General features: G+C 38.6%; 1 protein-coding gene and 1 long non-coding RNA gene across 4 annotated transcripts; one reads left to right on the top strand and one right to left on the bottom strand.

The window, feature by feature from the left end:
• The first annotated feature begins 24359 nt into the window (after nucleotides 1-24359).
• On the top strand, nucleotides 24360-25648 carry LOC137245662 (uncharacterized). Its single transcript, XR_010951377.1, has 3 exons — nucleotides 24360-24535; nucleotides 24591-25015; nucleotides 25168-25648. It is a non-coding gene; the product is annotated as an uncharacterized lncRNA (long non-coding RNA).
• Nucleotides 25649-42698: 17050 nt separating this feature from the next.
• On the bottom strand, nucleotides 42699-47246 carry LOC137238503 (organic cation transporter protein-like). Of its 3 annotated transcripts, XM_067763580.1 has the most exons (4): nucleotides 47114-47246; nucleotides 47021-47059; nucleotides 46556-46907; nucleotides 42699-44747 (listed from the first exon to the last, which is right to left on the bottom strand). In XM_067763580.1, exon 4 carries the CDS (start codon nucleotides 44598-44600, stop codon nucleotides 42738-42740), a length of 1863 nt encoding a protein of 620 aa, XP_067619681.1. In that variant the 5' UTR covers nucleotides 44601-44747; nucleotides 46556-46907; nucleotides 47021-47059; nucleotides 47114-47246; the 3' UTR covers nucleotides 42699-42737. The 3 variants fall into 3 exon arrangements, with proteins under 3 accessions (XP_067619681.1, XP_067619682.1, XP_067619680.1); XM_067763581.1 differs by lacking the exon at nucleotides 47021-47059; XM_067763579.1 differs by having other exon boundaries at nucleotides 46545-47246.
• Nucleotides 47247-66341: the final 19095 nt, after the last annotated feature.

Here is a 66341-nt window from a genome sequence, read left to right as displayed (position 1 = left end):
TAACATGAACAAATTTCACTTCTAAAGCATATATGACACTACTTTATTTTTGCTTGGATTCCAAACTAAAAAAAACCGACGAAACTTTATCGGAACTTCAAAACACAAAAACAATTTCTATCATGAAAAAGCGAGACCACTATACCCCTAAAATTAGTGAATTTGACATGTTTTTGTTTTTGTTTATGTTTTACATTTTATTTTTACGTTAACACTTTTAGCAATATAAACAATGCAAATAACACAGGAATATAATTTGGGTCTCTAATGGTTCACTTTTTTCACAAGAAAGTTGATTTTAATTGTGTTTTTATGCACCAAACTTTCAAACTAAAAACAAATTTTTATGTGCCAAAAAAAAAAATAAAGAAAAAACGGCCGAATGTCAAAAAAACCTATCGAAATACAAACTGGTTCGTTTGTTTTTAATTAACTAGATTGTATTTTCCTTGTATTTCGTTAGTTTTTTTAAATATAGTTTACGGACTTACACCACTATTGAAGCGTGTCATATAGGTATAAGGATGTTTACACAAATGCATAAGGGCAAAATTATATAAACGCTTTAATTATTAAACGCTTAGGCTGCTGTTACACTTCAAAGCAAAGATAACGTAAGGCGTTTCATTGTTTTTCGTATGGCGTTGTCAAAGCGTAGGCACGCAACCAAAGCATTTATGTAAATTTTTCGATACTTCGCCCGACAGATGAATTAATGAATGCAACACAACCAAAACGTCTGTGTAAATCAGACTTAATTTTTGTAGCTGTGAAAGTCTCCTGCAAATAAAATGGTCTTTAAGTGCAAACAAATCAAACTCCTATATGACACTACTTTATTTTCTACTAGCCTTTACCCGCGGCCCCGTCCGCAAGGAGAAATTTAAATATATGGGCTATTCGCGTTAGCCTGTTTATTATCTGCTTAAAATTTTGTTTTCTGTCTAATGCATTTTATTTTTGTAATTGAGTAAAAAAAAGAACTAAATGAGCTGATAACCTGATACGATCCCAAATGATCCCGAAATTATCCAGAAAAAGCTATCGCGGACGGATCCCGAAAACCATCCAGAAATGCCCCGAAAGGGTCTCCAAAAGTTCCCCGAATAGTCCAAAAAAAAACCCGAAATGACAGCGACACGATTCTAGACGTATCCAGAGAACCACACAGAAATGATTCCTGAAGATGTTCCAAAATGATCCCGAAAAGGTTCCGAAATGACCCTGACGGGCTCCCGGGCGGATCGCGAAAACCATACAGAAATTATTCCGGAAGGATCCCAAAATGATCCCGAAATAGTCCGGAAATGACCCAAATGGGATCCCGCACAGATCCAGAAATGATCCCGGAAGGGTGCAAAAACTATCCCGGAAAAGTAACAAAAAATACCGAAATGGCTCCTAAGACATCCCGGACGGATCGAGAAATGATTTCGGAAGGGTCCCCAAATGATCCCAAAATGGTCCCGAAATGGCCCTGATGGATCCGGCAAACCATCAAGAAATTATGCCGAAAGGGTCCCAAAATGATCCCGAAATAATACAGAAAAAGTCACGAAACGACCGCTAGAGGATCCCCAAATGATCCCGTATTAGTCCCGAAAAGGTCCCGAAATAACCCCGACGGGATCCCGGACAAATTCCGAAAACCATCCAGAAATGATGCCGGAAGGGATCCCAAATGATTCCGAAAAAGTCCCGCATTGATTCCGACGGGATCCCGAACGCATACCGAAAATCATCCAGAAGTGATGCCGGAAAGGTCCTCAAATGATCACCTAATAGTCCCGAAATGACCCTTAAGGGGTCATGGACGGATCCCTAAACCATCCAGAAATGATCCCGATATAGTCCCGAAGTAGTCCCGAAATGACCCTGACGGGATCTCGAACGCATCCCTAAATGACCCTGACGGGATTCCGGACAGATCCCGAAGTCTATCCAGAAATGATCTTGGGAGGGACCCCAAATGATCCCGAAAAAGTCCCGCAATTATTCCGACGGGATCCTGGTCGGATACCGAAAACCATCCAGAAGTGATGCCGGAAAGGTCCTCAAATGATCACCTAATACCAAAATAACCATCACGGCATCCCGGACTGATCCCGAAATCCATCCAGAAATGATCTTGGGAAGGTCCCAAAATGATCCCGAAATTGTCTCGGAAAAGTCCAGAAATTACCCTGACGGGTTCCCGGACGAATCCTGAAAGCCATCTCTAAATGATCCCGAAAAAGTCCCGAAATGACCCTGACGGGACCCCGAAAGGATCCCGAAAACTATCCAGAAATGATGCCGGAAAGGTCCTCAAATGATCTCCTAATAGTTCCGAAAAGACCCTGACGGGATCCCGACCGGATCCCGACAACTATCTAGAAATGATGCCGAAAGGGCCCGAAAATGATCTCGTATTAGTCGAGAAAAAGTCCCGAAATGACCCCGACGGGATGCCGGACGAATCCCAAAAACCATCCAGGAATGATGCCGGAAGGGACACCAAATGATCCCGAAAAAGTCCCGCAATTATTGCGACGGGATCCTGAACGGATACCGAAAACCATCCAGAAGTGATGCCGGAAATGTCCTCAAATGATCACCTAATAGTCCCAAAATGACCCTGACGGCATCCCGGGCAGATCCCGAAATCCATCCAGAAATGATCTTGGGAGGGTCCCAAAATTATCCCGAAATAGTCTCGGAAAAGTCCAGAAATTACCCTGACGGGATCCCGGACGAATCCTGAAAACCAATCTTAAATGATGCCGAAAAAGTCCCGAAATGACCCTGATGGGACCCGGAAAGGATCCCGAAAACTATCCAGAAATGATGCCGGAAAGGTCCTCAAATGATCTCCCAATAGTTCCGAAAAGACCCCGACGGGATCCCGAACGGATCCCGACAACTATCCAGAAATGATACCGAAAGGGCCCGCACATGATCCCGTATTAGTCGAGAAAAAGTCCCGAAATTACACCGACGGGATGCCGGAAGAATCCCAAAAACCATCCAGAAATGATGTCGGAAAGGACCCCAATGATCCCGAAAAAGTCCCGCAATTATTCCGACCGGATCCTGAATGGATACCGAAAACCATCCAGAAGTGATGCCGGAAAGGTCCTCAAATGATCACCTAATAGTCCCAAAATGACCCTGACGGCATCCCGGACAAATCCCGAAATCCATCGAGAAATGATCTTGGGAAGGTCCCAAAATGATCCCGAAATAGTCTCGGAAAAGTCCAGAAATTACCCTGACGGGTTCCCGGACGAATCCTGAAAGCCATCCTTAAATGATCCCGAAAAAGTCCGAAATGACCCTGATGGGACCCGGAAAGGATCCCGAAAACTATCCAGAAGTGATGCCGGAAAGGTCTTCAAATGATCCCCTAATAGTCCCGAAATGACCGTGACGTGATCCCGAACGGATCCCTACAACTATCCAGAAATGATGCCGAAAGGGTCCGCAAATAATCCCGCATTAGTCGAGAAAAAGTCCCGAAATGACCCCGACGGGATCCCGGACGAATCCCAAAAACCATCCAGTAATGATGGCGGTAGGTATCCCAAATGATCCCGAAATAATCCCGAAATGACCTCGTCGGCATCCCGGACGGATACCGAAAATTATCCAGAAATGATGCCGAAAAGGTCCACAAATGACCCCTAATAGTCCCGAAATTGCCCTGATGGGATCCCGGACGGATCCCGAAAACCATCCAGAAATGATGCCGAAAGGGTTCCCAAATGATCCCGTATTAGTCGCGAAAAAGTCCCGAAATGACCCCGACGGCATCCCGGACGGATCCCGAAAACCATCCAGAAATGATGCCGGTAGGTACCCCAAATGATCCCGAAATAGTCCCGAAATGACCCCGTCCGGATCCCGGACGGATCCCGAAAACTATCCAGAAATGATGTCGAAAGGGTCCCCAAATGATCCCGTATTAGTCGAGAAAAAGTCCCGAAATGACCCCGACGGGATCCCGGACGGATCCCGAAAACCATCCAGAAATGATGCCCCCAAATGATCCCGAAAAAGTCCCCAAATGACCCCGACATACTCCAGAAAAAGTTCCGAAATGGCTCCGAGGGGATCCACGACGGATCGCGAAAACCATACAGAAATGATTCCGGAAGGATCCCAAAATGATCCCGAAATAGTCCGGAAATGACCCAGATGGGATCCCGCACAGATCCAGAAATGATCCCGGAAGGGTCCAAAAACTATCCCGGAAGAGTAACAAAAAATCCCGAAATGGCTCCTACGGCATCCCGGACGGATCCAGAAATGATCCCAAAATGGTCCCGAAATGACCCTGATGGATCCGGCAAACCATCAAGAAATTATGCCGGAAGGGTCCCCAAATGATCCCGAAATAAAACAGAAAAAGTCACGAAACGACCCCTAGAGGATCCCCAAATGATCCCGTATTAGCCCCGAAAAGGTCCCGAAATAACCCCGACGGGATCCCGGACAAATCCCGAAAACCATCCAGAAATGCAGAACGTGTGTTATAAATTATAGAGGAATAGCCAAACTCAACACAATTCCTAAGCTATTTGAATTGATTATCACAAAACAGATTGCTTTTAGAGTATCTTCATTAATTGACTTTTCACAACATGGCTTTTGCAAAGGTAAATCAACGGTGTCCAACTTGCTCGAGTTTACAACCTTTGTATCCAACAGTTTTAAGACTAATTGTGAAGTCCATGTTATTTATACTGATTTTAGTAAGGCATTTGATAAAGTTTCTCATTCTATACTTTTACTCAAACTTGATCGGTTAGGATTTCCTCCTTTGTTTCTATCTTGGGTTTCTTCTTATGTGAAGGAAATAAAACAAACAGTTATATTTAATAATTGTCGGTCTCGGTTCATAAACGTAACTTCTGGTGTTCCTCAAGGCAGCCATCTTGGTCCGGTTTTGTTCCTGTTGTTCATTAATGACCTTCCTAGTGTTTTGAAGAGCTGCAAGCCGTTGATGTACGCTGATGATGTCAAACTTGTAATGTCTATCCGCTCACCCGTGGATAGGACATGTCTTCAGGCTGATTTGAATAGTCTTGGTGACTGGTGTAATGTAAACGCCATGTCACTAAACCTACCTAAATGTAAGTTCATGTGTTTTACAAGGAAGTCCTTCCAATCCCATGATTATGTTATTGGCGACTATGTAATCAACCAAGTCACTAAGTTTATTGATTTAGGCGTTACTATGGACCCAAAACTCGATTTTAAACTTCATATTGAAACTTTCGTGAATAGCGCTAAAGGTACTTTGGCCTTTGTTAAACGTTGGTCTAAAGAATTTAATGACCCATACGTTACAAAAACTCTTTTTACATCATTGGTCAGACCTACTTTGGAATATGCTTCAATAATTTGGAATCCGCGTTATCAGGTTCATTCTGACAAGCTGGAATCGGTCCAGAAACAATTTTTGCTTTTCGCTTTAAAACACTTACCATGGGACCCTTCTAAAAATCTTCCCCCCTATTGCAGCCGGTTAAAACTAATACAGCTGCCCACTTTGCAGAGCCGCAGGGAGATGCTTGGCGTCTTATTTATTGTTAAATTAATAAGAGGGTCAATAAATAGTCCATTTTTGCTTGGCGAAATTAAGTTTAACGTTCCTATTAGCCATCTAGACATTTTCAATCAATTTTTGTAGCTACATGCAGGTCGAATTATGAAATGCACCAACCACTTCACTGTTTATGTCGTGATTTTAATAAACACTGTAAAAATTTAGACGTCAGCGACTCGTTTCTTGGTATTAAAAAATACCTTTTAACTACATTAAATTTGTAATTCGAAATGAAGCAAAGAACGCTAAACCGTGATATACTGTTCAACCCTCTGTTTCAAATTTGAAGCACCAGTTACTTGAAACTTGTTTGCAAAATTGCGTAGTGATCATTATTTTTATATGTAATGAAATTCTGTATAAATTCTATTCTGTATATATTTTATCTACTATTAATTTGCTTTATTGTCAATTTCATAAATTATTATTTACTAGCTCCTTCATGAGTACATTTTAACACATTTACAACATTTTATCTTTTGCTTACTTCTAAGTCTTTAATTGAAATTGTCAAGCGTTTGGTTCAATACTGTTTAAATATTACTTTAAAATTGATGACTGCTTATGTTGTTTATATCATGTATTACATCTGAGATTTAAGTGCCGGTATATTTGGTCTGTGTAAATGTTTAATTTGTAGACTGATAAATAAATAAATAAATAAATAAATAAAAAAAATAATGCCGGAAGGGATCCCAAATGATTCCGAAAAAGTTCCGCAATGTTTCGACGGGATCCCGAACGGACACCGAAAATCATCCAGAAGTGATGCCGGAAACGTCCTCAAATGATCACCTAATAGTCCCGAAATGACCCTTAAGAGATCCGGGACGGACCTCGTAAACCATCCAGAAATGATCGCGATATAGTCCCGAAGAAGTCCCGAAATGACCCTGACGGGATCTCGAACGAATCCCTAAATGACCCTGACGGGATCCCGGACAGATCCCGAAATCCATCCAAAAATGATCTTGGAAGGAACCCCAAATGATCTCGAAAAAGTCCCGCAATGATTCCGACGGTATCCTGAACGTATACCGAAAAACATCCAGAAGTGATGACGGAAAGGTCCTCAAATGATCACCTAATAGTCTTAAAATGACTCTGACGGCATCCCGGACTGATCCCGAAATCCATCCAGAAATGATCTTGGGAAGGTCCCAAAATGATCCCGAAATAGTCTCGGAAAAGTCCAGAAATTACCCTGACGGGATCCCGGACGAATCCCTAAAACCAATCTTAAATGTTGCCGAAAAAGTCCAGAAATGACCCTGATGGGATCCCGAAAGGATCCCGAAAACTATCCAGAAATGATGCCGGAAAGGTCCTCAAATGATCTCCTAATAGTTCCGACAAGGCCCTGACGGGATCCCGAACGGATCCAGACAACTATCCAGAAATGATACAGAAAGGGCCCGCAAATTATCCAGTATTAGTCGAGAAAAAGTCCCAAAATGGCCCCGACGGGATGCCGGACGAATCCCAAAAACCATCCAGAAATGATGCCGGAAAGGACCCCAAATGATCCCGGAGAAGTCCCGCAATTATTCCGACGGGATCCCGAACGGATACCGAAAACCATCCAGAAGTGATGTCGGAACGGTCCTCAAATGATCACCTAATAGTCCCAAAATGACCCTGACGGCATCCCGGACCGATCCCGAAATCCATCCAGAAATGATCTTGGGAATGTCCCAAAATGATCCCGAAATAGTCTCGGAAAAGTCCAGAAATTACCCTGACGGGTTCCCGGACGAATCCTGAAAGCCATCCTTAAATGATCCCGAAAAAGTCCCAAAATGAACGGATCCCGACAACTATCCAGAAATGATGCCGAAAGGTTCCGCAAATGATCCCGTATTAGTCGAGAAAAATTCCCGAAATGACCCCGACGGGATCCCAGACGAATCCCAAAAACCTTCCAGAAATGATGCCGGTAGGTATCCCAAATGATCCCGAAATAGTCCTCGTCGCCATCCCGGACGGATCCCGAAAATAATCCAGAAATGATGCCGGAAAGGTCCTCAAATGATCCCCTAATAGTCCCGAAATTACCCTGATGGGATCCCGGACGGATCCTGAAAACCATCCAGAAATGATGCCGAAAGGGTTCCCAAATGATCCCGTATTAGTCGCGAAAAAGTCCCGAAATGACCCCGATGGAATCCCGGACGGATCCCGAAAACCATCCAGAAATGATGCCGAAAATGTTCCCAAATGATCCCGTATTAGTCGCGAAAAAGTCCCGAAATTACCCCGACGGGATCCCGGACGGATCCCGAAAACCATCTAGAAATGATGCCGGAAGGTACCCCAATTATCCCGAAATAGTCCCGAAATGACCCCGACGGGATCCCGGACGGATCCCGAAAACCATCCAGAAATGATGCCGAAAGCGTCCCCAAATGATCCCGTATTAGTCGAGAAAAATTCCCGAAATGACCCCGACGGGTTCCCGGACGGATCCCGAAAAGCATCCAGATATGATGCCGAAAGGGTCCCCAAATTATCCCGTATAAGTTGAGAAAAAGTCCCGAAATGACCAATACGGGATCCCGGACGGATCCCGAAAACCATCTAGCAATGATGACGGAAGCTACCCTAAATGATCCTGTATTAGTCGAGAAAAAGTCCCGAAATTACCATGACGGGATCCCGGACGGATCCAGAAAACCATCTTGAAATGAAGCCGGAAGGTACCCCAAATGATACCGAAATAGTCCCGAAATGACCCTGACGGGATCCCCGACGGATCCCGAAAACCATCTAGCAATGAAGGCGGTAGGTACCCTAAATGATCCCGAAATAGTACCGAAATGACCCTGACTTGATCCCGGACGGATCCCGAAAACGATCTAGCAATGATGCCGGAAGCTACCCCAAATGATCCCGTATTAGTCGAGAAAAAGTCCCGAAATGACCAAGACGGTATCCCGGACGGATCCCTAAAACCATCTAGCAATGATGCCGGAAGCTACCCCAAATGATCCCGTATTAGTCGAGAAAAAGTCCAGAAATGACCCCGACGGGATCCCTGATGGATCCCGAAAACCATCTAGAAATGATTCCGGAAGGTACATCAAAGGAACCCGTATTAGTCGAGAAAAAGTCCCAAAATGACCCTGAAGGGATCCCGAACGGATCCCGAAAACCATACAGAAATGATGCCGAAAAGGTCCCCAAATGATCCCGTATTAGTCGAGAAAGGGCCCCGAAATGACCTTGACGGGACCCGGACGGATGCAGAAAACCATTCAGAAATGATGCCGAAAGGGTCACCAAATGATCCCGTCTTAGTCGAGAAAAAGTTCCGAAATGACCCCGACGGGATTCCGTACGGATCCCGAAAACCGTCCAGAAATGATGCCGGAAGGGTCCCGAAATGATCCCGGAATAGTCCCGAAAATGTCCCAAAATAATCCCGACGGAAACCCGGACGGATCCCGAAAACTATACACAAATGATCCCGGAAGGGTCCCAAAATAATCCCGGAATAGTCCCCAAAAAGTCCAGAAATGACCCCGGCGGGATCGCGGACGTATCCCGAAAACCATCCAGAAATGATCCCGGAAGGGTCTCGATATTATCCAAACGGGATTACAAATAGGGTGAAGATAATTATAAAACCATGTTAATAAGGCAACATGCGCGTTGGAGCGAATGAAGAGTTAAAAAGAAACATACAGGCAAAGCTAATAAAAGCGTGCTAATAAAAACAATTGAAGGAGGGCGGATGGCGGGAGGAGGAGAGTACCAGTGATCGTTTTTCCAAAATTGTTTAGATCTCGGACTGTATGAGCCAGATACCAAAAATTATTGATTTTAGGACAAAATTTATTTTGAGTTATAACAATTTATAGATTTTGCACGAGAGGGGAAAGGAGGGGAGGGGGGGGGGTGGGTGTATCACTGCTCACTTTGTAAGCCCTCGACTTATTTCACCCATTGAGTTTGTAATATTGGTGAAGGTCAGTATACGTAAAGTTATAATGTGTAAAAATTGTTAAAAAGTAATTATGCGAAGGGGTCGTGGGACCCCCTTCCCCCTTTCCATGTTCGAAAAAAATTTCGCCAGTAGCCTATTATCTCTGTCCCAAATTTCATCAAAATCCGTGAAGCCGTTCTGGCGTGATTCAGTCGCAAAGACAAAAAAATATAATAATTAGATTATAGCTGTTCCTAGGGGGCGGAGACCACGCCCCTTTTGAAAAATATATAGCTAGTAGATCCTTCAAGACTATTGGCTATATGCATGCCAAATTTCATACAAATCCGTCCAGCCGTTCTTGCGTGATTGAGTCACAAAGACAAACGTCTGGACAAACATCCAAACATCCAAACTTTGCCATTTATAATATATACTAGCCTTTACCCGCGGCCCCGTCCGCAAGGAGAAAATTAAATATATGGGATATTCACGTTAGCCTGCTTATCAAGTTATCTGTTTAAAAAGATGTTTCTGTCTAATACATTTTATTTTTGTAATTGAGTAAAAAAAGAACTAAATGAGCTGATAACCTGATAGGATCCCCAAATGATCCCGAAATTATCCAGAAAAATCTACGAAATGACCCCGACGCTATCGCGGACAGATCCCGAAAACCACCTAGAAATGCCACGGAAGGGTCACCAAAAGTTCCCGGATTAGTCCCAAAAAACCCGAAATGACAACGACACGATTCTAGACTTATCCAGAGAACCACAAAGAAATGATGCCTGAAGGGTACCAAAATGATCCCGAAATAGTCCCGAAAAAGTTCCGAAATGACCCTGACGGGCTCCCGGACGGTTCTCAAAAACCATCCAGAAAATATCCAGGAAGGGTCCTTAGGGGATCCACGACGGACCGCGAAAACCATACAGAAATGATTCCGGAAGGGTCCCAAAATGATCCCGTATTAGTCCCGATAAAGTCCTGAAATGGCCCGGACGGGATCCCAGACGGATTCCGAAAACTAACCAGAAATAATGCCGGAAAGGTCCTCAAATGATCCCCTAATAGTCCCGAAATGACCCTGACGGGATCTCGAACGGACTCCTAAATGACCCTGGCGGGATCCCGGACAGATCTCGAAATCCATCCAGAAATGATCTTGGAAGGGCCCAAAATAATCCCGAAACAATCTCTGAAAAGTCCAGAAATTACCCCGACGGGATCCCGCACGGATCCCAAAAACTATCCAGAAAGGGTCCCCAAATCATCCCGTATTAGTCGAGAAAAAGTCCTGAATTGACCCCGCCGGGATCCCGGATGGATCCCGAAAACTATCCAGAAATGATGCTGGAAGGTATCCCGAAATAGTTCCGTAATGAACTTGACGGGATCCCGAACGGATCCCGTAAACCATCTAGAAATGGTGCCGGAAGGTATCTCAAATGATCCCGAAATAGTACCGAAATTACCCTGACGGTATCCCGGACGGATCCCGAAAACCATCTAGAAATGATGCCGGAAGGTACCCCAAATGATGCCGAAATAGTCCCGAAATGACACCGACGGGATCTCGGACGGATCCCGAAAACCATCCAGAAATGATGCCGAAATCGTCCCCAAATGATCCCGTATTAGTCGAGAAAAAGTCCCGAAATGACCCCGACGGGTTCCCAGACGGATCCCGAAAAGCATCCAGATATGATTCCGAAAGGGTCCCAAATGATCCCGTATAAGTCGAGAAAAAGTCCCGAAATGACGAAGACGGGATCCCGGACAGATCCCGAAAACCATCCAGAAATGATGCCGAAAGCGTCCCCAAATGATCCCGTATTAGTCGAGAAAAAGTCCCGAAATGACCCCGACGGGTTCCCGGACGGATCCCGAAAAGCATCCAGATATGATGCCGAAAGGGTCCCCAAATGATCCCGTATAAGTCGAGAAAAAGTCGCGAAATGACCAAGACGGGATCCCGGACGGATCCCGAAAACCATCTAGCAATGATAACGGAAGCTACCCTAAATGATCCTGTATTAGTCGAGAAAAAGTCCCGAAATTACCACGACGGGATCCCGGACGTCCCGAAAACCATCCAGAAATGATCCCGGAAGGGTTTCGATATGATCCAAACGGGATTACAAATAGGGTGAAGATAATTATAAAACCATGTTAATAAGGCAACAGGCGCGTTGGAGCGAATGAAGAGTTACAAAGAAACATACAGGTAAAGCTAATAAAAGCGTGCTAATAAAAACAATTGATGGAGGGCGGATGGCGGGAGGAGGAGAGTACCACTGATCGTTTTTCCAAAATTGTTTAGATCTCGATCTGTATGAGCCAGATACTCCTCATGGAACTTGGGGGTAGGGAGGGAGGGAATGTCCTGAAGGTTTAATGTGGCCACATAAATCGTTCCCGAGATGGTCGGGCTAGCACCTTAATGGTGCTATGGTACCGGAGCGTACCGGATTTGTATCCGGCAAAGGACCATCACATCGATAACACTCCCCAAAGCCTTCGGGGAGCAACATTATCGCTACAACAACAACAACAACAACAACCATTTTGCATGCATGCTTATGGAAACATAACCTTTGCCAATTTAATTTTTGATGTTGTAAAAATCTGGAATTAATATTAAATAAATATAAATAGATTACATATTTATAATCTGCACTTTTACATAATTATTTCGAATTATTTTCACAATTTTTCAAACTTTAATTAGGTGTTTTTGCTTAAACCGGAAACGGTCAAAAATAAGCGCACAAAAGTTTTCTAGGCAACTCTGTCTAGTGAGAGAGCGATCAGCTGACACGTTCTTACGGAAAAAATTAAAATTGTTTTGATTTCTACGTTCCGGGCTACGTACGTACGGGCGTTGCACGTCGGTGAGTTTTCGTTTACATGCAAAATGGTCAATGGCAACAGTGCTTATCTGTAAACAATACACACACAAATATGTTATGTACATGTACACAGACGTACACATTGATTCCTACGGGCTTGAGAGTTCGGTCAAACGTGCTTCGTACGACAAACGTCTTTACGTACGGCCATAGTGTACAAGTACAAGTGTGTTGACTTATCTGTCAAGCATTCTGACAGGCACTCGCTGGATTCGGAATGACAGCGAATTCAAAATGGATACCATTAACGAGTGCGCCGAATGATTGAAAATTGAAAAAGTCGATACGATTGGTAGTCAAAAATTTTGTCGTTGAGACCAAAAATGCGACTCTAGACCTGAGATTTCCATCAGGTGAGCGAGGCTGTTTGTAGTTTTGACGTTTATCGCTTAGTGAACACACTTGGTATAGGTACACTATGCGTACGGCACACGTCGGTGGGTAACTGCCGCATAACTGCCGCACATTGTAAATATTACCAAGTAGCGCAACTAACAGCTGATCGGTGAAAATTCGCACATTCACACGCACAGTTCTCGACTCAGTTTCCAAACAAAACTTTAGATTATTTAACTAAAATTTTAAAGTGAGATAATCCTTACGATTTTATGTATATAGAATATATAAGGCGTGAGAACTGTGCGTGTGAATGTGCGAATTTTCACCGATCAGCTGTTAGTTGCGCTACTTGGTAAAATTTACAATGGTCCGAACGTTTCCTAGCAATTGACATCTCTCGTGTTTATTTACAATTTATTTTATTCGTGTGTGCCAATCATGATTCAATTGAATTGAATCATGTGTGCCAATTAATAATTAAATTAAAATTGCATGTAATTCTGTGGGGATATTTCGCTTATTTTGCATGCTGACACCAAAGAGGATAGATAATAAGAGACACCAGCTGACAATGTCGGGCAGAATTGCCATTTGCCAATGTCAAAGAGGATAGATAATAAGAGGCGTCATATCGCCATTTCAGAAAACCGACTGCGTTTTGTATGAAATTTGCCAATGTACCATTTCATGGGCTCGGCCATTCCTCTTTGTGCCTGTCCGCGAAGATTTGGTAAAATGCACTGAAGAATTAACTCAGTGAGTGTAAAGTAAATATTGGGTTTCTGTGTTAAAATAATGTAAAAAGTGAATAAAAAAGGCAAATAAATAGTGTAAAAATTTAATTTAATTGTGTAAAAATATATAAAAAAGTGAAGTGAAATATTGACTTAAAATCAAGAAATTGTGCAAAAAGTATTGTGATAAGCTGGAGTCATTGGTGCCGTATGTCGTATCGCTGTATCCGTATCCCTAACGTAATCAGCTGTTTATCGTTACGACGGTACACCAAAACCCCATTGGTTGGCTACGATACGGTTACGACTTTAGCGGCACCAATAATCGATTGCATTGATTCTCATAAGGTTTGTCGAATCAGCTGTTAAAAGGTTACCGATAAGGTTGCCGATAAAGCACCAATGTCTCCAGCTTTAGAGCTAAAGCATAAATTGAGTGAGAATGTGAAATGTCAGTGTAAATGAGAATGTAAAAAAAAAAACACAGGATACAAAGTGAAGAAATAAAAACACGTAAATATTCTGTGCAAATTTGTAAAAAAAAGTGATTAAAATTGTGTAAAAAGGTGATGAAATTGTGTAAAAAAGGATAAAAAAGTTAAGTGAAGTGAAATATTGTCATAAAAATAAGAGTCCTTGAAAAAAGAAGTTGTTCGTTTGAGCTTAAATGAGTGAAAAGAAGATTGTGTTGTTTATGCTCAAAAGGCAAATAAGTGGAAATATAAACAAAAATTTTAGAAAAATTTGTTTCGGAAAATTGTGCAAAAAAGTGGAAATATAAACAAATATTTAAGAAAAAATTGTTTCAGAAAATTGTGCAGAAAGTTGAGAAAATTGTGGAAAATGTTGTAAAGTGTTAAGTGAAGTTTGAAATCGTGGTATATAATTTCAAAAAGAATTTGTGTGTGATTAAAGAAACTAAAATTTATATATGTATTATATAAATATCGTATATGTGTTTTTAAAATCTATACAATATTATATAAATGTATATGTATTTGGATTCCAGCAATAAAGTTATTAACCTCTGATTTAATGGAAATTATTGGAAGGAAATTGCGCCAAAATTGGTAAAATTCCAATGAACATTTAATATACAGAAAACTTCGAATTAAGTAGAAGGATATATTTCTGCGCAAATCAAAATCTGTGAAAAAGTTGTGAAAATTGTGAAAATCAAAAAAATTAACAAAAATTTTTACTTATATTTATACAAAAATACACAAAAAAAGTTTTAAAATAAATTTTAAATAATTGAAAAAATTAAACTGTGAAAAAATTGTGAAAATTGTGAAAATCAAAAAAAAAATTAATAAAATAAATTTTAATATTGAACAATGCCTTCATTAAGAAAGTGCTCCGCTCCTGGGTGCTGCAGAAATGCAAGATCAGATCCAGGATTAACTTTCTTTTCGTTTCCGGCCGATCCCAAATGGCAATTCTGCCCAACATTGTCAGCTGGTGTCTCTTATTATCTATCCTCTTTGCTTCAACCAACCACTAAAATCTGTATCATTTTTACTTATTTGCAAATGAAATAAATTCGTGAGGAAGAAAGAAATGTTGCAACTTATCTTCTTGCAAAAGTCCAAATATTTCATTCATAAAGATACTTCCTATTGAATGTTGATTCATAAAAATGCTTCTTCTTTACTTGCAAAAACTTCATGATGAAACTTTGCAACACAGCATTCTTACAAAATCATCAAAAGTCCAATTTTGTGATTTTTATAATTTCCAACTTGACTTCATATTAGGGGCTTTCACTAAACCGCGCATATGAAGCTACGTTACTTTATTTCATATATTTATTTAGAAATATGCAAGCAAGGTTTAGCTGAGATCTTCACTTACCAAGTGAATGCAATGTATGGTTTACGTGCGGTGTTACTACACAAAGCTTTTCAAATGTAAAACGAAGGAAAAAGGTAAAGTATTTTAATATAAAACAAAGTTATCTTTAAAAATGAAAGATTTTTGCAAAGCAATAATGATTATACGGTCATACGGCTGTGTGGAAGTAAGTATTTCGGAAAAAGTGTATCACACAAAGAAGCATAGCTATCGCATAGCAAAGATGTATAAAAAGTAATGAATAAATTCCCCCCTATTATGCGAATAAATTTAAATAAATTTTTTTTAAATATTTATCTAAAGCGCATAATTTCGCGGGTTCACCGCTTCATATTTTTCATCTTTTAGATGGATACGCTTATTTTATTCTTGCCATGATTTTATGCGGCAATGTTGCTGTTGCGGTTGAAGAGTTTCTAGTTTGCCCTCTTATGGCACAAATTCGCACTGACACGTCGATGTCAAAATTTGCATTTGTTGCTATTTTTTCGTTTAAAGAGCATATTTGCGCTAATTTTATAATATAATATACAAAAGAAGGTTGCGAACAGTCTTTCCAGAATAGTATGGATGACTTAAATAGCCTTATTGATGAAAACAGCTAGAATTTAGTTAATTCTAGCAATTATTTAATTCCCTTTTTTGTCTCCCGTTTTCTGAAAGCTGTAAGCGGCAACACTTTTTACAGCCGACAACTTTGCCAGCGCTTCGTATTTGATTCTATTCGCCATTCGTATACGTAAATTTGTATTTATAAATATATATATGTTTTCGTACATACATATGTATATGTTCAATGGCAGCTGACACATGTCCATATGTACATATCTATATTTAAATGCAGCCATGCAACCACCCCCAATCCCAATGAAAACGCTTAATTCGTATTGTTTGCGAATAAAATAATTACATTTTTATTTATTATAAGTTCATACATACATAAGTACTTTATGCAATGTATGTAAATTTTAGTGACCAATAATATGGTTCGCCGTCGGCAAAACGCAAATCTTATAGATCTCCGCCTGATTAATGAAATTGATTGAAATTTTTGAAATGTTCTTTTATTTTAAGTATTATAATTTGATGGATCAGAACTATTTTCTATTGACAATATTTTTATATCTATCAAAACTAAATATCAAAGAAACGTATAAAATATTTGACATAAATTATAAACATATTTACGTATTTGAAAGTTGATATATGTACAAGTGTATACTGTTGCATACAAATTATATAATTTATTATATATTTGTTGCATAAATATCGTGCATGCTATGGTGCATGAAATTACATTTTGAAACCGTGTACCATGTTGCCATTATTAAGATTTGCCGTCGGCAAAACGCAACACCTCCCCCTGATTAATTAAATTGTAATATGGTATAATTTATTTATTTAAATTAAAATTTTCAATATTGCATAAATATTGAACATAAATTCTGCATAAATATTCTAGTCATTTGTACAAAAATATTAACATGCTATTTTGCATGAAATCGCATTTTGTAAGCATTTGTACAAAAGTTAACAAAACTTCAAAAAGCTCAAATGCAGAAAATAACTCAATGTCACTCATTTTGACTTATTCTCTACTTAATTTTCGTCAGGCGAAACAAAAAATATGAGACAAGAACTTACGAAAAATAGGAAGAGACGGAATGGCCGAGCCCAAGAAGTAGGTACATTGGCAAATGGCAATTCTGCCCGACATTGTCAGCTGGTGTCTCTTATTATCTATCCTCTTTGGTCAAAATACTCAAATCAGCTAACAAGAAGTTTATTTGCGCAAATGGCTATGTTGTAGAGGATTACTTTCAATATGAGAATAACTGAGTACTCAGCTACAAAAATTGATTTACTGTTTAGTAATAACCATTGTAAATTTTACCAAGTAGCGCAACTAACAGCTGATCGGTGAAAATTCGCACATTCACACGCACAGTTCTCGACTCAGTTTCAAAACAAAACTTTAGATTATTTAATTCAAATTTTAAAGTGAGATAATCCTTACATATTTATGTATACAGAATATATATGGCGTTTTTGTTGTTACTAAAACAATAGTTTTATTTATATTAAAGCTTTTATCATTTTTTTTTTTTTAACTTCGAAAAATCTCCGAACACCATTCCTTCATTATATGACATTCGACTGCCTAGTCCACTGCCTTCCACTCTATTCGCAACATAACCTCTACTTAAGCTGCCAAACTACATAGTAAACAATGGTAATAACGACCAAATACTAACTGAAAATTTGAGTGAATACATTTCAAGATACCAACAACAAAATCTTTCAAAATGAGGAAATTCGACACCGTAACTAGCTGGGAGTTCTATATTGCGGAAAATCTGATAATTCCGCTGCGAAAAAGCGATTTACGCTCTTTGTATAATACTGGAGTAGAAAATAGAGTTATTCAACTGAACGATATCCTAGCTGAATCCATGCAAGCATTGACGTATGAGAAGAGAATAAAAAAATAAAATAATAAAAAAAAAAAATAAATAAAATATATGTGTTTCCACTGAGAGCTTTTCATGGCAGAATTACACTCGGAGCGCTTGCCAAACACTGCCGAGGGGCGACCCCGCTTAGAAAAATTTTCTTCTAATTGAAAAACCTTATTTCTAAAATTTTGATGTTGCTTTGCCCGGGGTGCGAACCCAGGGCATACGGTGTGGTAGGCGGAGCACGCTACCATCACACCACGGTGGCCGCCAAGTATAAAAATACAGCTAAGAAATGAGTGGTATGACCGCGAGCTAAGAACAATGCACAAAATAAAACTCGCCTCCTATAATGTTGCTAAAAACACAGGATGCTGGGATGATTATAATACAGCTAAACACATATAAAAAAAACTATCAAGTATAAAAAGAAGAAATATATGGTAGATAGTGTGCTCCATAATCATGGAGACATGAAACGGATGTGGAAGTGTTTGAAAGATCTCGCAAAGAAGACTGATACCAAAAAACACATAACCAAAATAATAATTAATGATGAATGCATTGATAAGGAATGTGATATAGCCAATGCCCTGAACAATTTTTTTGTTAAGAGCATAGTCGAAATTAATGAAAGTATTAAATAATTCCTTATGCTGCCGAAAAAAGAGTAAATAATCAAAATGAAGCGTTTGAATTCACAGAAATAGTATTAGGTGATATAATAAATATCACTAAGAAATTTAAAAACAAATATGGCGGGAAAAAGCTTTTGTCGGAAGATGTATTTAAAGATGCCATGATATATACTGCTCACTTCTACAAAGAAGTCATAAACGATTCATTAAACAAAGGCATTGTTCCGAATTTCTGGAAAATATCTACAATAGTACCTGTGGAAAAAGTTAAAAATACAGTGAAGCCAGAGGAGGTACGTCCAATCAATACTGTCACGGATATTAGCATCACTAAATTATCCCATCACTAAGGCGATGCTAAGGCCATGCCAAGCAGTATTTACGTTAATAATCAAATCAAGTATACACATATATAAGGCAGCCCAGAGAGATGTCACACACAGATGCATTTACTTATATGCCTATGTGCGCGCGAGAGACTGTAAACTACAAACATTCACATCAATAATTCAATCTTTATGTATCTACATAAACGAATAAATAATTGCGTCTACACATATGTACGTATACGAGCAGCGGAGCGGCAATGCACAAACACATGCATATATCTTATCTGAGTTGTCACAAGAGAGAGCAATAATTTGTGCACGTAGTTGTGGCTGGCGATTTTGTAGCCGAAACAACTAGTAAGTTCTGGAAATCGAAGAGCCTAGACGTATGCAGCGTAAACTATAAAAGCGGGGCAAGCGAGTAAGAAGTAATTCAGTTTGAGTTGAGCAATCAATCAGTTATTGATTAAGCGCTATCTAGCGAGCTATAGCAGAATTATTTTGAATAGTAGAGTTTCATTTGAGCTATCAATCAGTTTGTTATTAAGCTTGCTATTCGTTGCAAAGTATAAGTGTTATTGTGAAGTACTGTAATAAAGGCCATTTTTCCATTATTCAATATTGGAGTTATTTATTCAACAGTTTAGTGATTCGAACTTAGCAGAGGATTGCAAATAAGAGGATTTGCAAGTAAATTCGTTACAATTGGTGTCAGAAGAGGAATTGTTGAATAAATTCCGAAGACTTCGAATAAACTTGGACATGCCAAAGTTGAGTGAATTGACGATCCAGCAACTGAAGGAGGAGTTGGAAGTCCGTGGAGTGGCTACTTTTGGCGATAAATCCCAGCTACAAAAACGACTAAGTGTAGCTATGGTATTTGAAGGAATCTACAATGCTGAGGAGTATGACTTTCATTATGATAGGGACAAAACAACAACAAGAATGGAAGAAGGAGCAAGAAGTGGCTTTCCAAACATTGAAGGAGCGTTTGTGCACTGCCCCAATGTTAGCATATCCGATTCCAGGAGCAACATTTATTCTAGATACAGATGCGAGTGGATATGCTATAGGAAGCGGTTTATCACAACTGGTCGATGGACAGGAGAAGGTAGTTGCATATTACAGCCGTTCGATTGGAAAACCAGAGAGGAAATACTGCGTTACGCGGAGAGAGCTGTTGGCATTGGTAGAGTGCGTTAAACATTTTCACAAATACCTCTACGGCCAGCGATTCGGTGTCAGGACAGATCACGCAGCTTTAAAATGGCTACTGCAGTTCCGTAATCCGGAAGGACAATTGGCACGGTGGATCGAGCGACTACAAAGCTATGACTTTTCCATTGAGCATCGAAAAGGTAGTACCCATGGAAATGCCGATGCAATGTCACGAAGACCATGTAGTTTGGAATGCAAGCACTGTTCAAAAGCCGAGGCTAAAGAAGACATTATAGATGTCCGGCTAATGACTATAACATGTACAGATGAATGGGACAAGGAACAGCTATGAAAGTGCCAGCTAGAAGATGCAGATCTGTCACGTGTTATGCAAGGGCTCGAACGAAATGAAAGACCAAACAGAGAAGAGATGTCAGCAGAGAGTCCCATTGCGAAGTCATATTGGGCACAGTGGAACAGTTTAGAATTGATATCCGGTTGCCTTCATCGAGTATGGGAGAGTGAGGATGGTAAATACAAGAATAAACTGATAGTTGTTCCCAGAAAGGGGATTCCTGACGTGCTCAGCGAGCTGCATAATGGTCCAAGCGGAGGTCATCTTGGAATCACGAAGACGCTCGAGAAGATTAAACAGAGATTCTATTGGGTTGGTTGCCGTCAGTCGGTCACTGAGTGGATTGCGAACTGCGAGGTTTGCAGCAGAGCGAAAGGGCCCAGAACACGAAGTCATGGCCAGATGAAGCAATATAACTCAGGTGCGCCATTTGAAAGGATCGCTATGGATGTCGCCGGTCCATTTCCTACTAGCAACGGCGGAAACAAATATGTACTGGTAGTTATGGATTATTTCAGCAAATGGCCAGAGGTATACCCAATCCCAAATCAAGAAGCGGAAACGGTAGCAGAAGTGTTTATAAACAATTGGGTTGCAAGGTATGGTGTACCAATGGAGTTACATTCTGACCAAGGCAGGAATTTCGAATCCGCTGTGTTCCAGGAAATGTGTAAGTCATTGGGCATTCGAAAAACACGGACAACTGCATTGCATCCTCAATCCGATGGTATGGTAGAACGATTCAATAGAACATTGGAGGAGCACTTAAGGAAAGTAGTGGACAAGTACCATAAAGAATAGGATACCCGCATACCATTATTCTTGATGGCTTACCGATCAGCAGTGCATGAGACAACGGGCCAAACCCCTGCAAAAGTAATTTTTGGCAATGACCTTAGACTGCCAGCTGATTTGAAGTTTGGGATAGATGCCAATGCGGAGAGAAATGTCAGGAAATCCACTAGTGATTTGGAAGAAGAGCTAAGAGAAATACATGATCTGATAAGGCAACGAACAAAGGTTATGAGTGACAAGATGAAAGCCAGATATGATAAAGCAATTAATTCAGAAGGTTTTCAGGAAGGAGATTTGGTGCTGTTATACAACCCACAACGTAAAAAAGGTTTGTCCCCGAAATTGCAGTGTAATTGGGAAGGCATGGGCCTTCCAACAGGCCAACAAAGTTGTAAAACGGATCAACGATGTAGTGTACCGCATACAAACCATCGGTAAACCACGAATCAAAATGAAGGTGGTCCATTTGGAAAGGCTAGCAACGTTTAGATCGAGAGATTTGTCTGATCGGGACGATCAGACTTAGGTGGAGGGCAGTGTCACGGATATTAGCATCACTAAATTATCCCATCACTAAGGCGATGCTAAGGCCATGCCAAGCAGTATTTACGTTAATAATCAAATCAAGTATACACATATATAAGGCAGCCCAGAGAGATGTCACACACAGATGCATTTACTTATATGCCTATGTGCGCGCGAGAGACTGTAAACTACAAACATTCACATCAATAATTCAATCTTTATGTATCTACATAAACGAATAAATAATTGCGTCTACACATATGTACGTATACGAGCAGCGGAGCGGCAATGCACAAACACATGCATATATCTTATCTGAGTTGCCACAAGAGAGAGCAATAATTTGTGCACGTAGTTGTGGCTGGCGATTTTGTAGCCGAAACAACTAGTAAGTTCTGGAAATCGAACAGCCTAGAAGTATGCAGCGTAAACTATAAAAGCGGGGCAAGCGAGTAAGAAGTAATTCAGTTTGAGTTGAGCAATCAATCAGTTATTGATTAAGCGCTATCTAGCGAGCTATAGCAGAATTATTTTGAATAGTAGAGTTTCATTTGAGCTATCAATCAGTTTGTTATTAAGCTTGCTATTCGTTGCAAAGTATAAGTGTTATTGTGAAGTACTGTAATAAAGGCCATTTTTCCATTATTCAATATTGGAGTTATTTATTCAACAGTTTAGTGATTCGAACTTAGCAGAGGATTGCAAATAAGAGGATTTGCAAGTAAATTCGTTACAATACGTTACCTGCAGATGGAAACAGTTAATGGAAACTAGTAGCATACTTAGAAAAACACGATATAATTATACCTGAGCAATTTGGGCTTAGGAAAAGTCATTCTTTTGAAACAGAATTGAATATGGTAATTGCAGAATGGAAAGATGATATAAGTGACAAAAAAGTTGTGTTATCGGTCTTCCTAGACTTAAAACGGGCTTTCGAAACAATTGATGGAGATATTCTGTTGGATGTCATGTTTAAAATTTGTATAAGGGGAAAAGAGTTGGAATGGTTCCAAAGTTACTTGAGCAACAGTAAGCAAAGAACGATAATTGAAAATTCAATATCATCGGTTGTTGATGTAAACATTGGCCTGCTGCAATGCTCAGTACTGGCACCAATATTGTTTACAATATACATTAACGATATTAAATCATGCTTAAAACATTGCAAAATTCGTCTCTTTGGGGATGATGCATTGATTACGATCAGTGAAAGAAATACGGATTGTGCTATGTCAAAAATGCAAAAGGAATTGGAAACCTTATACAAATGTCTGTGCCTAAGAAAGCTGAAAGTAAACGTTGATAAAACCAAGTTTATGGTATTTTCGAAAAACCTAAGTACCACTCTTATCAATTATCCAAGCAATGTTAACTTAAAGATAAGGAAAAGTGAAATTCAAAGAGCCGACAAAATGAAGTATTTAGGAGTCTTGATTGATATGAACTTGAACACTGGAGAACATATAAGTAATTTAGAAGCTAAAATTGCAAAGAAAATAGGCTTCATGTACCGAAAATGTAGTATACAGATCCATCATTGAGCCACATTTTATCTGCTGTCCTACAATTCTACTATTAGAAAATGATACACAGATAAAAAAAACTTCAAATACAGCAACACAAGGCAATGCGATTAATTTTAAAATGTTCGAATAGAACACCCAGAAGTACAATGTTAAAAATGTTGAATTGGCTTAGTATAAAACAGTCTATAAGTTACTTTACATTGAAATTTATTCATCATGTGAAATTAGGAATACTTCCGAAGTATCTGGGCAACAAAATACATTTTAATCATGAAATTCACAACTATGAAACTAGACGTAGTAAAAATATAAGATTGCCTATGGTAAGAACTGAGTTCGCTAAAAAAACATTAGAATATATAGGTTATAAAATGTATAATGAATTACCAAATGAAATAAAAGGCTGCGAAAATATTAATAAGTTTAAAGAAAAATTATTTTTATACTGTAAATCATTAAATTTGTAATGAATTTTTTCTTTTTAATTTAAACTAGGTCTTAAATGAAAATGAATCTAGGGTAACCCTGGAATGTGTTTGTATGACATGGGTATCAAGTGGAAGGTATTAATGAGTATTTTAAACGGGAGTGGATCTTAGTTCTATAGGTGGTCTCCTTTTCGAGATTTCGCCATAAAGGTGGACCAGGGCTGATTCAATAATGTCTTTGTACGATATGGGTATAAAATGAAAGGTATTAATGAGGGCCTTTAGTTGTATATGTGAAGGCGTTTTCGAGATATCAAAAAAAATTTGGACCAGGGTGACTCAGAACATCATCTGTCGGATACCGCTTATTTATTTATATATATAATACCACCAACAGTATTGCTGCCAAGATTCCAAGGGCATTTGATTTCGTCCTGCAGAACTTTTTCATTTTCTTCTACTTAATATGGTAGGTGTCACACCCATTTTACAAAGTTTTTTTGTAAAGTTATATTTTGCATCAAAAAACCAATCCAATCACCATGTTTCATCCCTTTTTTCATATTTGGTATAGAATTATGGCTATTTTTTCATTTTTCGTAATTTTCGATATCGAAAAAGTGGGAGTGGTTATAGCCGGATTTCGGTCATTTTTTATACTGGGCGTGGCTTCAGCCGATTTCGCCCAGTTCACAGAAAACAGTTATCGTCATAAATAAAAGCGATGTTCGAATCAGCTGATTTGCAGTGTTATCGGTGCATCGGCAATTTTGATGTTAATTTTTTTGGCAAAATTTTGTAAAATTAATTGTTTTGTGCATTTAAACAGAAATAAACAAATTTATTGGGTGCAAAATGGCATCAGCAGTTGTAGCATTTATGTTATTGGAAGATGAAAGTTGTGAGAAGGTCAAAAGAAAAATTTTGAGAGATCGCAGCAATCCATTGGAGCTGCCAGAAACAGCGTAAGTAAAAATATTCCTTAATGTGCGTTTCGAAATATTTATAGTGTACTTGCAGTTTCATTGCATACTATCGCATAAACAAAGAGGTTTTCCGAATGGTATTGGACACCATTGAAGGACATTTAACTCGTTCGAAAGTTCTGCGAGTGCTGCAACTAGCAGCTACGTTACGATTTTTAGCTGTAGGATCCTATCAAATATCAGTTGGCAAGGAGTCTAGCATAAGTGTGGGTAGAAGCACGGTATCAACGATTTTAGATGATGTGCTCAACGTTATGAATAAATTAGTTTGCCCACAGTGGGTGAAATTAGAAATGGACGGTAACGAACAACGCAGATCAAGGGACTATTTTTATTCAAGGTACAAAATTCCCTCCATAATTGGTTGCATTGACGGGACAAATAAAAATCATCAAGCCGAGTACTGACGAACATTTATTCTATAATCGAAAGGGATACTTCAGTATGAATGCCATGATTGTAAGTATTCTTTAATTCTAATTTTATTTTGCTTATAAAACTGGATTGTATAACTATGTGCATTTAAATTTGTGATGCTGATATGAAAATTCGAACGGTCTATGCACGGTATCCCGGCTCTAACCACGATCTTTCGTATGGAACGTTAGTAGCGCCAGAAAACATTTCCTTAGGAAGTATGAGTCAGGTGACCGGACATCTAAATTAGGAGATTGTGGATATGGCTTTTAACCTTTTTTATTGACACCATACAGAGATCCGAGCTACAACTCCAAAGAATATAAATTTAATTTAGAACATTCATCAGGTCGAAATATTGTAGAGCGAACAATAGGAGTGCTAAAAGGCAGATTTCGATTGTTATTAGGCACGTTGCCCTACAGGCCAGAAAAAGTGGTGAAAATTGTAAACGTCTGTTGTGCGCTTCATAACATCTGCAGAAGCTACAAGGAGGAATATAACGAAGACATCATTACTTTACCATCAAATAATATCGAGGAAAATGTTGAATCTCCACCTAGCGCTACACTGCAGAGTAAAGGCAAAATAATCAGGGATGAAATAGCAAACAGTTTATAGTAAAAATATGCAATGCTTGATAGGTGCATATACACGTTTAAAATTTTTATTAAACACAAAAAAAATGTATTTCTTTATTTAATAGAAAAATGGATATATAAGTATATATATTAACTAAAACAAAACCAAATATATATTCATTAAAACAAAAATATCATCCATTCAACGCTTTCTAATTGATTAAATAAGGAATATTTAAGAGGTAATACATTTAATTTAGTAAGGTACGAATAAGGTACTACAGTCACAACCAACACTTTGGATAATTATTATTTTTTCTGTTTTTCGAAATCAAACTTTTGGAGCTCGAGTTGGTGCTTTTTGATCTCATTTTTTTCCTGTAACGCTCGCAAAATACCTGCACTATTACGGGCAAATTCATCCTTCAGCGCAGTTACAGAGTTAGCCACACATTCGTTGCCTTTTTCTATGGCTCTGTACACCCGCCTGTTGCTGCTGGCATTTTCCTTTTCAATTTTTATTAGCTCGTCTAATTTCTCATTTATTTCGAGCTTTCTCTCGTTGTCTTCATCTAAAAATTTTTTTAATCGCTCCCCCGTACTTTCAGTCCGTTGCCTTTTAGGAGTGCTGGTAACTGGAGACATTGGCCGCTTCGTAGACGTGGATGGTAATTCATCCTCACTTTCGTTGGGGTCAAGTTCATTGCCAGCTACACCTTCCACAGACTTTGTCATGCCACAAATGCGCACTATTGTCCCTTTCGTTTGAGAAAGTTGGTGCTTGATGAAGGGTCCTCCACCAGTTGCTCGGGACTCGGTTTAATTTTGTGCGAGCTTTCTTTTTATGTGACTTTTCCACTCAGTCCATGTCTATAAGTATACAGGAAACGGATCAATTTAAAGTTATATTACATTACGTTTAAGTACCAACTATGTTTTACCTTTCTCCACCCATTCAAATCCTTTTGTGGTGGACCGGCACTGTTTAGTGACGTAACTAACTGTTGCCAAAGATCGTCAGCAGTTGGCTTATCCCGCTTTGTGAAGCCTTTCGAAATATCTGGATATTTCTCCATAAATTCAATCAAAATACTGTTTTGCATTGAATTTTTATGCTTTCCCCTATTAAGAATGAAAATATATGTAAATTTACATTTATTTTTATAAAATAAACCTTTATTTACTTACATTTTTATAAAATACTCAACTGCAAGAGAAAAACAACTATGAAAAAATTAAATCCAACGGCAGTTAACTGATTGGTTTGTTTCCGATAGTAAAATCGATACTATTGGATTCTGTGACACCTAAAGCTGGAGTCATTGGTGCCGTATGTCGTATCGCTGTATCCGTATCCCTAACGTAATCAGCTGTTTATCGTTACGACGGTAAACCAAAACCCAATTGGTTGGCTACGATACGGTTACGACCTTAGCGGCACCAATAATCGATTGCATTGATTCTCATAAGATTGGTCGAATCAGCTGTTATAAGGTTACCGATACGGTTACCGATAAAGCACCAATGTCTCCAGCTTAAAACCGACACTAATTCCAATTCGAACATTAAACCGATAACATTGGATTTCATGACACCAAAGAATTTTTTTGTCGTTTTTAAATCCGATTCCGACAACAATTGGATTCCATGATAGCCCTGATTATTTAAACCAAATTCCTACAATATACATATATATAATATTCAGCCCTATTCTGCATTTCGACTTGGATTAGAATTTTTTCGATTTGGCAATTTTGGTATTCTGTGTTCCAATCTCTTTCGATTAAACTTCGAATCGTTCGATTTTGTGTATTCTGCATTTCTATCGTAGTTCCGTTTTTCTAAGTTGCAAATTAGTTGGCGGAAAAATATTTTCTTTTCCTTTTTTATTAATTTATAACAGAATTTTAACAAAAATGTAAGTAAAACTTGTTAAAAAACGTAAAAGGCTTGAAAAACAACATGTCGATGTCGAAGTCTTTGGACGTATTTGCCCCGCAAAAGTATCGAACACATACTTGAAAGCATCCTTGTTAAGTCGAAAGTTTTTTTGAACTTAAAAAAGAAAATAAATTAAACTTTACCACTTTTAAGTTCAATTTCTTATAATTCGTCACTCATCTCAAATGGATTACACAAATCTCGCAATATTTGCCTTTCCATTCTCGCCTGTCCATTTTCGTATGCGTTGCTTTCCAACTCCACAAATAATGCCGCGGCTATTGATTCCATTATAATTTGTCTCTGTTCGTTGGGTCCAGTTATATGCCAAAGCAAGCTGCCGGAGTAGAGGAAGGTGAAGCGAAAACGCAAACAATCCTTACGGAGAGAATAAATAAACCTTTATAAAGTATTTTAGGCCAGTGCAATGAATTTAGCATCCATAAAATTCAGAAAATGTCAACTATATTAGTGCAGGAATCAGTTTTAACAAAACTTTGTGGCCACGGCAGAGAATTGGCCAAAACAACGACAAAAACGAACTTACAATTATGAAAGCACTTCACTCAAAAAAAAAATATAACACTGCGGAAATATATTCTGTTGCTTTTTTTGTACAAAATGGCGTGGATAATAAAATATAAACGTTTTTAAGTGATTTCGAAAAATCATTTGCCCTTCCTCTTCTCGTTACGATTCCGTCGTAATGCAGAATACACAACTTCGATTAAAGCGGAGCGTAGAACGGGAACGTAACCGAAATGCAGAATAGGGGTGATTGTGGCGAATTTTAGCATCACTAAGCTGTTAGTAAATAAAGACACAACAACAATAAAGCAAGCTGCCGCTCTTGTGTACATGAACAAATCAATCATAATTTACACACATACATACAAGGCGGGTGGAGCCGTGTGTAGAAGTCCATGAAAGTGGGGAAAGCTTCTGACCGCCATTCACCTGGGAATGGCCAGAGCGATTCTTTTGCATGCGGTTCAAGCAGCTCACTACAGCCGGTCGCTTGCGGCCAATCCGTTTAGCGGTGAGCTAATGTGAGAAGGCGACAACCTGGCTAGGCCACTCTGACATAATCGGTTTAAGGGCTAGCCGGGGAGATCTCATCGGCAGCGTCTGTACACCTCTAGGTGCGGCTGCAAGCGGGCGTCTGTCTTGGAGCAAGCGGCTCGCTATATAAACGTGCAAGTAATATTTTCATCCCCGCTGAGCGGGTTGTGCGCTGGGCTTGGGAACCGCTACGTAAAACCATACTCCAATGAAATATACCAACAAGCCTCGGATAAATACACTCTCTATTGATGACGACCATGGCAAACGTTTGAAGGACAATGAATTGAGGGCATGCACCTGGAACATCCGCTCCCTGAATGGGATTGGTGCAGATGCCCGGCTGGTTGATGTCCTCGTCAAAGCAAAATCTGACATCACCGCCATCCAAGAAATGCGTTGGACGAAGCAAGGAAGAAAGAAGGTCAAAAATTGTGACATCTATTGGAGTGGCCATACGAATAAGCGCAGTTTCGGCGTCGGATTCGTGGTGGGAGAAAGACTTTGTCGCCAAGTTCTGGCGTTCACGCCTGTGGACGAGCGTCTCGCCGCTATACGAATAAAAGCAAAATTTTTTAATATATCATTCATCTGCGCCTATGCGCCGACAGAGGAGAAAGACGATGAGGTGAAAGACACTTTTTATGAACAATTAGAACGCACATACGAGCGCTGCCCCCGTCATGATATAAAAGTCGTGCTTGGCGACTTTAGCGCCAGGGTGGGCAAAGAACGTGTTTTTGGCCCTACAGTCGGAAAGTTCAGCCTACACAATGAAACTTCTCCTAACGGATTGAGGCTGATTGACTTTGCCGGTGCTCGAAACATGGTCATATCCAGCATGAGATTCATGCATAAAAAGATACATCAAGATACATTGCTGTCTCCTGATCGAAATACTTGCAATCACGCCTCCAGTGTTTTAGATGTGGGCACCAACCGAGGACCTAACATCGACTCGGACCATTATCTCGTTGCGTACGCACCCGCCTCAGCGCGGCTAAAACCAAGGAGCAAAAAAGACAAGGAAAGCTAAACGTCGAAAAGCTTCAATCACAACAGACTGCCAATGATTTCGCAACTCGACTCTCACACCTGCTCTCTGAGAGCACAGCTCATCCTGAAGGAATACAGGAGCAGTGGGAGCATATCTCCAAAGCACTTCGTACTGCCGCCGAGGAAAAAATTGGTTACCGGCGGCCACGAAAAAACAACTGGTACGATGCTAGCCACCAGGAATAACGCCCGAAAATTTGACCAAAAAATACGGCGACAGACGGAAGGTTTTAAGACCGGGGCAAACTCCTGTAGGAACGAAAAGGGCGACATTGTAACTGATTCCAGCGAGTGCTTAGATTATGGAGGGAACACTTCTCTGCTCTCCTAAATGGAGGCAGCGATTCACCGCGCAGAGATGACGAACCCGATCCCGCAATCGATGATGATGGAATATATGTCCCCCCGCCCGATTATGACGAAGTTAGAATAGCAATAACCAGATTGAAAAACAACAAGGCTGTGGGCGCTGATGGATTGCCTGCGGAGCTATTCAAGTACGGCGGCGAGGAGTTGGTAAGGCGCATGCAGCAGCTTCTTAGCAAAATATAGGCGGACGAGTGCATGCCCCACGATTGGAATCTAAGTGTTCTTTGCCCAGTCCACAAGAAGGGGGATACTGCAAAATACACCAACTATCGTGGAATCAGCCTTCTTAATATCGCATATAAGGTCCTTTCAAGTGTATTGTGCGAAAGATTGAAGCCCACCGTGAACCGGCTGATTGGACCTTATCAGTGCGGCTTCAGACCTGGTAAATCTACCATCGATCAGATTTTCACAATGCGCCAAATCTTGAAAAAAACCCGTGAAAAGAGAATCGACGCACATCACCTCTTCGTCGATTTTAAAGCAGCCTTAGACAGCACGAAAAGGAGCTGCCTATATGCGGCTATGTCTGAATTTGGTTTCCCCGCAAAACTTATACGGCTGTGCAAAATGACGTTGAGCAACACCATCAGCTCAGTCAGAATTGGGAAGGACCTCTCCGAGCCGTTCGAAACTAAACGAGGTTTCAGACAGGGTGACCCCCTATCGTGCGATTTCTTTAATTTGATGCTGGAGAAAATTATACTAGCTACAGAACTTCCCGCACTGGAACAATATACTATAAAAGCGTGCAATTACAGGCATATGGTGATGACATTGATATCATCGGCCCAAACACCCGCACTGTTAGTTCTGCTTACTCCAAACTGGAAAAAAAAGCCGTAAAGATGGGTTTGATGGTGAATGAGGACAAAACGAAGTACCTGCTGTCATCGAGCAAAGAGTCAGCGCATATGCGCCTTGGCAACCACGCTACTGTTGGCAGCCATAATTTCGAAATAGTAAAAGACTTCGTTTATTTGGGAACCAGCATCAACACTAGCAACAACATCAGCACTGAAATCCAGCGAAGAATCAATCTTGTCAATAAATGCTACTTTGGACTAGGTAGGCAATTGAAAAGTAAAGTCCTCTCTCGGCGAACGAAAATCATACTCTACAAGTCGCTTATCGTACCCGTCCTACTATATGGGGCAGAAGGATGGGCCATGACAACAGCAGATGAAGCGGCTTTGGGAGTGCTCGAGAGAAAAGTTCTTCGAAAGATTTATGGACCTCTACGCGTTGGCGATGACGAGTACCCAAGGAGATTTAATAATGAGCTATACGTAGACATCAACATAGTCCAGCGAATTGAAACGCAGCGGCTGCGCTGGCTAGGCCATGTTATGCGAATGAAAGATGATGCTCCGGCCAAGAAAGTGTTTCTATCGGAACCCGCCTATGGAAGCAGAGGTAGAGGGCGGCCCCCACTCCGTTGGAAGGACCAGGTGGAAAACGATTTAAACTCCCTTGGTATGACCAATTGGCGCAGGTTGGCGGAGCGAAGGAGCGACTGGCGCGCCTTGTTGGACGGGCATAACCGTTTAGACGGCTAAGCGCCAATTATGTAAGTAAAGTACATACAAGGCAATGAAGAGATACTCACAAACACATGTAATCATCAGCCGTAGTAGTTACTCACACATACACCCGCATATGGCTATAAGATAAATATGAGCTACAAATATACAAGCCAAGTTAAGATATCTATCAGTTAACATAGCCCCCAACGCTGCTAAGTTAACATAGCAACTAGCATAGTCGTTTTTTTATCCAAACTTCTGCTGGGTGTGTTATTCTGGAACGATCGCCAAAAACATACATTTATACATCGTATGATTGGAAAATATCACCCAACAATAAAATAATAATAACCGCTAGGTTAGGTGATCAAAACTTTTAACAATACGATACCAGCAGAATTCCTATATTCAATGACAAAGTTACGGTACTTCAGGTTTTGCTATTGCACTAAAATAGCAACACAACTAATATCAGCATAAGTCAAAGAATAATGAATAATAGCGGCATCGTTTCTACCAACAATATCGCAGGGATATGCTTGAGCTTCAACTTTGTCTTAAGTGGTCGAACATTTCAGAATTTCATTGTAAACTGGTTATCAGAAAAGTAACATACTACGTAAAAATAAATATTTTCATGCGAAAACTAAAGTGTTTTTACTTACATGTATATATAAATTACTAAGTAGGAGATACAACTACTATAGAAGGCGAAAGCTCTAGAACTTAGTAGAAATATGCAGACGAGGCAACAGAGAGTATAAAAGCAGCGCAAGCTGAAGCATGACGAATTAGTTTGATTAACACAAGCTATTGTGAAGTACGTAATATTGAAGTATAATTGTACTACTCCCAAAAAAATTTAAATAAAGGCCAGTTTGCAATACTGTATATTGGGGTGACTTATACAACAGTTTAACGATCGAACGTTAGCAGAAGGCTTGAAATAAGCAGAATTTCCCCAAAATTCGTTACAATTGGTGTCAGAAGAGGAATTGTTGAATAAATTCCAGAGGACAACAAGGATATGGCCAAGAGAGGCAATGGAATCAGAAGAAATTAAAGTAGAAAAGTATGTCTTGTCTTTCATCTTGTTGGCGATGAGACAAAAAAATTGGAGGGGAAAAATGAAACACCGCAGACAATGGCGAACACAGCCTTGAGCATGATATTGGCTGTAATATCGGCACAATTGTCCGAAATGCTATCACAAATATCCACCAACATGTCATCACAACTAGAATCCCAGGGGACGCGCATAACAGCCAAGATTGAAGCACAGGAAACACAAATTTCATCACAGCTGGAAGAACAAAAACCATATATGACAACTCAACTCAAATAACAAGAGAAATACATAACAATACAACTAGAAGCACAAGAGGCGTGTACCTATATCATCGAAACTCGAAGCGCGCATGGACGAAAAAATAATGCAGTTTGAAGAAAAATTCGAGACAGAGGTGGATGCTTTGAGAGGTCATATACAAGAATTGCAACTTAATTGATTTTTCATCAACAAATAAACCACTACCAATAAGATGATTTTGCTTTAACTCACACAGCCACAGTTTGAATTTCGGAGACCCCTGGTCTAGGGCATTCGATATTTAACATATTTTTTTCACTCGACAACCCATAAATTCTAACTTTAAGTCTGAAAACAAATTATTAAGGCCACAAAATAATTACATTATATTCATTTTAAATCATCACAGAAATATGTACACTTTTTAATGTCAGCCTTGGGACGATAGTTATTTAGTTCAAAACGCTTCTATGGTACATCTCCCAACATTTTTGGATGTGTTTTAACTGGCGACCCCTTTGTTAAGCATTAGTACTCCAGCATTTTTTAAATGCAAAATGCCATAGAATTTTATATTGAAAATATATCGCATTTGTAACATCGTTTATTTATTTATTTATAATAATATTTATTATTTATTTATTATAATATCTATTTTTTCTCTTAAGAAATTTATTTAGTCAGAACATATGTAAATGAAAAAATTAATTTAAATGAGTTATAGAAAAGAAACTAAAAAAAATTATTGTTTGAGGTCTTTTTTACTTTCAAGTCTGGGCAATTTCGCACGGCTCTCTAATGTCGTCGCCATAACAGCCTCTACATTTTCCGGTATAACCCGTTTGAAAACGCTAGCTAGCAATTGAACATGTCGTTCCGTTCCTTGTATGTGTGATGGAATTTTTGGATCATTAAACGGTGGATCATCTTGATTTAAATATCTATTCTTTCAATTTATCGTACGGAATACTTCGCGTGAATGGTGGTTCAGATACGATATTTATATCATTCAAATTGATCATTTCCGTATAACTTGTGCAATTAAAGTTTATATCTGGTTTTTTATAAACTCTAAGTTCCATTGGCTCGTCAACATCGGTTCGATAGCGTAGAATTTTCTTGATGGCACAGTCGCGCTTTTCTTTGATATCATCAAACAACATTGATAACAAGATATTTTCCGAATGCGCATAATATGAATTATCTTTAATTACTTCATTGACAATTTTGCGTAAACGAGGTTCTAGAAATCGTGACCAACCAATGAACTTGAAAAATAATGCACTGCCCTACACGACAGAGCTGTAATACTTGATATTGAAGTACATTGGCACATAACATTTAATTATAAATTCAACCAGAATTCTTAAATTTGCATCTGGATTTTCCGTTGTCACATATAATCGCAATAATCTAGCGACCATGGTGAGCCACCGAGAATGTACAATTTTCCCTGCTTTAATGTTAGCCAGATCCACCGGAACCACGCCGATAGAAATTGCATGGGCCATGTCGTATAAGTACTTCGAATCGGTGGAAAATTCAATTTTTTCTGGAGCAGAGGGCATATTTTGCAACTCAATTTTCTGGAAGCCGTCCAGCACCTGAAAATATATAATAATAAAATAATTAAAAATGGTTGACAATTATAATAAATGAGTGATAGCAATAACTTACCGGAAGAGTTTCACAAGTTTCGATTTGACGGCTCAGTTTACCGGTTGCCGATCTTGGTCCAGTGCTGGTTGATTTATACAAAGCTTCAAACAAATGCCGAAACGGAAGTTCGTTGAAGTGTAGAAGGTAAACGAACAAATGCAATGGTATTTTAAACAGCTCACCGTCAGTGCATATTCCAATTAATGCATCCAGTGATATATTTTTATCGTTGAAAAAACCATTTAATTTGGTTGTTTTGTCTTCAGCGGTTTCATGTTCCAGTCTTACGTAACCAATCAATTCAGAATTGGGTTCTCTCAAAATAACAAGACGAGGTTCTTTTACCATCCTAGTATGATACTTCTCATCAATTTTATCTATCGTTAAAGTATCTTTTCTGCCATCGAATGCAAACGCTAACAAATTGGTACCATCTGACCGTTTGCGAAGCACTTCTTGTCTGCATTTCTCTTTTTCTCTGCGAACTTTCCATTTATCCATCCATTTATCCCATGCTTATCTTTAATTTAAAATCTTGCAAAAGAGCGGTTCCCAATGCTGATGCTACTCTGTCAGGTACACCAAATCTGTCACATACCAAGGCAAAGTTAAAACAATCGTATCTCTCTGTGTATTGTGAACTTGTGCTTCTATCCATATCTTCTTGAACCGGTGGCGGTGCATATGTTGAATCATCGCGATCTTGGTATGTTGGCATTGATGACATAGACGTTGCTCCTTGCTCTTCAGTTTCCATGATAAATGCATCCATTGTTAGTCTTCTCTGATTATGTTGATCGTGCATGAACTCTTTGAGGCGTTCGGGAACCCAGCCGCATGCACATGGAGCTGCCTTCAAATCGCATTTACATGTTCCAATGTAAAAAATTGTTTCCAGAGACTTTACATAATCTGTAAATTGTTGGGTGTTGTTTCTTCTCTTGATTTGCTCTTGATACTTGTCAAGCAATTTATTCAATTTAGTAAATACACTTTTTTCAGCATTATTTTTATACCAAGTTTTTCCCAAATTCCAATCAACTTATCTTGTACTTGAATAGTGAATGATTTATGGGAAAACTTTTTTTGTTCTGTTTTAGCACGTTCGCTTAAGTAAAAATAATATCTCAAGATAACCAGATGGGTTGGTAAATTAAGATCAGTTAAATCAGTAGACACACCAAAAACAGTAACATCATGCTTGGGTATATGACTCATTGGGTTTTCGATAGTTGTTGATGTAGTTGCTTCATCTTGCGGTGTAGAGGATGGTGGGTTCATTGTAAACTTTTTGATTTGGAATGGTCACTTCACTTATTATTTTTTTTGAAATATTTTTTTATCTGAAATTAGCACTTCACACTTTGAGTTCCTCACAACGACTTAATGCATTCACAAAAACTGTTGCGTTATATATGGTCTACGAGACGAGGTAATAAGAATGAAATGGTAATTTCAATTTTACCTGCTGTGTCTTGTGGTGGCTTAAAAAAACAACACAAGCAATTTTACGATCTGCAATTGTGTCACAGTGATACCTTCATTTTTTAAAACGGTTGAATAAAAAACCCACACAACTATGTTTACGACATGCAAATGCATCACAGTGATGCCTTGGTTTTAAAAGGGTTGTAAAAACGCTAATTTCTAATAATTTTTTTTTAATTTCTTTTCTATTACAGAGTTAAATTCATTTTTTCATTTACATATGTTCTGACTAAATAAATTTCGAAAGAGAAAAATAAACTCCAAAAAGAAAAAACATAGGCATTTCGCTGATTTTTTCATGTAAAGTGCAAAACCGGCAATTTTTTTAAATGTTTGTATGGTGAACCCCCAGAGGGGGTTCCAGGGGGTGTGTCACTGGCATCGGTGGGTCGGGCCTCCAATCCGATTGGAGCACTCTAAATGGGTCAAAGTGGGATTTTTCAAAATTTGCCCCTACCCAAAAGTTCCACCCAAATTGGGGGACATCAGAATTCGTTTTAGAGGTATGGTTTCTTCGGAAAAGTTTCTTATTTTGATCCCTAGAATATGATTTTCACAGAGCAATGCGCGATTTTTTTGCCTCCCCACAAATCGACCCGGCCTAATGGGCATACATCCATATACTTAGGCCGGGGTTTTCAGTGCGAGTTTAAACTACAGTTGAAGTTCGATAAAATAAAATTTTGCTGCTAGATAGTTGAATTCTCGGACTAATTTCAAGGGCACTGAAATACTTCGAAAAGTTGAGGGACAACCAAAGAGGATATATATAATAAGAACCACCAGTATGCTACGAGTGGCGAGTAACTCGCTGAAAATAAAAAAAATGGATGCATAATGTCTCCCATTTATCCATGCCGTGTATATTATGCAAATATGATTTTTGGAAAGAGAATTAATTAATTAATTAAATACAGTCGGAAAAATAAACACAAATACCCCACGAAAATGTATAGAAGACATTTATAAATATCTCGCCAAAAAAAAACCTACGACTACCATAACGAAAACATTATACAAAGTAATGAGTGACGTCTCTTATTATATTTATCCTCTTTTTAATTCTATGGTAACGTTTTTTAGATATTTACGAATAACGGTTTTTTTCCAAAAAAAAAAAATGGGTCCACTTAATCATATATATCTGAAGAACGAATTGAGCTATTCCGAAACGGTTTGAAGCTTTTAAAAGGTAATGCAATTTTCTATAAACTGTGCATACAACACTTTTTCCTAGGCCCTGCAGATTCAAAGATAACGAACAATCATTACAGATTTTTTCCATTTTTTTTGTGAAAATATAAAAAAATTTGTATTTTGTAAGGAAGGATCTCGAAAACTTTTTTTATTTTTGCAGATTTGTTTTTTCTCTCTAAGCTCTGTTTTATTACAAAAAAATAATCTTTCATTCAACAAAATCGATGGACTAATACAAAAGTTATAAGCATTCAAGTAAATATATCCATTTAATACTTAAGTACGCTACTGCAAAAAGTGTTATATGCACAGTTTATAGACAATTTTATAACCTTTTTTAAAGCTTCAAACCGTTTTGGAATTGCTCAATTCGTTCTTGAGATATATATGATTAAGTGGACCCAATTTTTTTTTTTTTTTTTTTGAAAAAATCGTTATTCGTAAATATTTCAAAAACGTTACCATAGAATTAAAAATAACCTTGATTTTCGAAATCAGGGGGTGATTTTACATAGGAATTTCATAATGGCATCTCTTGTGCATTTTGGCTGTAAACCAGTGTTATTAGGTCAACATATTATTAAAAAATATGTTAATTATATTTTGAAAAATTTAGTTAGTTTTTGCTTTGCATTTTTCATATATAATTTATTCACTTCACTATAAAAAAAATTATTCAGTAAATGCCTCAGAAACTCAAACTTTTGCATTACATCAGTTTACAATAAAACGTGCGAAGTGTGTATATCACTTAAGACTTTTCACAACAAAAGTTTTTAAAATTATATTTTAACAAATCAAATTAAGTTACTTAAGCATATTTCTAAATTATTAGAGTCGTTTTCTTCCAGTCAGATTAACGCTGACCGCTATTTACACCGTGCTAGAATAATTCGCAACTCGGGAAGAATTATCGATAAGGCCCCGAAGCTGGTAAAATTCCTTTGCTGTAGTCATTTTAAATTTGCAATGTTTTTTCTAAGTGATTTCAGATTAAGTTAAAAAGTCGCTAAAATATATATGGGAACGATGTAAGCAGGATGTGCTTAAACTTTACTAGGAATGTTTTTACCTCTCCAGGAAAGCCGTATGCTTTCTATTTTAGAAAGATCGCATTAAATGCCGTATGCTTTCTATTTTAGAAAGATCGCATTAAATGATAGTTATACATGATACAAAAAATGAAGGTCATTGTGGATAAGACAAGTGTGATAACTTCTGCATAGACGTCAAATTTACAAATAGAATTGATCACCTGGTTTTCAAAATATATATCGGATCGTGCTCCCGTGCTGTATCTCTTTCTATCTTTGCAAGATTAACGATATACTGGAATAAAGCCACAGAAATAACATCGTTTCAACAAAGTATGACAATAAACCGATTTCATTTGAATCGCAATAATTTCAAGTACGCTATCGATGACAATGCAAATTAAAAACTTTACATCAGAGTTCGTCCCCTTATTAAGAAGACAACTTTTGCTGAGATAAATTGAAGGTTCTGTGCAAAGCGAAAATTGCATTGAAACAGTAAATATAGGTATTCGCGGTTTCCGCGCAGTCCCACAGAAATAGTTGACGACATGAAAAAATGTAAAAGTCAAGACATTTAGAGAATGGTCTATAACTTTGTAATGGACCAAATTTACATATATATAATTTACATATTTCAAATATAAAGTACTTGAAACCACATAACTAAAGTATAAGAAATTTTTTTCCATTAAGTAAATTCTATGCCACATGGCATAATTCGAAAAAAAAAAACACTTGAAAAGAAATTGAAAAGTTGCTTTTAATGATTCATTCCATAGCATTGAACAGTAAGAAAATTGCTAGTATATGTATATTTTTAGTCATTAGCAAAAAAGATGTTCCGAAAAGGTTAAGAGGAACAATTGTGTCATAACCAACACTTTAAAATGTCAAAGAACAGCTAGATAGGCGAATAAACATGTTGCGCAAATGTAGCGAATTTTGTATGAAAAACAACAACAAATCACATATGAGGAGTTTAAAATCAGAGAACATACTTTGAATAGAAGACCTTACTTACAAGGTATAACCGTTCCGTCTTCTGTTCGGCTATGATTTTTTTGAAGTTTTTGCACAATATAATACTGTGACGAATATTACCATCACTAGTAATAAACTCCCAACACAAAAACATTGAAGCGAGCCACATTTTTATATAAGGCAACGAAGAGATATTACGCGCACACAATTTTAGTCATCAGCCGAGGAGTTGCTCACACATACACACGCATATGACTATGAGAAACGCATAAACTACAAATATACATGTATATAGCTAATTATTAAGCAGGAGATATGTATAGCAGTTCTAGAAAGCGAAACGTCTAGACTTTAGTAGCGGAGAGTATAAAAGCAGCGTAAGCTGAGTAATCAGTTTTCAGTTTTGATTTAAGCACGCTATTGGTTGCGAAGTATATGTGCTATTGGGAAGTACTTTCAAAGTAGTCTAATGAAGACCATTTTGCATTATTGAATATTGGAGTTATTTATTCAACAATTTAGCGATACGAACGTTAGTAGAAGGCTAAAATAAGTGGAGTTTCCCTAAATTCGTTACAATTGGTGTCAGAAGGGGAATTGTTGAATAAATTCCAGAGTTGCAGAGTACAAGAAGGACATGGCAAAGTGGAGTGAATTGAAGATCCAGCAACTGAGGAAGGAGTTGGAGAGCCAACTAAATCGCCCAGCAGTTTCAGCGAGCAATCCAAAGGTAAAGACACCATCCTATGACGGTTCTGTTCCTTCCCAGGTCTTTAACTACAGTTTGAGAAGACACCGCAGCAGTGAACAATTAGGACGCGGAAGATAAAATTGCTGCACTGTTCGTAGCGTTGAAAGGACCTGCTGCTGAGATTTTACAGACTATTCCAGAGCACGAACGGAACAGTTATGAAGCATTTATGGGCGCACTAGAGAGGGGATACGGCCTGGTGAAACATTGCAAGAGTTGGCGTCGGATGTTGAAAGTCTGGCACATTTAGCGAATGCGGACGCACCCGTGGAATGCACCGAAAGGGTAAAAATCCACAGCTTTAGTAATGGAATACGGGATATCGAAAGGAAGCGTGCGACATATGCAAACCCAAAACGTACATTGACAGAAACGGTATCTCAAGAAAGGACAGACTGGCTGAACACAATATTGGAGGCACTGAAAGGATCGCAAAAGCGGAGTGAAAGAGTTATCAAATGCTTCAAATGCGGGAAGCCAGGTCACATTGCACGTTATTTCAGCACCGGTCCTCCAACTTGGCTGGTCGTAAACGCAAAGCTGGATGAGATAAGCAAGAGCGGGTCAGATCTAAAGATCGAGAACTTGTCCCAGCTATTGAATGCCCTGTGATATCTATCTCGCAAATTGGAAGAAAATTGAGCAGTCTTACCGTCAAAGGAAATGTGGATGGCGAGGAGCGTGCATTGATTGTAGATAGGGGAGCATCTCATTCCTTAATCCGATCTGATTTGGTCATCAGGAGAGTTAAACCGTTACCTGGAGCAAGATTGCGTACGGTCACTGGCGAATATAACCAAGTCCAAGGAGAAGTGGTATGTGATGTCTTAATTGGAAAAGTCACGGTTCCACACAAATTTGTTGTGGCGGAGATCGTTGATGAAGTCATATTGGGAGTGGACTTCTTAGTTGACCATAACATCAAGAACGATATGCAGAGAAGGATTATGCGCTATAAGAACAAGGATGTGCCACTTAACTTCAGTTTGAAAAAAGGGTTCAGCAGTAAGCGAGTGCTGGTGGAGGAGGTTCGACAGAGACCACAAAAGTCAAGGAAAGTAGATCGGGCAAAGGTTGATGGAACGAATGGGCCAAACAAATCAAAACCCAAGGTACCTGCGAGAGAAACACTGGCATTCACAAACCCTAATGGACGCACTAAAACGAACGAAAGAATTTCCCAGAAAGAATACACGGGTGGTTTCAAGCCAGGGCGCACTATTGTTGTGAACCGTCAAGACGATGCTGTTGATGCAAAGTCAATTCGTCAAGATCAAGCTCTGGGAAGTAGTTCATTGGCCAAACAACAGAGTGTAAGGGAACGGTCCAGGATAGTGAGTAGTAGGATAAAACACAGGTACGACGAGAACAATATTTCGCAAAGTTTCCTGGAGGGAGATTTGGTACTGCTATACAACTCCCACCGGCGGAAAGGTGTTCCATCCACATTTTGGTGCAGTTGGGAAGGCCCGTACAAAGTTGTGAAGAGGATCAGTGATGCCACGAAATAGAAGGGTGGTTCAGTTGGAAAGGCTAGCAGCGGTTGAATCGAGAGATTTGTCTGATCGGGACGATCAGACTTAGGTGGAGGGTAGTGTGACGAATATTACCATCACTAGTAATAAACTCCCAACACAAAAACAATAAAGCGAGTCACACTGTTTACGTAAACACATCAATCATCATTTACACCCATTTATATAAGGCAGCGAAGAGATATTACGCGTATATTGTAGTCATCAGCCGAAGAGTTGCTCACACATACACACGCATATGACTATAAGAATCTTTCGATGCTTCCTCGTAAAAAATAAAAAAAATAAAAAAATATGACTATAAGAAACGCATAAACAACAAATATACATGTATATAGCTAATTACTAAGCAGGAGATATGTACAGCAGTTCTAGAAAGCGAAAAGTCTAGACTTTAGTAGCGGAGGGTATAAAAACAGCGTAAGCTGAGTAATCAGTTTTCAGTTTTGATTTAAGCGCGCTACTGGTTGCGAAGTATAAGTGTTATTGTGAAGTTCTTTCAAAGTAGTTTAATTAAGACCATTTTGAATTTTTGAATATTGGTGTTATTTATTCAACAATTTAGCGACACGAACGTTGGTAGAAGGTGTAAAATAAGTGGAGTTTCCCTAAATTCGTTACAATATTTAAAAATAAATCTCAGTGCAAAAGGAAATCAAATATCAAAAAATTAACAGAGTAAAACATTAGGATTTGTTTTTGCTTGAAAAAAAAAAAATAATAATAAAAAATTGGAATTATTATAATTGCGGAAAAACGTCTATAATATCAGAAACCGTTAAACCTGGTGAGTATTTTTATTATGCATATTTCTATCTACTCTTACAACTTACTGAGCTATAAAGTATATTTTTTGACCCTCTCTTTCACTTTTTTTAGAAACACTCGGCAAAATGTTGGAAATTTAATATAACCATAGCAAAGGCATTTGAGCGAAAGGTGCAAAATGGTTTTGTGGGTATAGATTTCCCGTACATTGTTGAAATTATTCCGCCTGTAAATAGTTACCCATAAATTGTTGTAGTATTATTAGCAGATCATTGTTAACCAGATTTGGATAAAGCGATTCTTAATTATTTAACAAAACACTTTGGCACATAGTCATAGTCAAAATAAAATAGGTTTTAAATTTAGTTTCAGCTTTTTTGACAGATAGCTCATAGAAAATTATGTCAAAAAGCTGCAACTAAATTTGAAACCTATTTTATTTTGACTATGACTATGCGCCGTTGAGTAGTAAATATATTTACATAGATTCATGATTAATCGTGATTAAGTATTGAAATTACCATTCAAAGGTATACTATCATCTCTATGCAGTGCAGACATTTCCTTATTCGTCTCACTCGAAGTTGTGGTTACTCGTCTTCCGAAATTTTCGCCATCAGCTATTGTTTCAAGTGTTGGCTTGTTGAGAGTTTCCGGCAACAGCAATGATAAAATACCACCCATAAATGCAGCACTACCAAACATAATAAGCGGTAGCGGATGCCAATAGTTACCTAGCATATTAATGAAAGGCGCCAATATGCCGCCAATACGTGCCACCATTGAAGATGCGCCTAATCCAACATTTCTTATAACTGTCGGAAATTGTTCGGCCGAAAAAATGTAAACAGTACCATACGAGGCGGTGATTGCTAACTTCCCTACCATAGCCAATAGAACCATAAGCCAGTTGGCATTCTGAGGCACCGTAATTGTAAGAATTAATGCGCAACCAGCCACCAACATACAACCGCAAAGTATGTTGCGTCTGCCCCAACGATTCAGGGTAAAAATTAGGAACGTAAATGCTGGAATTTCTACAGCACCGGAAATAACAAAATTGAATAACATATTTTCTCCTAATGCGTTTGTATTCCATGATAGGCCATAATAGGTGCCGCTATTCACGAACCAATCAAAAAATATTAAAAGTGATTTTCGACGCAAGTTTGGATAGCGCATTAAATCAAATACCGAGACAGGCTTCGTAACTGCAATTGATGTAACGTCATCCGTTTCTTTAGCCTTTATTATAATGTCCTTGTTATCATTTAAAAGCTGATCGATTGTTTCCGTATCTAAATCCACATTATTAAATCGTGCAGCCTTCTTAATGTTTGCAATAGCATCTTCTCTACGATTATTCGAAATTAACCAACGCACCGATTCGGGTATGATCCAATAGTAGCCAAGAAATACGAGACCCGGCAGTGATATGGCTATTTGAAATGTACGCCACTCGTGTATAAAATAACCGAATGCCCCTGTTAGCATGAAACCCGTCGAGAAGAACATCATAAGAAACATGCCCGCGTAGAGACGTTTTTTTGGACCGACCATTTCCATCGCAATTACATAGGCCACAAGAAAGACACCCGATGTGGTAGCGCCAATTATAAAACGTACTATCGTGTATGTTAGATAGTCTGGTGCAATACCTGCCAATATACCAAAAGTGACCTGTGTTAGTAACGAGATGAAGAAGACTGGCCGTCGCCCGCACTTATCTGACAATTGTCCAAAACCGATGCTGCCAACCAATACGCCCAACATGAATACAGCATCACTGGTAGCAACTAAAAAACTCCGATCACATACCATATTCCATTCGGTTACAGCGCTGTTTTTAATCTTAGAATTGTCATAAATGTAGTTAGTACACGGTAAAGTGCCATTAGAAAAAGTTAAGTTTGTTGTTAATAAAAATAAACTGCTCTTATTCAATGAATCGGTATTTTTTCCCAACAAATTATAAAGCAGCGTATAATTAATATTAAAATGCTTGCATGACTCATAGCGGCCCGCTTTGGGGTCAGTTGTGTTCGAAGGATACGAGATACGCCACAGGTAAGCCGGCAATTCAAAGTTATCGATGTTTTGATGTTTCGCGCTAATATTAACGAGATATCGATAGTTTGTTATTACATTCTCAAACGGAAGTTGACAGCGGAAGTTCGGTTTAGCAAAGATGAAAGCACGTGACATTTTGTGAAAGGCGCAGGAAATCGCAGTCAAACAGAGTAGGAAAAATATTAGCCGTTGATATTTACCGAAATCTCCCAATTGAATAATCACATCATCGTAACCCATTTTTGCCGCCAATATATGTTTACTTCCATACAAGTAGCTATGTGTGTACGTGTGCATACACAGCTGCTAGTTGATGTTTTCAAAATTTCGTCGGATAAATTGCTTATGTTTGTGTACAATATTAATCCTATGGTCGATATATTTGAATAATAAACACTTAAGTTTTTCTTAGTTTTTATCTTAAGTCTTGCTTGCGTCTGTGCTCTGAGTTTATAAAGAGTTTCACTCTCGAATAATGGCCGAAAGAAATACATGCATACATATATCTTTAGCTTAATGTGGAAATGTGCTAAGTCACTTTTTACGAATTTTACAGGAGACGAAAAAAATTAATAATTTTTGAAATAACCTTTTTTCAAAACTGTGAATGATGATATCTTAGTTCAATATCTTTGAGTGTAGAAGCTTTGAAAAAGATAAATAAAAATCATATATGCTAACCCACCAGCTATTTTATGACTTAGCACAATTTCCGTACTAATATATATATATTTCACAAAAAATACTATTTTTTTGTCAAACTACTTCTAACGGTTCTGACTGGACTCTTTTGCCGGATGGTGCGCAGACAATAACTTATTTTTAAATTCAAACAAATGTCTTATTCCATAAAGACAACTGCCGCATACTTTATCTACACACTAAATGCTAAATCTCTTAATCGTTGTCAAAAGAGTAAAGACTTGGATGTGATCTTTGACTCCAAACTCTTTTTTTCTAGTCACATTGAATTCATTGTTTCAAAATTTTTTGCAATGCTTGGGTTCAGTAGACGTAACACCAGTGACTTTAAGGACCCTATGCCTTTGAAGGCACTTTATATATCCTTAGTCAGAAGGGGCCTTGACTATTGCTCAATAAAATGGATTTCTTTCAATGAATCTAACTCCTATAAAATTGAGAAAGTTCAAAATTTTTTTACAAAAATTGCTTTACGTATGATTCACTGGACAGACGGCCTCCCATCATATCCCAGCAGGCACAAATGGCTTGATCTTCATGCTTTGCATGACAGAAGAACTTTTATCTCACTCATGCTTGCCTATAATGTATTAAACTTTAGCACGAATCGCTCTGATTTATCTAATTTGTTCATTCCATATATTCCACTGCGCGATCTTGGGCATAATAGATTATTTATAGAAATAACTCATAAAACTAATTATGCTATGAATGAACCTATAACTATTAATATACATCTAGCAAATCGATTCAGTAGTGTTATTAATTTTAATAACAGCTTATACCTAGTACCTTAATAGTGCTTTGTTACCGGAACGTACCGGATCTATATCCGGCAAAGGACCATCAACATCGGTAACACTCCCTAAAGCCTTCGGGGTGTGTCTTTATCGTTAACACAACAACAAAAACAAAGCATGTACTTTTAGACTGAATGAATTAAATAAATAAATAAAATGCGCGCACAAAGAAATGACTAGTAATTCAGATTGATTGATATTATTGACAGGTTGACTTAGTTTTAATACATTTAAAGCAATACGGACAATCCCCGATTAACACATACAAATAGACAACATTGGTTAATTCATTGCAGTTCTATAAATAGAACAAAAACAGCAACAATACCAGTTTCTTTGAAACCGCCTTACCAACAAGCATAACTTTAACACATAATTACATACGAAGTATGTAGTGTGCAAAAAGAATAATATAGGCAATTGGGAAAAACGTTACAACAACTAAGGCATGACGTGGCTGAATGCGTTTGTAACACTTCAACCATCGTAGGAGTGCGGATTCAAATCCCACTCCCGGGAGAAAAAAGCTTTGAAGAGATTTACAAGGTATAATCGAAACAGGTGTCGCCTTGTCCGTCCTCATGTCACGTTGTTTATATCAATTAAAATTTTTTTTTTTTTTTTGATCGGTGTATTTTGAATTCAGTTTGAAAACTGCATTAAAATAAACTTTTCAAAAAAAAAGTGACTTAGCACATTTTCACATTAAGTTAACGAAACTCTTCAGTGGGGCGCTCACACACAAATCACCTCATTTACGCCTGTGTTCGTACATAACAATTTTGTATGCATAACTTCTGCTGTACATTGTGGATAACAAATGTATGTACATATATTGTATCTATGTATGTATGAATGTTAATGTGCTGCGTTGTGGATTGATCGGGTGGACATATTTTGGCCGGCCGGTAGACGTATCGGTGTCAAAAAACGTTAAATGTTCAAAGGCTAAGATATTCACTTGCCTTATGCGCTCAAGTTTTCACTATATGTACACATGTTATGTTTATTATCTGAATTACTTGTCTGTATTAATTATACCGGAGATTTAGTTGCACGCGGAATACCGACTTTTTGAGTTGAACATATTGCACCAGATAAACTTGGAATTGGTTAGTGTTTATTGCAAGTGCATATCTCCTTCAATCCCATATGCAAATGGTACATGTATTATGTACATATGGACTTCTCTTCAGCATTAAAGTCCCAATGTACCATATGTGCGAATATTTTTAAATTAAAATTCATCTTTTGCTAAAAATAAAAATTTTTCATCATCAGCCATTTACACTTTCAAATATTTCATACTTTTTATTAAAACTTTACAGCGTTTTGTGCTTTACTAAACTCATACGTATGTACCATAAATATGTAGCTACATATGTATAGTAAGGAAGAATTGTTTATTTAAATGAAAAAATATCTTGTGCGCAAGCTTCGCTTTAACGTTCTGGTAGAACTCCAATGTGTGAAGGCCTCAACACATAAGCAGTTTTTCATTTAGATGAGTTTAACACAAGCTTATGCATTAGTGATGGAACGATATTTCACTATCGGTGATTGCATCGCCGCGAATGAAAAATATCTATAGTGATAGCTATTGCTATCCAAATATCCAAATATCAGTGACTGGCGATTTTCCTTCAAGAGCGGTACGCAGATCACAAGTAATTGCTCAAGAAAAATTTAGCCTTTTTTCTTGCGTGAAAAATAGTAGTATGGAAGTAATTTTGACGTTTAAAAATCCACGGTGAATAGTGAAACAAGCAAGAAGAAGAGCACATAAACAAAAGAAATGTAAGGAATGTCACTTCCCTTATAAGTGCCCGTTTCTCCTCCGCCGTGAAATTCACTATGCGCTTTTTGCGTTTTGGTGCTGCAGCTATTGTTATTTCCATTTCTGAAATAAAATAATAATTATTTATTGCAGAAAAATTAAAAAACCATGTGCTTACCTAATTTTTCCAGTTTGTTTACCTTTTTTCTTTAAGAAATATATGGCACTTGACATATTTCTTGCGGAAACCGGTGTTGCCGTATGCAAATTTGATGGAAAAATAGTAGTAAAGTAGCGTACTAAATTTCTTGTAAACTGCGTACTACCTCAAGAAGATTTACCACAAGGAATTTTCTTGAGCATTTCTTGAGCGTTTTTTATGGAATTTTTACTTTCTTGTGATCTGCTTCGTGACACACGTATTTGTTGTCGGATACACGTTGATGAAAATCAAAAATTTTTGATTTTTTCATTTGACGCTTGCTTATTTGACAGTCGCGGGGTGTGATTGACAAAACAGCAGTGTTGTATTTAGTTTGTGTCGACATTCAAAATGAACAAGTGCGCGGAAGAACAGCAATTCATATTAAAATTTATTGAAAATTATCAATGTTTACCAGCTTTATGGAATGTAAAGTTTTTGTTATTATTTAATACAATTTTTATAAATTTTTTTATTATTTAATAAAACTGCTGTAGTTGCAAGTAAAAAAAATCATCATCCGATGACGACGTATTCACGTCCGAACGTTACGGTTTCTCAATGCAAATGTTGATTGATGGCTTTTTATTTGATAGTCGCGGGGCAAGCGTCAAATACCCGACACGCTCACATACAAAAATTCGGTCAATTTCGTTGTAAATCGCAGGAGGCCTTAACAGTGATAGCGGCGATGCAATCACCGATAGTGAAATATCGTTCATCACTACTAGCTATCCAAATATATCAGTGATTGGCATTTTGGCAGCATTTCGCCAATAGCGATATTTCTTCATGAAGCGATATTTCTTCACTTGGTTGTGTTTACTTTTAGCTATTTTGCTTTTTTATTTTGAATTGATATTTTTATAAACGACGTTTTGATCTGGTTGGCTGCGAAAATTTGCTTGTATTAATTTATTAAAAATCCGTTTTAATACCGAGAAAAGATGAGAGCAAATTATAGTAAAAAAAGCAGTGAAATTTGGCAATTTTATGAGCCCATAAATGAAACGCATGGAAGCCCGGTGATAATTGTAAAAGTCTCCGTTCATATAAATATTTCATGAAGTGTATAAAAGAGAAAAAATTACTGCATTTTTTTGTTTTGAATTACAACTGACGCCAAATAGACCTGGGTCTTTAGACGTGGTCTAAGATTGGTTGCCTGTGTAATTCCTAAGTTAATACTTCTAGGCAGTAGCCATTACCAGTTTTATAAAATTTGTGTTTTTGATGGAAAAATAAAAGAATCATAGAAATATATTTCACTCGTCTTATTGTAAAGAGATTAACTCAAAATTTAGGGTTTTCGAGAGAATGCAATTCAAGTTTTGTCATATTATATGGTTAAATTCTCCGGCTAATTTCTAGGGCACTGAAGGGGGTGGCTAATTTTCTGTCAAAGAATATTTTTATAATAGTTTGATGAATTTGTTATGTTTTTCCTCTCCATTTTTCATTAAAAATTAATTCACTTTACTATAAAAACATTATGCAGACAAATACAAATTTCAGAATAAATTCATTCCGAGTATTTCTGAATACATCGGTGTAGTATAAAAATAATAGCAATAAATCATGTTTTTATGGTGTTACGTATTGTTATGAATTTACTAGAATTCCTCTTATTTGCAACCTTCTACTAACGTTCGAATCACTAAACTGTTAAATTAATAACTCCACTATTCAATAATGCAAAATGGCCTTTATTAAAGTACTTCAAATAACACTTATACTTCGCAACTGATAGCTTGCTTAAATCAAACTGATTGCTAATTGCTCAGATTACGCTCTTTCATACCCTTCGATTTCCTCGTTCCGTACTTCTAGGCGTTTCCAGAATTTATTTAGTTACTGCCATACAATTATAACTACAGATGCACGTGTATAGCTTCTCATATGCGCGTGCATATGTGAGTGACACTTCCACAGATAATTGCCAACTTTTGGGAGCATCTCAGATAAGCTATATGCATGTGTTTGTGCGTCTCTTCTCCGCTGCGTGTACGTACATATGTGTAGACATAATGATTGGTTCGTTTAAGTAGATACAAGTGACTGCCTGCTTTATTGTTGTTGTGGCTTCATTTACTTAGCATCAGACTAGTGATGTGAGTATCACTTCGTGTCACTAATATTCGTTACACTGCCCTTTACCTAAATCTGATCGTCCCGATCAGACAAATCTCTCAATCTAAACGCTGCCAGCCTTTCCAAGTGAACCACTTTCATTTTGGTTCGTGGTTTGCCAATGGTTTGTATGCGGTACACTACATCGTTCATCCGTTTTACAACTTTGTATGGGCCTTCCCAATTACACTGCAATTTCGGGGACAAACCTTTTTTTCGTTGTGGGTTGTATAACAGCACCAAATTCGGAAACCCTTCCGAATTAATTGCTTTATCGTATCTGGCTTTCATCTTGTCACTCATAATCTTTGCTCGTTGCCTTACCAGATCGTGTAACTCTCTCAGCTCTTCTTCCAAGACAACAGTGGATTTCTTGATATTTCTCTCCCCAGCGGCATCTATTCCTAACTTCAAATCAGCTGGTTGCCGAAGGTCATTGCCAAAAATTACCGTTGCGGGAGTTTGGCCCGTTTTCTCATGCACTGCCGATCAGTAAGCCATCAAAAATAATGATATGTGTATATTCCACTCTTTATGGTACTTGTCTACTACTTTCCTTAAATGCTCCTCCAATGTTCTATTGAAACGTTCCACCATACCATCGGACTGAGGATGCAATGCAGTTGTCCGTGTTTTTCGAATGCCCAATGATTTACAAATTTCCGGGAACTCCATTGATACACCATACCTTGCAACCCAATTGTTTATAAACACTTCTGCTACTGTTTCCGCTTCTTGATTTGGGATTGGGTATACCTCTGGCCATTTGCTGAAATAATCTATAACCACCAGTACATATTTGTTTCCTCAATTGCTAGTAGGAAATGGACCTGCGGCATGCATAGCGATGCTTTCAAATGGCGCACCTGAGTTATATTGCTTCATCTGGCCTTGACTTCGGGTTTTGGGCCCTTTCGCTCTGCTGCAAACCTCGCAGTTCGCAATCCACTCAGTGACCGACTGCCGGCAACCAACCCAATAGAATCTCTGTTTAATCTTCTCGAGCGTTTTCATCATTCCCAGATGACCTCCACTTGGACCATTATGCAGCTCGCTGAGCAAGTCAAGAATCCTCTTTCTGGGAACAACTATCAGTTTTCTCTTACTTTGACCATCCCCACTCTCCCATACTCGATGCAAGAAACCAGATATCCGCTCTAAACTGTTCCACTGTGCCCAATATGACTTCGCAAGGGGACTCTCTGCTGACATCTCCTCTCTATTTGGTCTTTCGTTTCGTTTGAACCCTTTCATAATATGTAACAGATCTATATCTTCTAGCTGACACTTCCTTAGTTGTTCCTTGTCCCATTCATCTGTCATGTACATTGAACAGTGCTTGCATTCCAAACTACATGGTCTTCGTGACATTGCATCAGCATTTCCATGGGTACTACCTTTTCGATGCTCAATGGAGAAGTCATAGCTTTGTAGTTGCTCGATCCACCGTGCCAATTGTCCTTCTGGATTACGGAACTGTAAGAGCCATTTCAACGCTGCGTGATCTGTCCTGACGCGGAATCGCTGGCCGTAGAGGTACTTGTGAAAATGTTTAATGCACTCTACCATATTGAAAAGTAGCCAACTCCCAAATTTTGTTGCAAGCAAATCATAAGAAAAAGAATTTAACATTTGCTTTGGCTAAGGGTGTTGGCACACTTTGCAAGTGAAATTATTTTTCCCACTGGTTGGTAACTTTTCTAACATTTTTCGCAATTAAAAACTGTAATATGAAAATTAAAATTCCTTAACCCCAACGCCATAGTTGTAACCATCCCCATATCCATAACCATCTCCAATGTGATCGATTAATGATGCCTTAACCTCAAAATCGTGAAAATTTCATAAAAATGAAGAAAACACAAAAAAAGTACAAACAGATTCCACAAAAATAAGTCTCTTAGTCATAAAGTATCCAAAACAATGAATAAAATCTACAAAAAGTTATTAAATTCACAAAAAAATATTTTTAGGTTATGGATATGGCGAGGAACCAAAAACCAATTGGTTGGCTATGGTATGGTTATGGCGTTAGCGTTATGGTATGGCACCATTAATCGATTACATTGATTTTCATAAGGTAGGTTCGATCAGCTGTTTTATCTGGTTATGGTTTTATTGTTATAAGTCGCCATTAATTGGCCCTTAACAATCGAATACGACCACCCCTATTCTGCATTTCGATTACGTTCCCGTTTTATCTATCCTCTTTGCTTTGGCATTACGTCGGAATCGAAACGAAGGGAGGAGGAGCGAATGATTTTTCGAAATCAGCTGTTTGCACCAGTGTTGGTACACGTAGGGAAAATTCCCTATTCGTGGGGTTTTAGTCGGAAAAAATTACCGTGGGGAATAAAAGACAGATTTTTATATATTCGGTAAATGTAGCGATTTTTCGACAAAGTAAAGCAAAATGTGAAAATATATTTGTGTGTTTACATATTAAATTTGTTTGGCCCGAAACACAAATACGTTCATTTGGCAACTTTATATTAAAAAATATGGTTAAGTGGCATTATAATAACAACTCCTATTATTGGCAACACTGTGATCAGCTGATTCAATGAAAACACAATTTTTTCAAGCAAACGTCCAATTCCTATAATTCGTTTGGCGCCTTTCGCTGCTGATTTATAAAGGTACATTTAAAGAAAAATTAAAAGTATTGGTATTTATTGGCCATATTAATTTTGAACAGAAATGAGTTCTTCAGAAGAATCAAACAAAGTTTTGAAAAGAGCAAAAATTATCGCAAGCAAAGGTTTACCAATAAGTGGCACGAAGACGAGAAGTTTAAGGGTTGGTTAGAAGCTGTGGCTGGCAAATGTGTTGCCTGCAACAAAATTTTAAATTGCGGCAAGTCCGATTTGTTGAGACACGCCGAAACGAAATCGCACCAGAATAATGTAAAGGCTATAGCCAAACAAAGCAAGTTGAATAATTAAAAAAAAACCTTGAATAGAGAAAGGGAAAAAGAAAAAGAATTTTGAAATACGACTTAGTATGTTTTTTGCTGAACACAACGTAGCATTGACAGTGGTGGATCACCTTATTCCTCTTTTAAAAGAAATAGTGCCGGATTCTGAAATTATAAAAAAAACCTGTATCTATGCTAGTCTAAAAGAAATGATTTCACTTATTATTTCTATGTCTGTACATGCGCATACATAAAACGCAATATTTTGTTTGTATATATATTATTTATCTTTATAATAAATGTTCCAAACATTAGACCATTGCATTTTTAATCAAACATTTTTGGGTTTGTTTTCGGAAATAACTGAAAAAAATAGTAGGGAATTTCGTAGGGGAAAATTTAAAGAGCGTAGGGAAAATGGGGATTTTTTTGTCGTCAAGTAGGGACTTTCCAAAAAATGATGTACCATCACTGGTTTGTACGTAATTTGTGAACATTGGAACAAATTAAATTAAATAAAAATTGTAAAAAACACTGAAAAACGTTTATATTTTATTATCCACAATACAAAATTAAATCTCTGTTCATTAAATCTTTTTTTTTAACCATGTCTTAGCGTTTTCCCAACACATCAAATATGCACATTCGTTTCTTTGGCAGTATACCGACGATATTTTAAATCCATTCCATTTTCTAAAATAAAATACATATATTGAGTATAATATGGCAAGTTTATATCAAATCAGCTATAAGCTTTCGCATGGTGAAGTCGAGTTAATTCATGAAAACGTTAAACAAGAATGCCTCCGACGGATAAATCAAAATACACCGGACAGCTTCATTGAACAACAATTATCTGTTTTAAAACCGAAATAAAACCGTTTAAAAACTCGACGAAGGTAAAATAAAAGACTTAAAACGTATGTTGTGTTACTTTGAAGGGAGAACGACCGCAAGTTTTATGAGGACCTCTTTCAATAGCTTACATGCATTGTTATTCTTACATATTTGTCAATCATTTTGCAGTGTTGCAGTGTTTGTATATATATATTTTGATGTCCTTTTCCTGGGGCTTTCGGTATGAAAGCCAGCACACTGTCATACCATACGAGGGTGGCCACTTATCCTAAGCGCCTATTTGATCAAAACTGAGTTAACTGCATTTTTTGAAACTTCAGCATCATACCTACCTTGTGGTCCATTGATGCCTATAGATATATTCACTTGACCTTTCGTCGCATCTTTTGAATGACAGTATTGTCATATTTTGTTTATTTCATGGGATCAAATTCTAATTATATCGCCAAACGTCCTTAGTAATTTTTAGGGGCGGATTTACCTCTAGAAGCGCCCTGGGCAAACAAATCAAGCCGCGCCCCAATATTTCCAAAAAAAAAACCCTACTTGCCTTCGTGTGGTGACATTTCATTACTGATATATTTTACGGATTGAAAAAATTTGAATCGAGTTTTCTTAGAAAGAATATTTATTTCATTTTTATTTATAGTGAAGCGTATCACAAAATATTTTTAGTTTCTAGAAACTTATCGATTGTCAGAAAACTAATAACACAGACATATGGAAAAGATTATTCAAAAACACTTGCGTCTTACTTTCTGGGAGGCAAAATCTGTAATCTAATGTTCAAAATTCAAAGAGAGAAGAATATCGGATTCAATACAAAGCAGTGCTAAACTGTTGAGTCGATCTTCAGTCATTTTGGAGCTAAGGTAATTTTTTATCCTTTTCAAATAAGAAAAACCTTTTGGCGCTGCAATTAGTCACTGCCATGGTAGCAAACATGCGATATGCGATGTCAACGTTCGGAAAAATTGTGTTCAAATCATCGGACCGAATAACCTTCATAACATTCAGTGGAGATTTCGTCTTAATATTATTTGCTTTGCAATAAGCAAAAAAATGGACGAATTCGTCATCAGTTGTCGGTTCCATTCTGATTTCTTCGTTAGAAGACAATTCGCTCGCCTTGAGGATAATTATACATTTTGTGTTGATTTTATCGTATGTCTTGCGCCTTTCTTCTAATTCCCCAGTCAAATTATCTAGAATAACATTGAAGATATTTACTCTGAAATTTTCTCTTCCGCACAGTGTCACTTCTCCACGAACCGATTCATCTGTTCTCAATTTACGTTTCCGTTTTCGTGTCTTACTGGAATGGTACTCTGAATCTTCTGATAACTCGAGGGCTCATTTCTCGTATTCATCAAATTCATCCCGACAGTCAGAGACAATCTTTGCAGTCCCTTGTAATGTTCAATGATTTCGGCAATACTGCATTCAACAGCTTGTAATTTTTGACTCTCTGCATGCCATAAAAGTGCCACAAAATAGTAGAAATGAAGTCTCAAGCTTCTCCAATTGAATTCGAATGCTCTTCACTTCTTGCCGTCAAATTGCTTTTTCTGTCAAATCTTCTTCAATCGCTATCAAAACTTCAATAATTTTGACATAATTATCATTCAGAATTTTAACTGCGTCGTTTCGAGCTGACCATCTAGTTGTAGATAATGATTTCAAAGTGATGGGTTTTGAGGCAGCTGATTGCAGATGCTCCCAACGTTTCGTTGATGCAGTAAAAAAGTTGTACAAGTTTTGAATTGAAAAAAAAAAAAAAAAATGCCGCTGCTTCTGGACAATTCTCCACTGCATGTACACCCACTAAATTGAGCGAATGAGCAGCGCAAGGTACGTATTCTGCTGCAGGATTTGATGCTTTTATCCGAGCTTGAAGACCATTATAAACTCCAGACATGTTTTTCGCGTTATCGTATGATTGACTGCGACAGTCAGCAATGTCTAGTCCGAGGTCAGTCAGAGTTTTTAAAATAGCATCAGCTAATTCTATAGCCTTGTGCCCCGTGTTCTCCATGAATTTTAGAAATCGTTCAACGGGGACACAATTTTGCTGGACATATTTAAAAACGAACGATAGCTGGTCAACGTGGGAAATATCAGGGGTCGAATCTACTACGATAGAAAAATATTTTGCTGCTTTTATCTCCTCTGAAATGGTAGATATCACTTTTTTCGCCATCAAACTTATGAACTCCTCACAAATCGTTTTGGATAAATAACTTGTGCTGCCACTTCCTTTGTTGCCAAATTTTTTTATGTGTTCAGCCAAGAAGGGGTCATATTCTGCAACAACTTCCAGAAACATCAAATAATTCCCATTATTTGGAGATCCCAGTTTTTCGTCACTGCCCCTGAATGGAAGTCCACGGGATGCTAAAGCTTTCGTTACAGAAACAACTCGGTTTAAAACTTTCCTCCAGTAATCTATTTTTTCATTCAATTGAATAACGAGCGTTTTATCAATCCTTGATTCCTGATGACTCCTTTGTTTCAGTTTCATTACGTTGTTTTTGTGGCTTGGAGAATTTTCATGCTCTTTTACCCATTGAGGCGAATTTTTCCAATCATTGAATCCCATTTTGCAGCTGAAATAAGAAGCAGGATCGAACAAAAGGCATGGTAAACAAAACACACTTCCTTTGCTAGCAGAATAAATAAGCCAAGTGCGAAGACTTGTCTCTCCATTTTGAAGATTTCTATGAAAGAGATTTTTTGATAGGTATCTTACGCTTCCATCAAGATAGATTCGTTCGGATAGACTGAAATCAGCTTCAGAATTCTGTTTGCATCCATGTATTGCTATATGATAACGATTTGCATCATTAATTGTCCATTTGGCGGGATCATCGCTCAAAATCAGTTGATCCAGTCCACTTCTCCACTTGTGGGGAATTCAAATCTTTATTTTCCTGAATAGGTATGTCACATGTAGGAGGATTTGATGTGACTTCTCCACTTTCGAGACTTTGACCTAGAATGTATAAAACATATAATTAAAACTATTATATAGGTACCACATTTTTTTCCATATTCTAACCTTCAAAATTATCTGATCTTAAACCCTCATTATTAGGTAGCACAGATTTCGCAATATCATTAAATTGCAGTTCATCATTTGAATCTGAAAAACCCTTTTTATAGTGAAAATTTTTCGTACTGAAACTAAAGTGACAATTTAGGGTGCCTCCCAGGTAACAAAATCTGGCTTTCTGGCCCAGAATCTACCTGGGCTAACCTAGCTGTCGATCAATTGACTTATGCATTTTTACCTTTTTGGTTATGATCAACAACGGAGTCATTTTCTTTTCGAGGAGTTTGAAAAAAACAACCAAGTTTAGGGATTTTCGACAGTAAATCAGTAAATACTGATACTTAGCATAGACTTGACTTGGCTTGAGAACTGTCACTTAGAGTTCTGTTAAATGAACATTGCATGTTACTGATTACTCAAAACTTAGCAACACTTAACTTGACTTAGAAGTCTGTTGAATTTTGATTTTCTATGTAAGTTCTAAGTGACGTTTACATTATGAGATGCCATTTGTATGTTTCCATTTCATTTTGACATTTGTCATACAAATTGACATTTATTTAAAAATAAATTTCACCGCTGATTATGATGCCAGATTGTATGCGCCAAGTAGAGTATAATCGTGGCTAAGTTGCCAAGTTTACGCCAAGTCAAGTCAAGTCTATGCTAAGTATCAGTAATGGGGGCATAAATCTTTGTCTTTGTGCACTTTCTCGGATGCACGGTTTTTGTTTGCTGCGCCGCTTAACTTTTTCATATTTGCACTCATTCTTCTATTTTTCACAAAAACATTAATTCACTGCACTTTTTTGATGTTTTTAACTCGGAACGATTTTTGGTAATAGTCTAGTTGAGGGGTCGACTGCTAATACGCTACCAAAAATATCGAGTGAACAATAATCCGAAGGCGGAAAAGAAAAATTTTATCTCTGTCCGGAGATATTTGCAGTTGAAGTTGGCGATTTCCATGTGGTTGTTGTTGTGTTCGTACCCACAAAAAAAATTGTGCATCACCGTGGCGGTAGCCACGGTTATACCACACACCCGGACTTGGCATGGCGTAGCCCAGGGTTATTTTTTATAATCGCGGCCGAAGGCCGCCAATGCAGAAAGGTGTTCTGCGCAAAAATACTATGGATCCGACCCCCGGTTTCGGAGGTACCCGCGGGTCTTTTTTCCGTTTTTCATTAATATCTTTTGAACGCGTTACAATTTTTATTTTCCGCCTTCGGATTATTAATCCTGATGTCTAGACGCGTCGTTTGATATTTTTTGTAGCGTATTAGCAGTCTTAATGCTTAAGATGATGCGGGAACAACCAAGTAAGCCCCTTCCAACCTTTGATTCGGGGGGATGGTATAATGGTGTGAAGATGATAGCGTGCGACAACATCGCGAGCTTGCGGTGGCTGGAGGAAGTCGTTCCAAACCTCCAAAGGCAAGGCACGAACGCGCGGTTTGAGGTGGTGGATAAAGCGCAAATCCCCACGGTACCAAAAGTTAAGGTATGGATACCATGCGTGATGAAGTCGGAGGATACACTGCGACTTCTGCAGAAACAGAATCTGAACATACCGACACAGGATTGGAAGGTACTTACTGTATCTCGGCCTACCGAGGATGGTCAGTTCTACATCTTCCAAATAAACAAGCAGGCGGAGGATATTTTGTACACGCAGCTTGGCAAAATGTCCTTTGGCACTGGCAAAATTTACATGCGACTCAGGAAAAGAAGTCCCGCGGATAAAAATCCTAACACGCTGGAAGTGGGCGAAGTCGAAAAGGACCTCAGAAGCCTAAGGGAAAAAAGACAGGTGGAGGTCCCCGACGTCACCACGAACGTGCTAGAAGAGGACCAACCGCTAAATGGTGCTGTGACTCGCACAGAGGAACACGCGGCACAACATTCACGAGGGGCTGAAGGGGGCCTCGAGTCCTACAGATAAACCTCCAACACAGTAAAGTGGCGTCGAGCGAACTCCTCCTAACTCTTGGGGAGGGTTCGTTTGACGTGGCGCTGATTCAGGAGCCGTGGCTCTCATCGGGAGGAAAGGTTTCTGGACTTAGCGCGCGCGGGTTTGGCGTTTACTACGCACAAACGGAAGGACGGGTGCGAGCTGTAGTAATGGTAAGGAAAGAGCTGCATTCATATATGCTGCCTAATTACACCACCGAGGATCTCGTAGCGGTGGCCGTTGAACAAAAGAATAAGCAGGCATTTATCCTGGCGTCCTGCTACACGGCCCATGCTGCGGAGGTTCCACCGATGGAGTGCAAAAGACTAGTACAGGAGGAAGGGCGCAAAGGGCGGTTGGTCATAGGCGCAGATGCAAATGCGCACCACAATGCGTGGGGAGGAGCAGATACGAACGAGAGAGGCGAATCTCTATCTATTTTGTTACATCCTGCAAACCAATTTGCAGATAGCCAACAGGGGAAATGTTCCTACATACATTGGTCAAACATCCAGCAATGTTCTGGATATTACATTGAGCTCCGAGCGTGATATATCAAGGTATCATTGGATGGTTCTCGATAGACCATCCTTCTCCGACCATGCGTATATAAGCTTCAGCATCCCACTAAAGAGGGTAGAGAAGGGAGGAACCTTTAGAAACCCTAGGGCAACGAATTGGACTAAATTCCAGAAACATGTAGAAACGAAACTGGGACAACCCAAAGAGGTTGCTAATGTAGAGGAACTGGAGGAGTCGAATGAATTCCTAACAAGGACGCTTATGACTGCGTATAACAAAGCTTGCCCTCTAAGAAAATTCAGAGGAAAAGCAAAGCCGCCATGGTGGAGCAATGAGCTGAGTCTTCTAAGAAGAGAGGTAAAAGAAATGTTTAAACTCGCAAAGACCGCGGAAAGCGAAGCGTGTCGGGACGAGTACATGGATCTACTGAGGATCTACAAGCGTGAAATTACCAGGGCGAAGAGAAACTCATGGAAAAGTTTCTGTACGGACATAGAGTGCTCCAGTGAAACAGCACGGTTGAAAAAAGTCATAGCAAAGGGAAACATGGTCCAGGGACTAATAAAGAAAGAGAACGGGGAATGGTCACGTGATAGTGAGGAATCCCTTGAGGTGCTTCTCGATACACATTTCCCATCGGGAGACGGTTTAGAAGAACCAGCAGACATCACTCACACTTCGATCACGGAGCTAGTGGTGCCGGGCTTGGTGACCGATACCAAGATCGAGTGGGCAGTGAAGACGTTTTCTAAGTTTAAATCGCCGGGCCCAGATGGTATATTCCCGGCCATGCTACAAGTCTCAAGTAGGGCGGTCGTGGAATGGCTTAAAATAATATTCGATGGGTGCATAAGACTGAATCATGTACCGCACTCTTGGAGAACTGCTCGTGTAGCTTTTCTACCAAAGGCGGGGAAGATCGGTCACGTGTATCCCAAAGACTATAGACCCATTAGCTTAACATCATTTCTGCTCAAAACCTTTGAGAGGCTGATAGATGTGTACATAAAGTCCAACGTGGATGAAAAGCTGCTCTCCACAACACAGCATGCGTACACCAAAGGCAAGTCGGTAGACACCGCATTGCATAGGGTGATAATAAGCATAGAGAAATCCCTGGAATATAAGGAGTATGCTCTAGGAGTCTTCATGGACATTGCCGGGGCTTTCAATAATGTTGCAAAATTGGCGATTATGGATGGTCTTAATTACATTAAAGTACATCCTGCCTTAATCAGATGGATCGGCTGCATGTTAAATTGCAGAAAGATTATATCACAATGGGGATTGTACGAGGCCACGAAATCAGTGGACAGGGGCACGCCGCAGGGAGGGGTGCTATCACCTCTGCTGTGGACACTGGTCATCAACCAACTGCTCAGGCAATTCGATGAGGGACCCGTAAAACTTACGGCTTACGCAGATGACGTTGCAATTGTCATAAGTGGAAAATGCCTTCCAACGATTAGTTCTTTGATGGATCGGGCGCTTCGGGATATTCATACCTGGGCATCTAATGTCGGGCTGAAAGTCAATGCGGAGAAGACGGATATGGTCTTGTTTACAAAGAGGTACAAGGTCCCAAATTGGACCAGGCCTAAGTTAGGAGCGGTGACCTTACAGGAGAAACCTTGCACAAAATATCTAGGAATCATCCTAGACAGTAAGCTGTCATGGAAGCTCAACGTGGAGGAGAGGCTCAAGAAGGCCTCAACGGCACTCTATGCATGTAAAAGAATGCTGGGGTGTACGTGGGGCCTATCGCCCTCTCTTTCTCATTGGGTTTTTACAGCGATTGTAAGCCCTATTCTATACTATGGAGTTCTTGTTTGGTGGAAAGCCACACAAAAAACAACATACCTCAAAAAATTAGAGGGGGTATGCAGACTATCGATGCTTTGCATTACGGGAGCCCTGAAAACAACCCCGACGGCTGCACTGTATGCCATTCTGCACATTCCACCTGTAGACCTGGTAGCAAAGAACAAAGCGTTAACGACCGCAGCCAGGCTCGATGCTTCGGGGCAGCTTGAGCGCCGACCATATGGCCATAGTAGTATAGCGTCCTCAGTCACAAGACGAACAGACTACATGATTCCCTACCTGCACTTTGAGGGAGATCTCAAGGCCACAATAGAGGTGGACGGTTGGCGCAAGGGTGCGCAAATGGCGGACGAGGCGATACATGTGTACACCGATGGTTCCAAAATAGTGGAAGGAGTAGGGTCTGCGGTATACTGCGCTGATCCGGAATTAAGCAGATCCTACAGGCTGCCGGATTACTGTAGCGTTTTCCAAGCGGAAATATTAGCCGTAACCAAAGCAGTAGAAACCCTGGAAGAGAATAGCTTAAGCTGCAACCGTGTTAATTTTTATATTGACAGTCAAGCAGCAATTAAGGCAATAATCTCGCATAGCACATCATCTAAATGCGTGTTAGAGTGTAAGCAGTCTCTGGAGAGAATCGGGACAGGGAGAAGCATACATCTATATTGGGTCCCAGGGCATATGGGAATAGATGGGAATGAAAAAGCGGACGAATTAGCTAAAAAGGGCGCATCCTTTGAAGCTTGCTCCGTAGACGTCCCAATTAGATTGGGTGAGATTAAGCGAAGGCGAGAGGTGCACATGATCGACCAAGCAGAAAAGGCGTGGGTTCAAGCGCGGGGCTGTAAAGTGTCGAAGATTATGTGTAGGTCTTACAACCTTAGACTAACACAGTTGCTTCTATCATTAAAAAGAGAGGACTGTAGACTCATGACGGGTATTCTGACTGGACACTGCCTTCTGGCGTCACATGCCTTTAAATTAGGCTTGGTCAGTGATAGCAGGTGTAGGAAGTGCGGGTTGGAGGAGGAAACGATCGAGCACGTTCTGTGCTCGTGCCCTGCACTTGCCAGGCTAAGACTCCAGCTATTAGGAGTGATACAGCTGTCAGATCTAGAAGCAGCAAGTGGCTTAAGTCCTAAGAAGCTTCTAGTATTTTCCAAGAGGACGGAATTATTTTATAACATAGGTCCTGGTTTTTGATAGGGTTTTTCAGTTTGGTCGTTAAAACAAACTTCTGGTAACACTACGGACTCAATCAGTCTATGTGAGGTTCTCATGGACCGGCCAGTTCAACCTACCTACCTAGCAGTCGACCCCTCAACTAGACTATTACCCGATTCTTAAGATTACATAAAATGTATGCAGCGCATTGTATAGAGGTGCGAACTTTAACCAGAAACAGAAAATATTCAGATCTTAGTTTCCTTTGAAAAAGTGAGCTTGCACATTTCCCCGAAAAAATACTTCAATGTCTACTTGATTTTCAAATTTGAAATTTCAATTAAATTTGAATCTTTTAGGGAAAACAGATTCAAGACGACAACGACGGTGCGGCATCTGTCAAGTTATTTTTACACATGTTCTTATGGGGAGGAATCTTTTGGGCACGACACGACCAAGCGGCAATCAATCATGAATGCCGCTGTCGCTAGATTAGATCTATTTCTATTTTGACAGGCGACGGTCGTGGCGTCCTTTTTTCTTTTTGTGAATAAAAATCAAAATAAATGCAAATAGCCTTAAATATGTGTTGAAATTTATTAGTTATACATTTTTTTAACACATGCAATACTTTTTTCTAAATTTTTTGTTGTTGTTTGAGCTAATGCAGAACTGTCGTTGTCGCTTTCATTATAATCAGTCGTCGGTTCTTTGCGGCAAATATCGTGAAGCTTCAGTTTTTCGCCGTTGTCGCTCGCAGTCGTCGTTTTGAATGTGGGCCGGGCTTTTCACGTCATTTACTGTACACAAGCTGCTAAAACTTGTTGTTACATATCTGGCATAAATCAAAAAACGTGATTTTTGAGTTAATGCTGCAGTATAGTTAGTTACATCATACTTCATGTTGAGTAAAAAATTCTTCTGAAAAGTTGTGTATTTTGATAAGTGCAAATGCAGCAAATGAGCGATTTGTAAGTCCCACTGGGGCGAAGGTTAAGAACTGTACCAATGTTCTGAAATGTACTTTGATTCATTTTTTCTCTGTAAAAAATTTGAAAAATCTTTCATTCTTGTAATATTCAAAAAAAAATTTTTTTGATAAATAAAAAAAAAAATTTTTTTCCTTGTCGTAGTTTTGGCGCCGCTATTGAAACGGCGCCCTGGGCAGCTGCCCATGTTGTCCCTATGTAAATCCGCTCCTGGTAATTTTCTTCAAACAATTAATATGTATCTTTATATTCATACATAGTGTATTCATATTTCCAATATGGTTTTTGTCGTATGTTCAATAGATTTTTTGTTTTTTGTAAAAAAGAAAATGTAACATACGACAAATGTGTTCTGGAGAAATTCGCTAATAACATATTTGCTATAATATATTGCAGTTAATTTGACTAAGCCTGATGAGAGTGCAATACTCAGTCCAAAATTTGAGAAAATCTACAGGCCAATTTTGTAAATATTTTCTGTTGAACTTAAACAAGTAAGGAAGGCTAAGTTCGGGTGTAACCGAACATTACATACTCAGCTGAGTGCTATGGAGACAAAATAAGGGAAAATCACCATGTAGGAAAATGAACATAGGGTAACCCTGGAATGTGTTTGTATGACATGGGTATCAAATGGAAGGTATTAATGAGTATTTTAAAAGAGAGTGGGCCATAGTTCTATCGGTGGACGCCATTTAGGGATATCGCCATAAAGGTGGACCAGGGATGACTCTAGAATTTTTTTGTACGATATGGGTATCAAATGAAAGGTGTTAATGAGTATTTTAAAAGGAAGTGGGCCTTAGTTCTATAGGTGGACGCCTTTTCGAGATATCGCCATACAGGTGGAACAGGGGTGACTCTAGAATTTGTTTGTACGATATGCATATCAAATGAAAGGTGTTAATGAGTATTTTAAAAGGGAGTGGGTCTTAGTTCTATATGTTGATGCCTTTTCGAGATATCGCCATAAAGGTGGACCAGGGGTGACTTCTAGAATGCGTTTGTACAATATGGGTATCAAACGAAAGGTGTTAATGAGTATTTTAAAAGGGCCTTAGTTCTATGGGTGGTCGCCTTTTCGAGATATCGCCATAAAGGTGGACCAGGGGTGACTCTAGAATTTGTTTGTACGATATGCATATCAAATGAAAGGTGTTAATGAGTATTTTAAAAGGGAGTGGGTCTTAGTTCTATATGTTGATGCCTTTTCGAGATATCGCCATAAAGGTGGACCAGGGGTGACTTCTAGAATGCGTTTGTACAATATGGGTATCAAACGAAAGGTGATACTGAGTATTTTAAAAGGTAGTGGGCCTTAGTTCTATAGGTGGACGCCTTTTCCAGATATCGCCATAAAGGTGGGCCAGGGGGGACTCCATAATGTGTTTGTACGATATGGGTATCAAATTAAAGGTATTAATGAGGGTTTTAAAAGGGCGTGGTGGTAGTTGTATACGTGAAGGCGTTTTCGAGATATCGCCCAAATGTGGACCAGGGTGACCCAGAACATCATCTGTCGGGTACCGCTAATTTATTTATATATGTAATACCACGAGCAGTATTCCTCCCAGGATTCCAGGGGCTTTTGATTACGCCCTGCAGAACTTTTTCATTTTCTTCTACTTAACGCACCCATTTTACAAAGTTTTTTTCTAAAGTTATATTTTGCTTCAATAAACCAATCCAATTACCATGTGTCATCCCTTTTTTCGTATTTGGTATAGAATTATGGCATTTTTTAAATTTTTTGTATTTTTCGAAATCGAAAAAGTGGGCGTTGTCATAGTCGGATTTCGGCCATTTTTTACACCAATACAAACCGTTGCTTCCATCTTTACTGCAAATTTTCTTTTTTGCACACTGAGAGGAAAAATCGGAAATTATATTCCGCTTAATCAGTTTTTCAAAACTACCAGGTACCGGTACATTTTCCATAAAAGTTAACTTCTGTTTTTTCCCTAGTGACACGACGTTTAGAAGAAAGTCTGCAACTTCAGACGAAGATGCTGTACCAGTGGATATATTGAAGTTTTTATCCTGCCAAGATAAGTACGTGAACTGAGTTTAGTAAAGATATATCGATTTTTGCTCAAGTTATCGTGTTAACGGCCGAGCGGAAGGACAGACTGGGCGTGGCTTCAACCGATTTCGCCCTTTTTCACAGACAGTTATCGTCCTAGAATCTAAGCCCCTACCAAATTTCACAAGGATTGGTAAATTTTTGTTCGACTTATGGCATTAAAAGTATCCTAGACAAATTAAATGAAAAAGGGCGGAGCCACGCCCATTTTGAAATTTTCTTTTATTTTTGTATTTTGTTGCACCATATCATTACTGCAGTTGAATGTTGACATAATTTACTTATATACTGTAAAGATATTACATTTTTTGTTAAAATTCGACTTTAAAAAAATTTTTTTTGGAAGTGGTTGAAGCGGACCACGTATAGTGAATGGAACATCAAATTCTTTACGCGTCTGCCTTTGAAGATCTTTGATAGATGGATGAAAGTATCTATCGGAAACTAGATGAATTTCTGTTGGCGAAGTGCTACATACTGTTTGCAAGATGGATTCGGCCAACTTTCCGCATGTTTGTGGGAGTGAGGCTTCAAGGTGATATAAATTAGAGAAACCGTCGATTATATCCAAATTAACAGGAGGGGGACCAACGCTGATTTTTCGGTACGATTAATTTCTACCGAATACTGAAATAATGCTGGAGGTACTGGAGCTAGTGGAAAAGTGAGACAAAATTCAATATCTACTTTTTTCGGCATCTATACCCAAAAGCCTTCCAAAAACATCTCTTTCCATCTTAAGCAAAACCGTTTTGCTTCCATCTTTACTGCAAATTTTCTTTTTTGCACATTGAGAGGAAAAATCGGAAATTATATTCCGCTTAATCAGTTTTTCAAAACTACCAGGTACCGCAGAAACATATTCCATAAAAGTTAACTTCTGTTTTTTCCCTAGTGACACGACGTTTAGAAGAAAGTCTGCAACTTCAGACGAAGATGCTGTACCAGTGGATATATTGAAGTTTTTATCCTGCCAAGATCAGCTCTGCAAATTACATGATAATAGCGACTTCTTAAAAATACTCTTTCATATATAGTGAAAAAGAAAGTAGTCACGTAAC

Source organism: Eurosta solidaginis, chromosome 1 (assembly GCF_040869045.1).
Source record: "Eurosta solidaginis isolate ZX-2024a chromosome 1, ASM4086904v1, whole genome shotgun sequence".
Taxonomy (NCBI): domain Eukaryota; kingdom Metazoa; phylum Arthropoda; class Insecta; order Diptera; family Tephritidae; genus Eurosta; species Eurosta solidaginis.
Note: the sequence above shows the minus strand (reverse complement) of the source record. Positions and strands in the feature narration are given on the sequence as shown.

Bases quoted from the DNA above. Each gene is read 5' to 3' on its own strand.
- LOC137238503 (XM_067763579.1), bottom strand. From the start codon at position 44,600: ATGCACACGTACACACATAGCTACTTGTATGGAAGTAAACATATATTG.